General features: G+C 36.7%; 2 protein-coding genes and 1 non-coding gene across 5 annotated transcripts; all 3 read left to right on the forward strand.

The window, feature by feature from the left end:
• The first annotated feature begins 18784 nt into the window (after window positions 1–18784).
• On the forward strand, window positions 18785–26443 carry LOC147487336 (uncharacterized). Of its 3 annotated transcripts, none has more exons than XM_086573343.1 (11): window positions 18785–19436; window positions 20213–21535; window positions 21617–21704; window positions 22444–22506; window positions 22613–22776; window positions 23173–23248; window positions 24158–24217; window positions 24582–24707; window positions 25182–25391; window positions 25486–25586; window positions 25772–26443. In XM_086573343.1, exons 1-11 carry the CDS (start codon window positions 18940–18942, stop codon window positions 26052–26054), a joined length of 2991 nt encoding a protein of 996 aa, XP_086429469.1. In that variant the 5' UTR covers window positions 18785–18939; the 3' UTR covers window positions 26055–26443. The 3 variants fall into 3 exon arrangements, with proteins under 3 accessions (XP_086429469.1, XP_086429470.1, XP_086429471.1); XM_086573344.1 differs by having other exon boundaries at window positions 25808–26443; XM_086573345.1 differs by lacking the exon at window positions 25486–25586 and having other exon boundaries at window positions 25808–25947.
• A 1264-nt stretch (window positions 26444–27707) lies between these two features.
• On the forward strand, window positions 27708–35029 carry LOC147487337 (ras-related protein RABC2a-like). The gene is made up of 6 exons (XM_086571826.1): window positions 27708–27939; window positions 28313–28381; window positions 28948–29013; window positions 30289–30410; window positions 33539–33667; window positions 34530–35029. The coding sequence occupies exons 1-6, from the start codon at window positions 27810–27812 to the stop codon at window positions 34635–34637; spliced, it is 624 nt and encodes a 207-aa protein (XP_086427952.1). The 5' UTR covers window positions 27708–27809; the 3' UTR covers window positions 34638–35029.
• A 29276-nt stretch (window positions 35030–64305) lies between these two features.
• Window positions 64306–64411, forward strand: LOC147487338 (small nucleolar RNA R71). The gene has a single exon (XR_015203373.1). It is a non-coding gene; the product is annotated as a small nucleolar RNA R71 (small nucleolar RNA).
• The last annotated feature ends 7678 nt before the right edge of the window (window positions 64412–72089 follow it).

Consider the following 72089-nt stretch of genomic DNA (forward strand, 5'->3'; position numbering starts at 1 on the left):
TGATCGAGGAAACCGCTTTCGAGAGGAACGCTTTGTTGAGGAACATTCGTGACGTCGTTTGGTGGTGCACATGTCCTTCAAAAACTTGGCATGCTTGGGTAAATGCTTAAGCGTATCTAGGAAAGGTAAGTTTATGGTCAAATTTTTGAAGGTTTCACGGATCTCATTGAAATGTTCTTCACGCTTTGTTCTTTACCAAACGGGTAGGAACGGAGCTTTTAGCGAATCGCCGCGATAAGGATCGATGGCGCGCTTTCCCCTAGGGACATGGGTGTAGAATTGAAAGGCACAACTTCGTCCGCTATAGGTTCGCGAGGTAGTAGTTGGAAGGACGCCACCGGGTTTCCGTCGATTCCTTTGTCCGCATAATGATTTTATTGTCGATGGTTCGGCCGATCGAAGAGTGGTAATGACATTTACCTCACCCCGGCTTGGATTACTAGATCCTGGTGCATTGTTGAGTTCAAAAGCAGTGTTTGTAGGCTTAGGGTTTGGAACTACTTGGCCAGGGAACACGCCCTTTTGACTTTTATCCTGAGTTAACAGCTAAAGAGACTGTTGGATAGAAGCTAGGATTTGATTCTGTTGATTCATGTATGTCAGAAAATTTTCAGCTGTTTTATCGGCTGTGGATTGTACCAGCGGAGCAGCAGGAACTAGTTCACGGTTATTATTTACGGGTTGATTTTGGTAGTCATATCCTTGATTAGCGGGAACAAGGTTGCGGTTGTTTTGGTACCCTATATTTGCATTGTTGGGAAAATTACTTTGCCCTTGCTGGAATTGCGGAGGATTTCCTTGACGATAGGAATTGTAGTTCGCGGGTGGTCGTAGAGGAACGTTGTTGACACCCGGAGGAGCTTGTTGTTGGGCAGGGGGTGTCCAAGCTAAATTCGGATGTTGTCGCCAAGGTGCATTAGGGATGTTGAAAGCACAAGCCTCTTCAGAAGGTTGGGGATGGCACTCATATACCAAAGGACAATAAGAATTGGCGTGCTCATGACTTAAGCAAAGAGGACATGGGGAAGCGTTGGCAGCCATGACCTGTTTGGGTTTTTGATCATTTACTTGTACTGAAAGAGCATCGACCTTTTTGTTCAGGGACTCGATTAGAGTTTTTAATTCCGGATCGGGTTTGACCTCGAACATAGACGTAACTTTGGTAGGAGTGTCTTTAGAAGATCTGGAAGAATCAGTGTCTCCCCAATGGGTGCTTTGTGAAGCCTGTTTCTCAAGAAAAGTGTATGCTTCAGTAGCACCCTTGTCCATAAAATAACCGCCGTTCATGATATCTAAGGTTTCCTTTTGATGGTCAGAGAGACCATTAAAGAATGAACGGACTAATACAGCGGTGTCGAGTTGATAATGGGGACATTCGAGAAGCAGATAAGTAAATCTGCTCCATCCTTCCGAAAAGGATTCCTGTGGGTGCTGGCGAAAGAATTGAATCTTTTGAAGCATCTCTGTAGTTTTCTTCTGAGTATAGAACTTTATCATGAATGCTTGTACGAGTTTGGCCCATGTGTCAATGGATTGCCGCGCTTCGCCAGTGAGCCAAACTGAAGCTTTATCAGCTAAAATGAAGGGAAACAACCTAAGCAAGACTTGTTCGTTGGTAACAGTCGGATGGCGAAAAGTGGTGACTATTTGTTGCATCCGACGAAGGTGATTGTACGGTTTTTCATGGTCTAGACCATGGTAAATAGGTAACAAACCGAAAATGTTTGGCGGAATTCAAAAATCGCCTACAATAGCATCGAGTTTAATGCAAGAAGCAGGTCCTTCTTGTAAGGCAGTATAGAAATCCGAAAGGGGTTTCTCGACTGTGGGATTTTCCTGGGCCATAATTAAGGAAGATGATGGCAACAGAGATGTTTGACGAGGTTGATTTACGGAGGATGAACTATGTCAAGGAGATAACATAAGCAGTTGTTTATTGTATTTTCGGCGACGATATGTAAGTTCTAATTCCTTATGTTTACCAGACCGTAGTCTCATACAAATATAAATTTTAATTTAAGGCTCATAAGGAACGAATTATGACTGGAGGTTTTAGAATTAAGGAAAGAGGGAGGTGAAGCACGTCATCCTAAGCTGTTGCTAACTTGAGCAGGTAAGCTAGGATAACGTGTGAATATTCCAGCAGCCAGGTCACCTGAGAGAATTGAGGGAGGTTGTTCGTGCTATCACATTCCTTAATTAGGCAACCTCAATTTTTTTCAAGTTTCCTAGGCACTGATGGAATAGGATGATGATTTATGATGGTGTATTATGCGGGGTGTTATTAAGATGATTAAGATGAAATTTTAATTACTATGATTTTTTATTATTATTATTTTTTTATTAATATTATTATTATTATTATTATTTTTTGTTTAGTTTACGTAATTAATGTATTATGGAGACGTGATTACGAAACATGCAATTAAAAACAATAGATGCCAAAATAGAAACTAATTAACATATACTAGTTTACGCAGAAAGTCTACACATGCAAATCTATATTACTTATACGTGCAACTATATGTGAGTTATATGTGAGCTAGGGGAATGTCGAGAATGAACTCATACAAATGAATACCGCGTACGTGAATTGATGTAACATACACATACAAAAATATTCTAAGCAGGTGGTTTGAAACTACACATACATCCAAATATATTAAAATCATATTGATCGTGTTAACATGAATATGTAATGACGAATCTCATTTATATGCAAAGAGTTCTTATGCCAACACACAAACATGCAAGGTAAAACAGGTTATAGTAACAACCAAATATTATCCTCGACAAAGTTTGAGGAGTTTAAGAATTTGAAACCTGGCGTCCCGTGATTCCTCGTACACGATCGAACTAACTCCCGAGCTTGTGAATTTACTGGAAAAACTGGACAAGAGAGTCCAAAAGAGTACTGATAAGGAAAGTGGCCTGTACCTGAAAACCGGAGTGTTGGTACTCCAGGTTAGTCTTACGCGTTACTAATTTAGTCTCGTCTGAGACTCTTTTGTCAATTCAGTACTTCAAGTTCCTACGAAACACTTAAACTATGCTAATAGAAATAAACAAGATCTGGTTCACAGATATCTGTTAGTAGAAAAAGTTGGGGCAAACAGGTACGTAATACGTTAATATTGCAAAAGAAATAGAAATTAAAAAAATGAAGAGGTAGGGGAGGGGTTTTACGTGATGTGTTCCAGTTATTACGTTAATTCCAGAGTCCTTCGGCGTGCAGCAACTCCATTTGATAAAAACATTTTTAATTTTACGTTTATTGGTTTTCTTGATTAATTAAGTCCGAGGTCCACAGTCCGAAGTCCAAAGACCAAAGTCCCAAGTTCAAAGTCCGTATAGTCGTACATTTTAGTCAAGTTACCTTACTCACGTAGGTTTGGTAGGATAGGTCGAGTAAGGGATCGTCCAAACCTTAGGGCTTGAAAAAGGTTCACAACTGGAATTACAACTTTTGGTGAGTAGGATTTTAGGTTTCTTAGTTGGTTTTAATTAAATTAACGGTAATGCAAATAATGTAAATTACTACGGTGATTTTGATGTAGATAACGAAAGATAGAGAACAAGGAGAGAGTTAATCATACTCATGCAAGAATCATTTTTCAACAGTTTATATTACCACGTCACTACATCTCTAGTTCATCTCATGTTCGGAGACGACGTCGAGTATTGATCCCTAGCGCATGCCCACATCTCTGAGTCGCATCCCACTAGCATAAGGAGTTGAACTAATATTTAATCTCTAGAATATCATTTCAGCTCCTGGCTCGATTCCACATCAGCTGGACAAATTGGAGAGCTGTCTGACATTATAGAGTCGCGCGGGAGACATTTTGGTCGCGCACGAGACTGTTCTGGAGCATCACCACTCCAAATTTGTACAGTCTCAGTCATTTTGGGACTGGATGTCTAATCTATGCCTAATTCCTAAGTAGTGATTCTAGAATATTAAATAGTCAATCTGGATTCTCACACGAGCAGCATAACCCTCCCCCTAAGGGGGGGGGGGATTAGCTCATGGTTATTGAAGGAATAACAAAATTTGCTGTATACATTAAGTAAATAAATATAGGACAGGAATTACACTAGAAAAGAAATGACTGTTATTAAGGGTAAATTGACTTACAGTATTTAAGCTGTTAGAATGAAAATGACAGAGTTTAAGTGCTGGAATGAAACTACAGACGTTAAAGTAAAACTAATGTATAGCTAAAGCATGAAAATGCTGAAGGAAAAATAATGAAGGCTACCCCCTCATATATATAGGCGGGAGACTGGAGACAGATTAATTGAGTTTTGGCCTTATGCTAATTGAGAGATTCAAAACTTTGAAATACAAAGTTTTGGTTTTACCTGTTTTAATTTAGCTTTGTCTTTTTCTTTATAAGGTTTTGTCTTTATATGTTTTGGTTTTAGATCTTTTAGCCCAATTCAATTCAAACATTGAATTGGTGCGTGTCTTTCCTATTATGAGGTGGCACCAAATTAAGACCATCACTTGCCACCTACCTATGCTGACTCGTCATGCCTTTTGGGCCCGTAGAGTGGGTCCACTTAGTGTGTCCAGTGGCGGTGCCGATTTTGGCGTTTTTACAACTTTCTGTCTTTGCGTAGAGTTTGTCGCCTGGTCGCCTCGGCAATTCACTAGCCAACGCCGACACCCGTGATTTATCGATTTGAGCTTCGAAGTTTGTCGCTTTATATGTGGACCCGCTCGCGACCGGTTTTGTTCTTTTGGAAACTTCGCTCTAGTCGTCGCTCTGTTGGGCTTCACTAGGGTTGAGTGGGAAACTTCAAATATTCCAGTATTCCCGTACTTCAATGCATGTTTTATCATTATATTCATTTTAAATGCGGAAACCTGCAAAAGTACGAAAATATAATTATTACATGATTATTAAACACATAATCGACCAAAATGCTATGTCTATCGGGGTTTAATATTACAGTTTTGGGTGCTTATCAATTGACATCGGCTCCTCTAACTGTCATTGAGATGTGAGGAAACGTGTGCCCACTGTACACTAGAGTTAACAAAACCTAAGTGGTAAAATTTTGAGTGGAATTGTGTTTTGACACATACCTGTGAGAACCCATTTAGGTACGCTCTCCAAAGGATCTAGAAACGGCCCTACTAGTACATTTCAATGCAAAGTTCACTGTATGCATTATCATATGTAGATGTTTTAATTATTGGACGCATATTAACTTGAGTTTCAAAGAAATCAATCCTTGTTCCCTGCTAAGGAGATGTATGGATATCTGAGATTAATTTAGGAAACGAGTTTTTGTCACTGAGTCATTGTAGTATAAATGAAGTTTGTGAGTATTTTCTCTAGAAAACTCTCACGAGGCTATAACTCGTCCATTAGGGAATTCCTAGTGGTTTAAGGCCTTGTTGCATATGGTCAATGCAACCGCACTCTGCAAAATGAGAATTAGTTAGGACTACACATTTTGGCCACTTATCTGTTTTAATGTCTCTTCTTTGCATGAGGACAAACAAAGTGCTGTTTGGGGGTAGTGTGATAAGCACCCAAAACTGTAATATGAAACCTCATTGAGACATATAAATTTGGTTAATTATGTGTTTAATAATCATGAAATAAATATATTTTCGTACTTTTGCAGGTATTCGCAGTAAACATGAAAATATTGGTTAAACCTGCGTTAAAGCATGGGGAACGACGTATATATGAATTCTTCCAAATCAGCCATGTAAAGCCCAACAAATTCGGACAGAAGTATCAAACTTCCGAAGCTCCTACCTCTTGAACTAGGACTCCGAATGCGACAACTGAGCTGCTCAGACAATCAGGGTGATGAACTCTACGCATAGGTGGGAAGTTGTAAAATTGCCAAAAGACCGGACTGCCACTGGACTGCATGTGGACCCACTATGCGAGCCTGCAAGATTTGATGAGTCATCAATCATGGAGCATGTCAAGACAAAAATGCCAAATTATTGGTGCAAAGTTGACACCTTGCATGTAATTAATTAGATTAGGTGTTAATAGTGAAAAAAAGGCAAGGTGTCACTTTGTTTTAATATGGTGGATAAAAATGAAGTAAATGTGGTTTGGTGTTTCATGTGGGAGGAAATGAGATTTCTCTCAAATGGAGAAGAAAACAAAACAAGGGGGGACAATCCATTTACTCCCTTGACTTCTTTTCCTTTATCATGTATTATTTTAGTTCCTTAGCCTTAGTTTTTATTTAGTTTTTAGTTTTGAAAAAAATAGCTTGTAATAGTTTTAATGGAGGAAACCTTGTATTCCTCTTGAAAAATTCTCACTTCTTCATGCAAGTGAGTTTATAAATAGATAGTTTCTTCTTTTTGCTCTCTCTCTTTTTACATTCCACACTTGTTTTAGTTTTAGCCTAAGGATCATGAGCTAAACCTTTCCTTTGTGGGGAGTTAATAATACTTATGTGAGGGAAAATTCTTGTTATTTTGGTTTAGTAAGTTGTTTAGGAAGAACAATTAGACCTACATCCTATCCCAAAATGATAGTTGGTGTAGAGTCTAGTTAGGGATCAAGTGATGAGCTTAGAGATAAGTCATTGCTTTGGTTCCACATGCTAGCATTTATGAGCTTAGAGATGAGTCATACATGTTAGGGATGAAGTTTTCTTTTAGTAGGACTTGTCTATGAGTTCTAAGAAGATAAAAATACACTTACAAAAGTCAAATAACAAAAGTTATCTTCACATGAGGAGAATTAACTCTCCACTTTTGTTTTAGTAAAATTTTATTGTGTCTTAGTTGCATGATTACGTAACTTAATGTTTTTTAATTTTTGTGTAGTAAAGAAACCAAGTATGTAGTATTAATATAATCATAGCTAAACTTACTCACCAGTTCCTTAAAAGAGTAAAAAGCCAAGTTGTAAGTGGTCCTAGAAATTTAGGTTGGTTCGAATCCCTACTCCAATTTTATATGAACATGAAGATCGTGAGTAAGGAAAAATATAATTGAATTCGCACTTTCGCCGAAGAAGAGATTCAAATCTCTAACGTAGCAAAACGCTTATATCATAAGGCCTCTTGTTCTTGATTCTTGTTACCTCTTGTAAACTCTCCAATCTTTGCTATAAAGAAAACTTGGCTCTTGTGTGGATGTAGGTAACATTTACCGAACCACCTTAAATCTTTGTGTCTCTTTGCATCATTTACTTCCATATTTATTGTTTGCTATGATTGTGATGATAAATTAGTGGTTTTGCTTGTTGAGTTTGTTGTGATAACTACCAAAGTCTTGGGTGGGTGACTTCTTTGGTGTGATTTCCAAGTTGAAGTCATTTGGGATAGAAAGTAACTAGATTGAGGTGTGACTTTCTAGTGAAATCTCCTAACAAGTGGTATTGAAGCTTCAAGGTTGAATCAGTGTATATAGGGTGTGTGAGGAAAAGACTCCACATTTAGTAGAGAAGGCTAGGTGTTTGTAAAAATTCCTCTAAGAAGTTCTTGATAAGAGCCTAAAACTATAGTTTTAACCCTTTAACAATAATACTTTTAGACCAATTATGCGAGTAATAAATAAAAGTTAATGTTAATTACGTGCTTTTATGTATTATAGGCATTGAAGTCAATTATGTGCAGAAATGTGCCACCTTGGCGAGATAAATGAGCAAGGGTTGGTTGCTAAGAAGTTCTGTGATTAAAGGCCAAGATTCAAAGAGAAAAAGCCTTCGTAAAGCCCGGTCAAAAGATGAAAAGTCAAAGTCAACGCGGGCAAAAATAGCACACAAAGTCAGCAGAACTTCCAAAGACCGTATCTTTGGACTTAGGCCTCGGAATTGGGCGTACCTTATGTCAAAACGACCGGATCGGAAAGATATTTCCAATGGTCCAAACCTTGACCCAATCAGAGGAGCAGAAGTAGACAAAAAGCTTATTGAAGTCAAACCCAGCTAGAAAGGGCCCTGTGGACTGAAGAAATTGGGTTTTGGGCCCGATTTTCCAGCCCAAAATATGGATCCTCAGCCCATGCACGAAAATGTGGATTTGGTCTCCTCCATTTCCACACACAAGAGTTAGCTCTGAAGTATTAATTAGCATATGATAGAAAAGAGCCATTAGAGAATAATCTAGATCTAGTTTTGAGTTTTTGAATTAGTTAATTAATTAGTTTTCATTCCATTAATTAGTTTCATTCCTTGTTTTAGATTAATTATTGGAATCATTGTTTATCATTCATTATATAAATAAAATAGTTAGTTCTTGATAATTTTGATTTTGTTATTTAAAATTGCTTAGATCTAATTTCAATTCTTGTTATTTAATGATTTCTTAGTTGTTAATTTAGATTTCAATTATTGTTTAGTTGAATTTAATAAAGTTAGAATCTTTATATTATGTGTAATTCAAATTCATATGAAAATGATAGCATGATGATTCTAGGCTAAACCTCCATTAGAGGGGGTTGAAGAAACCTTGATGAAGTTTGATCTTTGTTAACTTAAAAATCGTCGTGATAATCTATTCAATTCTAGAAAGTAATTAGTTCACCATGAGAATAGGTTTGGTTGCTTCACATGCTAGTTATTAATTAGTAGAGATGACATGTATAATTAGATATTAGAATTACCATTTTGACATGCGAAACATTGAAATTTGGATCACGATGAATCTTTGTTAGTTGATTAAATCGAGTTAAGGTGGATTCGATCCCCCCTAATTCTTTATCTAGATTTAAATATTAGTATTCCGTAACATTTCGTAATTGAATCATTATAGTTAGTATCTTGTTATTTGAATTTGCATCGTAGTATAATCTCACCATTACTCTCATTAGACTTTGGATAGATTCGCAATATTAGAAAACATTGAATGCTAAAGAACTAGGAGTGGAATGAATCTTCTATTCCAACTCTATTTCAATAGTATCGAGAGTAGAAATTTTTGATAATAACTATCTTCGTAAAAGTTTTAGTTTTACTTACGTTTGATATTCATTATTTATTCGGGAGTAGAATTATTACCATTTTTTGCGTTTATCAAATGGCGCTGCTGCTGGGGATCGAACCCGGGTCACCCGCGTGACAGGCGGGAATATTCACCACTATAAGAGAAAAAGCCCAATTCTTAAACCTACCCAATTCTTTGAATAAGTCTAAGAATAGAGATGAAGAATAGAAGAGAGAAAAACCTTTGAAATCAAGAATTTGTTAGTCGCTTCAGATAAAAAAAGTAAGTTTCCATCCAAATAAAAAAATAATAATAAAAGAAAATAAAGAGTTAGAACTCCAAAAATAGAATTAAGGAGTCAAAAACCAAAGAAAAAGAGAAAAAAAATATGGCTAAAGATGGAAACAAAGTATAGAAGCAAAAGTAAAGAACAAGGGTTTCTCTAGTTACATAATATGAAGCCTCTATTATCTCAAACTTGCCTTTTTTGAATATCCATTTTCTTCCTTTTTAAACCATCTTCTAATCCCCGTACCACCTAATAAAGACCTCTAGCTCAATTAATAATAGCTTAGTGTGATAGTAAGTGGCAGATGTGTTTGATCGACTCCGGCTTCCTTGTGTGTCATTGAGATTGTAAGGTAAAGTGTGACCACTACACACTAGAGTAAATAAAACTTGAAGCGTAAAAAATCAGAGTGGTTTTTGTCTTGACATTTATGTGAGCACCTACTTAAGGACGCTATTTCGAGTTTTCAGAAACGGACCTGCTAGTGCATCTCATAGTATTACTCATTGTATATATGTTTATTCATAGATGATTGATTATTATACATATATTAGCTTAGGTTTCGACTTGATTATTCTGTATTCATTGCTAGTGAGATGTATAGATAATTGAGACATAGATAAGGAAACAATAGTTTTATTTATGAGTCGTTGTAGTATAGATGAAGTTTGTGAGTACTTTCACTAGAAAACTCTCACGAGACTATAACTCGTCCACTAGGGAATTCCTAGTGGTTTAAGGCCTTGTTGAATATGGTCAATACAATTGCACTCGGCGAAATGAGATTAGTTAGAACTCCATTTTTGGTCACTTATGCTAATTTCTCATATTTGCTTGAAGACAAGCAAAATGCTGTTTGGGGGTGGTTTGATAAGAGCCCAAAACTGTAGTTTTAACCCTTTAACAATAATACTTTTAGACCAATTATGCGAGTAATAAATAAGAGTTAATGCTAATTACGTGCTTTTATATATTTCAGGCATTGAAGTCAATTATATGCAGAAATGTGCTACCTTGGCGAGATAAATGAGCAATGGTTGGTTGCTAAGAAGTTCTGTGATTAAAGGCCAAGATTCAAGGGGAAAAAGCCTTTTTAAAGCCTAGTCAAAAGCTGAAAAGTCAAAGTCAATGCGGGCAGAAATAGCACACAAAGTCAACAGAACTTTCGAAGACTGTATCTTTGGACTCAGGCCTCGGAATTGGGCGTACCTTATGTCAAAACGACCGGCTCGGAAAGATATTTCTAATGATCCAAACCTTGACCTAATAAGAGGAGCAGAAGTGGACGAAAAGCCTATTGAAGTCAAAGCCAGCTGAAAATAGCCTGTGGACTAAAGAAATTGGGTTTTGGGCTCGATTTTCCTGCCCAAAACATGGATCCTCAGCCCATGCACGAAAATGTGGATCTAGTCTCCTCCATTTCCACACACAAGACTTAGCTCTGAAGTATCAATTAGCTTAGGATAGAAAAGAGCCATTAGAGAATAATCTAGATCTAGTTTTGAGTTTTTGAATTAGTTAATTAATTAGTTTTCATTCCATTAATTAGTTTCATTCCTTGTTTTAGATTAGTTATTGGAATCATTGTTTATCATTCATTAGATAAATAAAATAGTTAGTTCTTGATAATTTTGATTTTGTTATTTAAAATTGCTTAGATCTAATTTCAATTCTTGTTATTTAATGATTTCTTAGTTGTTAATTTAGATTTCAATTATTGTTTAGTTGAATTTAATAAAGTTAGAATTTTTATATTATGTGTAATTCAAATTCATATGGAAATGATAGCATAATGATTCTAGGCTAAACCTCCATTCGAGGGGGTTGAAGAAGCCTTGATGAAGCTTGATCTTTGTTAACTTAGAAATTGTCATGATAATCTATTCAATTCTAGAAAGTAATTAGTTCACTATGAGAATGGGTTTGGTTGCTTCACATGCTAGTTATTAATTGGTAGATATGCCATGTATAATTAAAGATTAGAATTACCATTTTGAAATGCGAAGCATTGAAATTTGGATCACGACGAATCTTTGTTAGTTGATTAAGTCGAGTTAAGGTGAATTCAATCCCCCCTAATTCTTTATCTAGATTCAAACCTTAGTATTTCGTAGTTGAATCATTATAGTTAGTATCTTGTTATTTGAATTTGCATCGTAGTATAATCCCACCATTACTCTCATTAAACTTTGGATAGATTCGCAATATTAGAAAACATTGAATGCTAAAGAACTAGGAGTGGAACAAATATTCTATTCCAACTCTATTTCAATAGTATCGAGAGTAGAAATTTTTGATAAGAACTGTCTTCGTAAAAGTTTTAGTTTTACTTGCGTTTGATATTCATTATTTATTCGGGAGTATAATTATTACCATTTTTTGTGTTTATCAGTTCTCCACCGTTGTTTTGGTTTAGTGGAAGTCATGACAACCGACAAAGAAAGCTACAAGATAGAGAAGTTTGACGGAACAAACTTCGGCTATTGGAAGATGCAAATTGAGGACGTAATCTATCAAAAAGATTTGATGGAAACGTGGGTGAGAAGCCCGAGGAGATTCTGCAAGGCATATGGGATTTGCAAGATAGAAAGTCATTAGCCACAATCCGATTGAGTCTCTCGAAGTCGGTAGCTTTCAATATTAAAACCGAGAAGACAGCGAAGTCTCTCATGGAGGCACTTACTACGATGTATGAACAACCCTCGGCCGCGAACAAAGTCTATTTGATCACCAAGCTATTTAGTATAAGAATGTCGGAGGGGACCTCCTTCAAGGATTACCTAAATGAATTCAACCAAACTAAGGACCAATTGGAGTCGGTTGAGATTACATTTAGTGATGAGGTGCTAGCTTTGGCGATACTTGGACTTCGAAGTTGGAAGGCGACTATGGCGGCTATTAGTGGCTCTGCGGGAATGACCAAGTTAAAGTTTGAGCACGTTGTTAGTATGGTACTAACCGAGAAAATCCGAAGGCAGGATTGTCCTTCATCTTCGGGGTCAACTTCAGGGTCGGCATTGAGCACTGAAAGTAGGGGAAGAAATTCAAACAGGAGTTGTGGTAAGAAAAGGTGGAGGGGGAGATCGAAATCTCAAGCCCCCCAATTGCAAAGCGTTGAACACAAACCTCGAGATATAAGTGAAGTTATATGTTACCATTGTGGTAGGCCTGACCACTATAGTCCCAATTGCCCGGCACCAAGAAACAACAACAACATTAATAAGAACAAGAAAAAGAATCAAGAAGCTAATGTTGTTGAGATGGTAGATGATGCCTTAATATGTTCGATGGAGCAAAAAAAAGAATCTTGGGTACTTGATTCCGGCACATTTTTTCATGCTACCACACATTGAGAGTTCTTTAAGAACTACACCGAAAGTGACCTTGGAACGGTCTTTCTCGGTGATGACCAACCTTGTGACATTGTCGGCAAGGGTGACGTGCATGTCAAGATAAATGGCTCGTCATGGTTATTGAGGGACGTCAGACACGTTTCGAATTTGAGAAAGAATTTGATTTCTGTGGGGCAATTAGCAAGTGAAGGATTTGTTATAGTCTTTACCGGTAACACTTGGAAGGTCTCGAAGGGTTCAATGGTTGTTGCAAATGGTAAGAAAGATGGTACTCTCTATATGACTACACATGGGTGTGAGTCGATTGCCGTGGCACATGGCAAAGAGGATTTGAATGTTTGGCACCGTAGACTTGGTCACATGAGTGAGAAAGGAATGAAAATCCTTCACTCTTCTAATAAACTCCCAAAGTTACAGTCGAGTGAAATTGACTTCTGTGAGAACTGTGTATTTGGAAAGTAGAAACGGGTGAGTTTTCAGAGAATGGGTTAGACTCCGAAAGCTAGCAGGCTTGAGTTGATTCATACAGATCTCTGGGGGACAGCTAATGTCTCTTCACTTGGCGGAAAGTCATATTTTGTGACTTTCATTGATGACCATACTAGGAAGGTGTGGGTCTATTTCTTGAGACACAAGTCAGAAGTATTTGAAGTGTTCAAGACTTGGAAGGCCATGGTTGAGAATGAGACAAGCTTGAAAGTAAAGAAGCTGAGATCTGACAACGGTGGAGAGTATGAGGATTCAGGTTTTAAGAAGTACTGTGCTGACAATGGCATCAAGATAGAAAAGACTTTGCCAGGGACACCTCAGCAGAATGGGGTTGCAGAGCGGATGAATAGAACACTAACAGAGAGAGCTAGGTGTATGCGTATACTAGCAGGCTTGCCCAAGCAGTTCTAGGTAGAAAGTGTTAGCACAACAGCTTACCTGATCAATAGAGGACCGTCAGTACCTTTGGATTTTAAGATTCCAGAGGAAGTGTGGAGCAGGAAGGATGTGAACCTTTCTCATTTGAAGGTGCTTGGTTGTGTGTCCTATGTCCACATTAGTGACCAAGCTAGAAGCAAGCTTGATGCTAAGTCACTAAGTTGTACCTTCATCGGCTATGGCGGTGATGATTTTGGGTATTGCTTTTGGGATGATCAAAATCGGAAAATCATTCGTAGTAGAGATGTTGTGTTTAATGAGAAGGTGATGTACAAGGACAGAGGTGAAGCACAAACCAAGGAATCGGTTTCTGAGAGAGTGCAACAGTATGTTGAGTTGGAAGACTTTGATGTAAGTCGGTGGTATAGTGGGATCCCCACAAATCGGAGGATAGCGATAGTAGTGACTTCGGATAACAATGAGGATACTACACCACGAGTCCATCTCCACCTCGTGCCCCAATGAAGACATCCAGTCCACATGTACCGAGTACGAGATATCCACCCTCCACCTATGTGAATTATTTGCTACTTATTGATAGTGACGAGCCTCAATGCTATGATGAAGCATTGGAGGCGAGTGATGCAAGCAAGTGGGAGCTTGCTATGCAAGATGAGATGAAGTCCTTCATCTCTAATGGCACTTGGGAGTTAGCCAAACTACCCATGGGTAAGAAGGCTCTACAGAACAAATGAATGTTTAGAGTCGAAGAGGAACATGATGGTTCCAAGAGATACAAAGTGAGGCTAGTTGTCAAGGGCTTTCAGCAGAAAGCAGGTGTTGACTTCACAGAGATATTCTCCCCAGTGGTGAAACTGAATACCATTGGTCAATGTTGAGTATTGTTGCAGCAAAAGATTTGTATCTTGAGCAGTTGGATGTTAAAACTGGCTTCCTCTATGGTGGACTAGTTGAGGAAATTTACATGCAGCAACCGGAGGGTTTCATCAAGAAGAGTAAAGAGAATATGGTATACAGGCTCATAAAGAGCTTGTATGGTTTGAAACAAGCCCCTAGGCAGTGGTACAGGAAGTTTGATAACTTCATGCATGGAAATGGCTACTATAAGTGCAACGCTGACCATTATTGCTACTTCAAGAGGTTCGACTCCGCTACGTCATTCTATTGCTATATGTTGATGATATGTTAGTAGCGAGTTCTGATATGTCCGAAATTGGGAGATTGAAAGAGAAGTTGGCAAGTGAGTTCTCTATGAAGGACTTGGGTGCAGCGAAACAGATTCTAGGGATGAGGATCAAAAGAGATAGGCACGAAGGTATTCTGGAGTTGTCTCAGGCTGAGTATGTTGAGAAGGTATTGAAGAGGTTCAACATGGGTAGTGCGAAACCAGTTTGCACACCTTTGGCAGTCCACTTCAAGTTGTCCAAGGAACACTCTCCCAAGACTGTTGAGGAAAGAAACTTCATGGCTAAGGTACCATACACCTCTGCCATTGGAAGTCTTATATATGCCATGGTTTGCACGTGTCCGAATATAGCCCAAGCAGTGGGAGCTGTCAGTAGATTTATGTCTAATCCTGGCAAATAACATTGGGAAGCCATGAAGTGGATATTGAGATATCTGAGAGGTACTACTGAGAAATGCCTATGTTATGGAAAGGGTGTTGTGAACTTGTAAGGGTATGTGGATGCCGACTTTGCAGGTGAGGTAGATCGTAGAAGACGCACTATTGGTTATGTCTTTACAGTAGGTGCTACTGTAGTAAGTTGGATTTCTCAATTACAGAAGATTGTTGCTTTGTTTACCACAGAAGCAGAGTATGTGGCCGTTACAAAGGCAAGCAAAGAGAAGATTTGGTTACAGGGATTGATGGAAGAGCTTGGGATGAAGCAAGAGAGGAGTGTGTTACACAGTGACAGTCAGAGTGCTATACATCTTGCTAAGAATTCGGCCTTTCATTCTAGGACCAAGCACATTGGTCTCCGGTATCATTTTGTCCGATCTTTGTTGGAGGATGAGGTTTTGGCACTTGAGAAGATCCAAGGGAGTGAGAATCCGGCAGATATATTGACCAAGACTGTGCCTACTGAGAAGTTGAAGTTGTGTTCAACTTCGGTGGGTCTTCTTGCTTGAAGATCATGATGGATGAGCCGAGTGTTTCATTAGTAAATTGGATTTGGATTGAGTTGTTACAATTGAGATGTGATGTGCATGTAAAATCTCGAAGGTTCCAAGTGGGAGATTATTGGGTTGTGGAACCGTCTAGCTTTGCTCCGGTGTCCTACTATGCCACTTTCACGGTTTTTTTGTTTGGAGAAGAAGGCGCACCTTACACTGCACTTGGTCTTGTCCAAGGCACCCCATCATCTGTGAGAAAGTTCTTGGAAGTTGGGAGCGACCCGTGCTTTCGACCACGCCTTATCCGGCGCACCCCCGCCATGCCTTCCAAATTTTCACGATTTTTGATATTTTGGCTCAAAGCCCATTTTCTCACCTTTTTCTATGTGTACCTATATAAAGGAAATAAAATAGGGTTTTGAGACAACTTTGAGAGATTCATTTCTTGGGTATTGTGGGAGCTCTATTGAGCTAGGGTTTTGAGTGATGCCTCTTGTTCTTGATTCTTGTTACCGCTTATAAACTCTCCAATCTTTGTTATAAAGGAAACTTCGGCTCTTGTGTGGATGTAGGTAACATTTACGAACCACCTTAAATCTTTTATGTCTCTTTGTATCATTTACTTCCATATTTATTGTTTGCTATGATTGTGATGATAAATTAGTGGTTTTGCTTGTTGAGTTTGTTATGATAACTACCAAAGTCTTGGGTGGGTGACTTCCTTAGTGTGATCTCCAAGTTGAAGTCATTTGGGATAGAAAATAACTAGATTGAGTTGTGACTTTCTAGTGAAATCTCCCAACAAAACACCTTTAAAAATGTATGTTCTAGTTTCTTCGACATAAGCTAGTTTCAAAATAGAACCTTCTAGCTTTCGATGCCCCTATAAGGCCGAGTGCATATACAAGTAACTCAAGCCACACAAATAACAAACATTTGGATAGAGGATAGTTTACATCATCTTCTTCTTCATTATCTATTCGGTATGAGTTAATTGATGTAGCTTATATACTTGAATGAGTTGCAACACTTGTATGATGAACATCTTTACTACATTCTTCCTATTTTTCCATGTCTCATTGGACTTCAACATTTTTCCAGAACTTTTAGCTATCTAAAGCTCTTAAAAGTCGTATATGGGAGTGGATTTGCTTTCTATAAAAATAACATCTTTCATACGGACATTTAGTCGTAATTTGACCGGCTTTATCAGTTTGTAATCATCTCGATCTTATAATCTATATAACAAATAAGGGAGGAGTGGGACGACAAATTCCACCTCATAAGGTGATATTTGGTCGTGCCACCCCCTCACCACAGCCACTAGATTGTTTTCCTGGGGTGAGTTAACAAGTTTTTTTGGGTGAGTTTACAAAAATTCTCACCTCACCCAAAAAGTGTGGACTGTTTTTGGACTTAATTTTTATGGGCATTGGCTCTAGAAACATGAGTAGAGGGGGGATGTGCCAAATAAAATTCTCACCTCATTACACCCCCCCCCAAAAAGTGTGGACTATTTTTGGGCTGAATTTTTATGGGTCATTGAGCTCTAGAGACATGAGTAGAGGGATCGGAAGGCGCTATCTGTGCCATACTTGTGGAAGGGGGGTGGGGATGTGTATCGGGCCCGGAGAAGCCGCAGCATTCTTTGCCGTGATTTTTGGGGTGAGTTTAAAAAATTCTCACCTCACCCAAAAAAGTGTGGACTGTTTTGAATTTGAATTTTTATGGGCTGTTGAGCTCTGGAAACATGAGTAGAGGGGGCGGATGCCAAAGGCGTATATCCGCGTGCCATACTTGTGTTGGGGGATGTGCATCAGGGCACCGGCTGGCGATATCTGTCTTGCCGTATTTTTGGGGTGAGTTTAAAAAAAATTCTCACCTCACCCAAAAAAAGTGTGGACTGTTTTTGGACTGAATTTTTATGGGCTGTTGAGCTCTGGAAACATGAGTAGAGGGGGGATACGCCAAAAAAAATTCTCACCTTACCCACTCCACCCAAAAAAAATGTGGACTGTTTTTAGGTTGAATTTTTATGGGTTGTTGAACTATGGAAACATGAGTAGAGGAGGGGGGGGGGGCGTGGATGCGCCGAAGGCGCATATATATATGTAATGTAAATGCAGCACGGACAAATACTAGTGTAAAACGTTGATAAGTAGATTTTGCTATCTGCCCATATTGTCCATATTTTTTTGTACAATTATTTTAAAATAGATATCGCGACCCATTCTACAAGCTTGACTTGACATTCCTTCCACATCATTGAAGTTTTTCTTAAATGACTAGATAAATAAATTCAACTTTTCAAGTCTTGCAGTAGATGGAACTCCAAAGTCCATATACACTTTGACTGTTTATTAGTGAATAACCCCTTAAACGGGTCATAAAAGAAAATACTTAATCCAACATATGGTTTGAACTTTGAAGTATAACATTTAGAAATATTATTCCATCAAATAAACGATTATTCTCAAGTCTTCTGATATATTTCAATAATAATAATAAAAGTTTTGTAATATATTTAAGTGAATGAGGACACTAATAAGCCAGATAAGTTGACATTAGAAAGTCAAACGTTTTAGATTGGAGATTATTTATTGTTTTCGGATAAGTGATTGGAGGTTAATTGCCATCCAACGTACTGCTGCTTATATAACCTTTAGTGTCAATCATTATATATAATTTATTCTTTAAAAAACAAGTGTTATAAGCAAAGAGTTGCAATTGAACATGTTCAAGAATTTATAGGAACTTTTTAGATTCGTACCTTTAAAATACTTTTCTCTACTGTAATAATATTACAATCTAATATAAGTTCTTGTTAAACTCAGGCTTCAAGATTGACTTTCAGGCAATATATATTACCAATCTACTATGAAAAAAAACAATATATTGTGCTAAAACAATGTAACCAAAATGTTGTTACAAAACTATTTTTAATTGAGAAGTTTCTACATACATTGTATATTTAGGTCTCTCTATCTTTAGGCCATAATCTATTATTTCGTCACTTTGAAAACGTACCCCATTTAATTAAACTAATCAAAAAATGACATAACAACCATACACTAATAAAAAAACCAAACCAAACTTCATTCCTTCCACGTACAATTGACTTCGTACAATTGATTTTGACTTTGACTTTCCGGAGCAAAAGCAGAGAATAAAAAAAACTAGAAAACAAATTATATGCTTTCCGATCATTCCGCTTGCCATCATCAACTTTTCAGCTCAATCTTCATTGCCAGCAAATTCAATCTTCAAATAACATTTTTCATGTCACCTTTTCATCCATAGTTTACAAACCATAAAACAAAAAGAGAAAAAAAAAAAAATTTTACGTACCATGTTTTCGATCCAAAAGACATGCAGTGGTTGCAAAGCGCATTTTCATCATCGTCCTCACCAAAGTCATCATCATCATCTTCTACAAAACAACAAACTTCATCTTCACCAACAAAACGAGACATAGCATTGATTTTCAAAAAAGCAACCCACCAACATCGTCGTCAACCAAGATTAACACGTGCAAAGAAACTTAGACATTTACGTGATATTGATGTAGGTAGATTACCATTAACAAACTTTTTACGTTTATCTGATAATAATAATAATAATAATTGTGCACCATCACCTAGTGAACTTGAGTATCCTTCATCAAGGTCATCACCTGCACAACCTCAACCTTTGCCTTTACCTGAATTATCTGTGTTTTTTCGAGATACTCCTTTGAATGCTTCGCCTTATTCGGGACGGTTTCCGTTGCCTTCTCCTAAAGAGGTGACTACTAATATTAGAGCGCCGTCTGAGGAGAGGGGGGAGGAGATTGGAGGCGATGCCGGGTCTTGTGTTGGAATTGGAAGGTATGGGTTTTTATATGTTGGAATTATTTTTTTAGATTATTGTCTTGTTAAATTTTGGGATTATAATAAGTAATAATTTGGGATTGTGTTGAACTTTGTTATACAAGGCCACAATGCCGGGTGTTTGAGAGATTTTTGTGTTCTAGGCTTCTAGCATAACGCGATTATTTTCTTAAGCTATAGAAATTGTAATAATAATTGGTATTGATATTTAGGCGTGATTGGATGTTATGTAGAGGCAGTTTTTCTCTGTAAAGAATACTTTTATCGTTCGCCGAGAAAACATTACCCTATGAATTATTGAGAATCAGCTATTTTAAAGTCAGCACTTAGCAGCATAGCTACAACCTAGAGGATTTGCTACTTCTTTTCTTCTGAAACATATTGCCAATTACCAAAGCAAGGATTCATGCATCTAGTTAATTGGGATCTTGATGCGATAGCATAAGTATTTGTGGCAGGTCAAAGTAGTATTAATAAATCTAAAACAAGTAGAACATAGAATCCCGCAATTCCTTCCATGTTTTAGTTGAACAAGAGATGGTTAGCAATTCTTCTTTGGCTTTACACATGAAATAGATTTAGCTTTGAGTATATAGGGAATAAATAAATTGTTGAGATTAAGGACCTAGAGGAGCAGTGTCAATTTTGTTATGCTCCTTTGTTATCTTTTGTGATAAATTTCAGTACATCCTGCCCATTGTGTTGGATTAATATTCTCTAGCTTCCATCATCTGGAACTTGTATTGTTTACATGTGTAACTCTTGCATTGAAGGAATTCCACTTACCAGACCATCAACAAGAATACAGAACAGGTTGACACATTGTCAAGAAAATCTCCAAGTGATCGTGGTAAGAAGGTGCATCGAGATCGAATTGGGTTCGGAAATGTTGAGAGCAGTTTCAGGATTAATGCTTCTGCTATGAGCGCTCCAGGAAGTGGCTTATCCAGTCCCACACTTAGCCCTCGAAGATCAAGTATTGGGGAATTTTCCCCTTCTCCTCATGGGGCTTATCGAGGATATGTTTGGTCTGCCCCAGAGATGGCAGCCACAGACATGTTTACAAGTCCACCTCCACAAAACTTGTTTGATAAACTGTGGTCTAGCCCTGATGGCCCTGTCTTGAATCCCAAAAATCCAAGGGGATCTCCCATGCATCCTAACATATCTCCAGAAAGCTCTACTTCACGGCATGAGAGTAATGGTCATGGCCTCACTCCCAAAAATCCAAGTGGATCACCCTTGCTTCCTAAGAATTCCCCAGAGAGCTCTGCTTCCCAGCATCAGAATAATGGCCCTAGCCTGAATCCCAAAAATTCAACTGGGTCTCCCATGCATCCTAAGATGCCTCCAGAGACCTTTGCTCCACGGCATGAGAGTAATGGTCCTAGCCTGAATCCCAAAAATTCAAGTGGATCTCCTTTGCATCCTAAGATGTCCCCTGATACCCGTGGTTCACGGCATGAGAGTAATGGTCCTAGTCTGAATCCCAAAAATTCAAGTGGATCTCCCATGCATCCTAAGATGTCTCCAGAGACCTGTGCTCGACGGCATGAGAGTACTGGTCCTAGCCTGAATCCCAAAAATTCAAGTGGATCTCATTTGCATACTAAGATGTCCCCTGAGACCTGTGCTTCACGGCATGAGAGTAATGGTCCTAGTCTGAATCCCAAAAATTCAAGTGGATCTCCCCTGCATCCTAAGATGTCTCCAGAGACTTGTGCTCGGCGGCATGAGAGTACAGGTCCTAGCCTGAATCCCAAAAATTCAAGTGGATCTCCTTTGCATACTAAGATGTCCCCTGAGACCTGTGCTTCACGGCATGAGAGTAATGGTCCTAGTCTGAATCCCAAAAATCCAAGTGGATCTCCCTTGCATCCTAAGATGTCTCCAGAAAGCTCTTCACTGCCCGAAAGTGAAGGTCAGGCCTCTGTTCACCCTTTACACCGTCCTCCAGGATCTTCTGTATCTTCTCAGACGGTGTTGGCACATCAAACTTTAATTAAAGCTGAGGTATCACCGATGATAAGTCAATGGAAAAAGGAAAACTTATTGGACGTGGTACTTTTTGGAAGTGTTTATGTTGCCACCAATCGGTAGTTATCAAATTTTTATTAATTTCTTTAAGGTTTATTTGTCTCTTCCACTGTGAAGACTAACCAGTGTTCTACCTACAGGGAAACTGGGGCTTTATGTGCAATGAAAGAAGTTGATTTGATTCCTGATGATCCTAATTCTGCCGAGTGTATACAGCAATTAGAGCAGGTTATTTGGCTGATCGCCTTACATTCTTTAATTTTATGTACAATGCTTTTATCTAAAAAAGGAAGAAATGAAAAATCAAAAAAAGAAAAACTCACAATGTATGTTAGGTACTAGATTATCTGTTGATTATTATACTTATTGCTAGGTGAGCTGTTCTGTTCTTACAATTTTTGAAATCTGTCTTTCATTCGCATTATGTTTGATCTGAGATAGCCTGAATGTCGATTATTTTATTTTCCTTCTTAGTAACTATTAGAAAGAAAAATAATCAGTTCTATTCTGATGATTGCTGGCTTGCACTCCAATACGTATAAGTATTGATTACAAAACCAAAACTATTGGCTACGTGGTGAAGCAGAAATCATGGAACTCGCCGTATTAGTTCTTTGGTATATGAAAAAAAAAATAATGTCAGTCGAAGTAAGATGTATCTAAAGTTAACAATGGGCTTATAGTGAGAAGATTGATCTGATTAACATTCCTATAATTCACTGTAGTAGCTTCTTCTTTGATGATCCCCCACCCACCCACACCTCCTCCTCCAATTTCCCTGTGTGAATATCGTGCAGAATATTGAGTTCTATGGGTTATGGACATCAAATATCCTTACCTATACTAATTAAGCCATGGTCAGGATATGTGGTGCCTATTCTCAAATGACTTGGTTGGCCTGTTTTTTCGATTGATAAAAGTTTACTTTGTGCAATTTAAGAACTACTGAATCTTTTCATTGTATCAGGAAATCAAAGTTCTAAGCCAGTTAAAGCATCCAAACATCGTGCAGTACTATGGCAGTGAAATAGTGAGTTTTACCTTGGTTGTCTACATATCCTGTTGATGCTCAGGTTTGACTGATGAAAGATAATTTTTGAGCTGAGTTTTAGTAACTACTGCTTTATCTTAAGCAGGTAGGTGATCGCTTCTACATATATTTGGAGTATGTTCATCCTGGATCAATAAATAAATATGTGCGCGACCATTGTGGCGCTATTACAGAATCTGTAGTTCGAAATTTCACACGTCATATTCTCAGTGGTTTGGCATACTTGCATAGCACAAAGACAATCCACAGGTGAAAAATCTTTTCTTGATATACTGTGAGAAGCCACTAGTTACAAAAAGACTAGAGTATTAGCAAGTCCTGTTCTGTTTGTGTCAAACTGCAGCTGGCTCTTTTGTCTAGAGTTAATAGCGATTTGGATTTTATTAATACGAGGGTATAGATTTAGCATTCTTGAGTAGTTCCACGAAAAGTTATATGACCAAAAAGTGAGATTTGATACGCCGTTGGGGTTTAATGTCACATTGGATAAGAAGCCCTCTTGCATCCTGGGGAAGGGGGTCTTGTTTATGTTTGTGGAGAAGATTTGGTCCTTTTTCTCATAGGAGTTTATCAGTTTCCCTATGTCATTTGTTTTGACTATCAGTATTGGTAATGATTATGCTAATCTGATGATCATCTTATTAGGGATATCAAAGGAGCAAATTTGCTTGTTGATGCATCTGGGGTTGTTAAGCTTGCTGACTTTGGAATGGCGAAACACGTGAGTTTAAAACACTTGGCTGTTCTACTAATGCCCCAATCACAATTTAGATAGCACTCAATGTTTGGATTCTTTTTTCTGTCCCATATCTTAAATTAGTCCAATTAAGGTTTGTTTGTTTGTAACTCCGACTACCTTATACCAGCATCTTATTCGAGTCTATCTGCACTGTCCTCTTTACTTGCAACTTCAGTTATGCCCTTCAATTGCGTCCATTTGACAGAATTATCATGCCATGTCTCACAGTGACCTAAATTGTTTGCCAGTATGAACCAACATTCCGTATTCCCAATTATTTAATTTGTCATATAAAAAATGTTTAAGGTTTTAGCTCACTATTTGAGGTTTTAGAAGAGAGTTTCTCCTATTGTAGTTCTGCTCTAGTCTTCTTTGCTAGTTAAACAGATTGCTTAAAATTCTTCCCAAACTTGGTAAACCCAGTCTTATGGGAAAAAACCCATCATTATGCAACTGATTTTTTTTGCAAAACTAAAGAATTATGAAAAAAAATGAGGAGTGCTTGCTTGACGTACCTATATAAATGTTTTCTCTGTTGATAATAAAAGCACAAATGTTCTGTAGCTCTGGCAAGTGTAGCGGTTCTATTTTCTTAATCTTGTCAACCACAACTTGTGAACTGTTACTTTACGTATTGAGCTTATTGCTTTCTTTGCATAAATTCCAAGCATTGTGCTATTTATTTGTGCATCCGTTAATGGCAGCCTTTGTACAGTTACATGTTTATGGGGATATGTTCATTGCATGTCTATTTCTCACCAAGTTTAAGTAATGAGTCATGTCCTTAGGACAAGATGTAAAAGATTTTTCTATAAGTATTGAATTTCAGATATTTCTGAGTCATTTGGTACTTCCACCTCTTAAAAATTTGGGAATCTGATTTCTGTTCAGCTTTCTGGACAAGCAGCTGAGCTTTCAATGAAGGGAAGTCCATACTGGATGGCTCCAGAGGTATCTCGTGTTCTTCCCCTCTAGTTGTTTGTGCTTCATTTATACATTATTGTGATTATTGCTTAATTTACACGGTTTAACTCAGTACATCATCCAGAGTTGGATCACTCTTCACCTCATTATTGTCTAGGACTCAATCCATATCTCAAGTGATTGACTTGTCATCGTGTCAACTGACACGGTGTTACTCAAGATGGACACTTTTGATTTTTTTTTACGTGCATGGAACTAACTTTGGTGTAGAATGTGGCCTTGGAGTGTCCTGCATTTAGCTTAATCTGGATAGTCCAGATACTGGAGGGTTCAGTCCCTGAGTCTGACATTTCATTTTTACACTGCTTTGACACCAATTCCTTTTATGCAGCTCATACATGCTGTGAATCAGAAAGATACAAATGGTGATTTTGCTTTTGCGGTTGACATTTGGAGTTTGGGTTGTACTATTATTGAAATTGTGAATGGGAAACCACCATGGAGTGAGCTTGAAGGGGTAAGCACATGAACTATATTATCATTCTTTACTCAGAGTGGAATCTAAACTCTAAGGGTTGTCCTGCAAACTCTATTATGGTTCCCAGACGCATTCTATTTCCTAGTATTTAATCTATATGAACAGGTGAAGGCTGTGATTAGTTCTTACTTTTATTTCAAAAAGTAGATTTTTGACAACAAAACAATTAGCATTTACTTTGTTCATTAACATTTAGCTCTACGCACACATGCTAACTGGAAATTTCCTCAACTTTGGCTATTTTAAACTCAACAAGAGTATGCCATTCAGTTTTCTAGTCTCAAAGCATTAACCATATGGTTCATTTTTGGATCACCATTCTTTTACGAAACTGTTTGTCGGAATCTTTTTTTTGTCATAATTTTGGTCGTAAGCACAATCTCACTCTTTCCACTGTTACTTCTCGTATACATCTTTGCTACTAGAAATAACTCTTTTTCACTGTATGTGCAGGCTGCAGCTATGTTCAAGGTTTGGAAAGAAACTCCTCCCATACCAGAAATATTATCACCTCCGGGCAAGGATTTCCTGCAATGTTGTTTTACAAGAAATCCTCCAGAGAGGCCATCAGCAAGCATGTTATTAGAGCATCCTTTTCTGAAAAACTCCCACCAGACAGATGTTCAGGCTTGCGCTCAGACATTTTATGCGATGAAACTGGGGGTAAGTTTTAACGTTAATTTGATTATCACCCATTTATATGCCACATAATGACAGTAGAATAACAATGATTATACCCAACATGTTACCTATACAGGATGCACCACATAGTCCAAGAGAGTGGAGTGCATATAAAGTTGATTCAATGCCAATCTCATCCAGAACACAGGCCACTAAAAGAAATATGTTTTTCAATGGGTAGGTTTTTACAATATACCTTATAGTCAAGAAAGAGAAACGATACCGTGAGATTGAAAAAATTCACACCTCATCACGAGATTGATCTTGTGAGATCTGGACTATTATAGAAATTGGACACAAAAACAATGGAAAAGAAGGACGAAAGATCGAGAATATGTAGTTTGTTTCTCAATTTGCACCAGATCCGGCTTCATGCAAGGTTATTGTTTTCTTTCCAGTGAAAGTGCTCAACAATCTCATCCTACAACTTGCGACTCTGCAGCACCTGCCTCCATTCTCCTCGTTCTACATACCCTTGAGGCCCTTCCCGGTTTATCTCCACGACATTCTAACCGTGCATGCACGAACTTCCAAGACGTCTTCAGAAGGTATCAACGATACACATGTGGGGCAGTAACGCTTGCACTCGTCCAAGCACTAACACAAAAAAGGGGCACGTACGTTATAAGGTGCAGTGGTATATGAGTTGAGGAGATTGAAGATGTGACTTGCACATACTTATTTCTGATATGAGTTAGCAAAATGAGAACGGGAACACAACAAAGTCTTCCATTGTTCCCTGGAAGAGAAAATATATCCGAAACCTGCATTAGTTGTATCCTGAGTGACACTGCTAAATCTGTAAAAAGGTTATTTTGAAAAGGCCTTTCTAGCATGACTTCTCTCGTGGAGGAAGGTTTGGAAATAGATAGATGCATAGGTTTTTTGTTTTATTTTTTTTAATTTAGTTTCAGAGGTTTTGTTCTCTCTCCATGCTTATTGGAGATTTGTATACATTTGTTAGAACACAAATGATGTAATCACACTGAACTGTACTATAAAAATGCTCTTTTCAGTTTTCATTATTATTTGTGGGAAATAATGAAAATGAAAATGAAAAATCTTCAATTCATTACAATGATATAGCTTATTACTCTGAGATTTCTGCATCGCCCAAGTGCCATCAGCAATCCACATGTCAATCCATCAGCATTCCACCTCACAACTTTCAAAACTTTGTTTGTACAAGACAATTCGGCAACAACTCCAATATAAGTCCAATGGAGTGTTATATGGGACACCTAAAAAATGGGTTGGGTTTTAGGAATTTGGTTTGTCCTCTACCAAACAGAACTGATAAAATATTGGTTTGGTTTCAAATTTATTCTCTGCTCAACCGATATAAATTTAAACTGATAAGATAACATTTTAATAATATTTATGATTAATTTTGAATATATTTATCAATTGTGTGGTTGAAATTAATTGATTTAATTTATAATTTAATTGATTTTATAATTTTCAGTTCAAATCGATTCGGTTTTGGTTTGCAATATATTTTATCAGTTCAGTTTCAGTTAAAATATAATATTATCGGTCCATTGAAAGTCCTATATATCTACCACGTTTGTAGTCCTATTTAGCAACTGCTAAAAATAAGTTTTTAGGAGAAGACGGACTACACAATTTCTACTGTCCACGGGTACTGTTCCTTTGATCACTACGAGTATGCGAACCGTGCTACGCATCGGTGTTTTTTCAAATTTTTAAACCTGTCGCTCTAACATTTATCTGATAGTATGATTTTTTGAATTCTAGTTATAATCTAAAAAATAATATAAAACATTAGGAGGGGTTGAATATAATTTGAGTGACATGAATGATGTTTTTTAAATTATTTTAAATAATATGAAGCTAAGTATAATTTCAATAAAGTGAGAGTTTTTGATAAATTATTTAAAAAGGAGAGAGCTGATTAGAATAATTAAGGGAGGTGGTTCTAAAATCATAAAATAGAGAGATTACAAATACACAGTTCGGTTGAGAAATTTTGCTCCTAAAGATCCGGCTATCATATAGTGTAGATATTCAATAGACGACAGAATTAATTTTTGTCCGTATGTTATTATTCACTTTTACTGTTCATCTATAGTGTTCGCTAAAAAAAAAAATCCATTGGAATGGTTTTTGATGCTATGGCGTGCCCATTCGACTTGCTCTTATCATTATTCTGAGATTTCATTCAGCATTGCCCAAGTGACGTGTCAATCCATCAGCCTTCCACCTCACTCCGTACAAGACAAGTCGACGTGGCCACGTATCTAGCTAAAACAATAAAACACGTGGGAGTCGAAACAGAATACAACGTGTTAAATTTTTGAAAGAAAGAAATAAGAACGTTTGTTTTTGAACACTTTGTCACCAACTTAATAATAAAAAGAAAAACTTTGGAGTTGATCGATGGGTTCGAGTTCAGGGAGTTGTGATTATTCATTTAAAATCTTGTTAATTGGAGATTCAGGAGTTGGGAAGAGTAGTTTACTTGTTACTTTCATTTCTAACTCGGTTCAACATCTTTCGCCTACTATTGGTAAGGTTTTTTTTTTTTTTTTTTTTAAATTTTTAGTTATACAACATATCAAGCCTCATTTTATTATTAGATTCATTTGTTAGTTACTGTTGCCACTGGAATTTCGATCTTTCAACTTGGAATGCTCTTCACCTCCAATTTCAACTAATTATTGATAATAGCTCAACACTCTCATTGTTCACTGCTAAAAATTGTGTTTACTGCTAATGATTGCTTAACAAAGTGATGGTCTGATGGACCAAAATATCACTTAACGTTTTCCTAGGAGTTGGTCATTAGTTGTGATTCCCGTCTTTCAATCTAAAGATTATAGGTTTCATTTTTGGTAGAATGGACTTCTATCTCTCATGTTAGATCACGTAATCATCTTCAGGTGTAGATTTTAAAATCAAGCAGCTCATAGTTGGTGGGAAGAGACTGAAGCTGACGATATGGGACACTGGTAATGATTCAACTAACCTTTCTTTATCATCTTCATAACTGCCTTTATAATGTAATTATTAAAAATAAAAACAGATCTAGACAGGCCTTTCACTGTACTAAATAACCTTTGTCCACTGCAATGCTTTTTGGTCTTTTTGTCTAGTAGGAAGGTAGACTTCATTTGCTCTTTACACCAGGGCACGTCAGTTTTGAAGATTTTGTTAATTTATCATCTTTAAAGCCATTTGGAAGGGAAGAAGGCAGAGCCATGGTAGATGGGGAGGAAAATACATACTGGTATGGAGCTTTGAATAAATCCAGACAGATGGAGAACTAAGAGTCTCCAAAGGAATTTAAGCAGATCATTTACTAAGATTTTATAATTAGCATAGTGGCATCGTTTGTTTTCTCCAAGGTTTATAGTTTTCCCTTTGACTTGGAATTCTGCACTGTAGTACTGTATTAGGCTGCCTGTTCGCCACAATCTATTCTGCTGGCATTCACTGTATTGATATCTTTGTCTTAATTTGTTGTGTTTAAGTTTATCAGTAACCAGTTCATTAGCTTATCACGTATATATTGCAGCTGGACAGGAGAGGTTCCGGACAGTGACAAGCTCTTACTATCGAGCTGCTCAAGGAATCATTCTCGGTATGTCAAATGGTGTATCAAATTTTCTCAGGCTTCATTGTGATATGTTTAAAACCACATGTTTCTTACATTGTGTCGCCTAACATTGTCAATTATTATAAAGTTGCATTTCTAGTTTCTTTTTTAGTTTTTTAGTGAGATGGCAAGTCCAAAAGAAGTGTATTTCATCTTGGCTTGAGTTCTAAGGATGGAGCAAGTTGCTCTTGGTGTAACATTCATATGTTAAGACATCTTGTAGTACACAGATTCATTTTTCCAACATATAATTTGTCCTTTCAAGATGGATTGCATGGATTGTGAAGACATTGGTGTTTCATCACTCATATGCTAGTGAATCCATTCTTGCATCGTCTAAAGTAACCTTTGATGTATCAGTATATCTTGACAAGGAATAGGTGGCCCCTAAATCTCAATGTCTTAAAAGGTCAGGTTTTAGGTATGAACTTAGCATGCATCACCTACATACTCCATGCATCCAAAGCAAATCTGGTTTCTAATGTTTGTTTCAGATTAACCGTGGTAATTCTACATAAGTTATTTACTGAATAAGAAAACCCGTAAAGGATTCTAAACTTGATACAGGTAACACAAATTATTCTGCCGTGGGAAAATCCAGATACTCCCCATTTAACAAAGACATGGACTGAGTCTTTATATTGTGGTTGCTCTGGAAGTATTATAATTCCAATCTTTGGGGTTATGTTCAGAATAAAATCTGTACAAAGCTATTTGCTTATTATGGCAAGTAATTTTAACATTGCCATTCACACGCGTGTGTTCCATTAGTATTGTACAAGAAGGCTGAATAAACTAATTATCCCATGTCCAAAAAGCGAAGGAAATACCATGACGGTATCTGACCAACAGAAAGAACGTTAAGACAACTTGACATATAAAGTACTGGTAAGTCGGAATGTCTTTCATGTTGTCCAATGATACTTACTGAATTTTATGGTTCATATTATGCATATAATATGACAATCTGATCAATGGAAGGGAAATTGAATAGGTGACTCACCTCCTCAATCTCCCAATCATTCACATTACATTTAAAATCAAGATTCCATGCTTTACTCTCCATACCCATGTCTAATAGGAACAGATCCACATCATAATCTTTATGATTGCGTTTGTTCAGACTTATATCAGTGATGACTGTATCTTTCGTGTTTCCAGTCTGTTGTGACTCCATCTTTTTCCCTTACTAAGGGAGTTAGTGGTGGGTTTTCCTTGTGCTTTGGATGGAACTGAACTAAGTGTAACTTCTCTGTGTAGTTTATGATGTGACACGGCGAGAAAGCTTTACAAATTTAGCAGATGTATGGGCTAAAGAAGTAGAGCTCTACTCCACAAATCAGGATTGTATCAAGATGCTGGTTGGGAATAAAGTTGATAGGGTGTGTTCTCTGATCCCGACTTTCTATCCTTGATCGGATTTTTAATATAAAAATTCTCCACTTTTCTGTGTGGAATTATTCTAGAAAATATTTTCAGTCAACTTTTCTGTTCTATCCTTTTTTAACAACTGAAGAAACACTTTCAAGAAACGGAAGGTCGACTTGCTTGATTGTTGATAAATAAAAGAAGAATGTGCACTTATTATGAATATAATATTTATTTCTATGGAAAATTTAGTGACCCGGCGTTACAGATATATATGTAGTGAAGGATTCAGTGTCATGTGTTTGGCCATGTGACATTGACACTTCTTAAGGATTAAACAATTTACAGAAGATATTCAAGAACCCTAAAGGCTCCTTTTTAATTTTTAATATCTCATAAACTCTTAAACATCAACTCTGATTGTAAATCTAATTACCTATGTTACATGGGCACACCGTATTTCAAAAATATTCACATGGGCACGCCGTATTTCAAAAATATTTCATGTCGGATAGGTATCCACGTGTCTGTGTCGGACACACACGAACACATATTGTATGTGATTTACCTCAACTTTTTATTTTTCCCCGTGTTAGACACTTCGTATCCATGCAGGATATGGGCACACGTATCCGTGTCAATGTAACTTAGCTAATTACAAGCTCTATTTATAAATAGTTTTTTTTTTTTTCTTGCTAATCAAGAAAATTATTAATATGCCCATATAAGAAAATAACTAAAATAAAACAAGGGGGCCTATTGCATGCATCCATTGGCTTGACCAAGACTTGACTATGATGTTCACATCACATCTTATTTGTGTCAGACACGTTGACATGACACACTGACGATTTTAGATTAGAAAAAAAAGGACGTGGAAGACAAAGGAAGTGCAAACAAGAAGAGAGATATTTAGTAGACGTCTGAAGAAGAACATCAAAGAAGAGAAATATTATGATCATGGGTATTACCACACCCTATGATAGGAAAATCTTGTTTAATTAAATTGCCTTGGGGTTATTTCGAAAATAGCTATGATAAGGTAGTCTTGAAAACAAAATAAATCCCCCGTTCAGATTCTATTAATAGGAGCTTGGTCAGCTATTTTGAACAGAGTATTACCACAGTGGTTTGACTGTATTAAGTGCTGTCAAAATGTCGTGATGAACATTTCGTACCGACTCATGTCGCAAAACCGACACATGTTGCCATGTCAATGTCGCATAGGAGTGTGGTAATCTTGAGAGATGCTTGAACATATTCTTCAACTTTTTTGTTTTTTAACATTTATATGCGAGATGGGCGATCACTTGTTTTCCTCAACATATTCAGGAATGCTTCCATCCTTTCACCCTTTCACCTTTACATAGTTTCGATTAAGAATGTTTAATGATACTATTGAAGTTCAAAGTGTTAAATATTTGTGTTATTGCCCTACCACATACTTTCTTTCTGTTACTGTGCTGATTGAATAGTTCCTGCATTTTTTTTGTTCAAAGATTTTCTTCATCACTTTGCAAATGTGAATTTTCTTTGACGCAATTCCATGTTTGATTAAAAAAACTTTTCCAGGGAATGTGGTTAACTTAAATGTAAAACGATTCAGTTTGAGATTTGGTGCACTTTGAAATCTGTCTGTCGGGAATACTCTTCTTTTCTGTTTGCCTTCAATTTTTGTTTACCGACCTTTTTCATGTTGGATGTCCTGTGTCGTACTGATGGAGCTTTCTAGAGTTTGTTGAGGATTAAATGGAAAGGGAAGATTTTTTAACTGTATTTCCTCTATAGCAAGACTTACAGGATCAAGGGTTCATAATGTTTAGAGAAGAGTTGTATAGTTTAAGTCATGGTTTATTATAGTGATTTGCCTTTTTATCATGAGTTGCTCCACCCTGATTTCAGCCATGTGCGCAAACCAAAGCGACAGGAAGTGTCTATGACTCTGTAGTATGTGACGCTTCCTTGTTCACTCGCTTTTATTGTTTTTGAGTGAACCATTCAAGCCGTATGCTGTTGAACAGATTCTGCAAGTGTAGTTCATATCTGCTCAAACAGTGGAATGTAGAGATAGCTGCTTTCAGATTGTAACATTAGAAACAAAGGTTCAAACTTTTCAGGGACAAAAAGGCAGTAGAACTACCCTCAACGGTTGCATATGTCGCATCTAAGGCATTCTAGTACTTTTTTCCTCCTCAAGCCTCTCTTGCATGACTCGCAAGTTATATCAGATAAAAAATGATTCTTCTCTATAGAGCTAAATGTATACATCCGAAGAATTTGGGATGTATACACGAAATAGAACTAAATGTAGTCATGGTAGAGAAGATTAATAGATTTGGAACTTTAAGTCAAGCATTTTGGTGCTTCCATTCCCCCGTTCTTTCTCATTTCCCACTATCCTCTGGTTATTTTCATTGAACTAATCACTTGCACACAAAAAGCCTATTCCTTCAGAATGTGAATCCTCATTTGAAAATTCTGAATATGTTTATATATTTTTTAGGCCACTGTATCAATTGAAATAGAGCAACTTGATGTGAGATAATCGCATTTCACTATTACTTTTAGACTGATGAACACTTCCTGTTCTAATTTTGTATGTTTCATTTGTGTTTTTCTGATCTGTACTTGTTTCCAGAAGTTTTTCATGCATCTCCTAACCTATAGAAACTTCTAAGGGTTTGAAACGTAACATGCAGGCTACTGCTTTCATTTAAAGCTAGTCTCTTGTGCTAGTCATCAAACTGATTTAGAGCAAGTAGAGTATATTGTGTTTTGGGTAGGACTTACTTTTGAAAAGGCAAGCGTTGTTTTCTTATTAGCATATTATTGGATTTTTTTCCTTCCTTTTTCCTCACCTATCCTGGTACAGTATGATGATTTGCCTTTTCCAGCTGTAGTAAATCCAATCTACTCAATCAAATCATATGCCCATTTGCATGAAGAATCTGAGACCTTCGATTCCTTGCAATTTTGTCCTCTCAGATATTTTTTCCCTTGCTTTAGTTATTCTGTTATGCTTATTTCAAGAATTGTTTCATGAGTAATACGTAAGTTATCCACCATGCTTTTATCTTCTACACATGTTTATAGTGTATGTACTAGGCGCTTACTGCTTATTCAATCAAAATGTTGGTGTCAGGATATTGAAAGGGAAGTGACCAGAGAAGAGGGGATTGCTCTTGCACAAGAACATAAGTGTATATTTATCGAATGTAGTGCCAAAACTCAACAGAATGTGCAGCAATGCTTTGAGGAGCTTGCTTTGAAGGTACACTTGTTGAAAACACCTGAATTATTGTCAGTTTCAATTTTACATTATAGTTTTGTGCTTCGTATTTTAATCGGACTCCATAGTCTAAGAGTCAATCTCCAACTGGGTAGTTTGGGTCTGTTTTCTTTTCATTTTTTAAACTCAAATCTGATGCCATACTCAACGATAGTTATATTGCTCGCACAAAGTAAGTTCCTTCCATTTCTGTTGGTGCATGAACTGCACACATAGTCTGTATAGTAGTGCCAGTAAAAGCTATGTAGTTTGCTTTCTATTACAAAATAAATTTGAAGACTGCATCGACATATGCTTTTGCTAGTAATTCACATAGACGAATACTATATTGAAGTGTATGCATGATGTTTGCTTAGTCGGGTAATTATATCTTGGTAGTTGTGTTTCATACTTTCATCCATGTATAATTATCATGTGTGATTGACCTAGTACATCCCCTTTCTGGACATTCACTTTATTTTTTATTATAATTAGACAAAAATGATTACTTCCAAATGCCATGCTGATATTTCTTTATTTGATCACTTTGGAGTATATTCAGCATTTATTAAATCGGTGTGGAATGTTGCTACACTGAAAAAGAAGACCTACAATTGGGTTTAAAAAAAATTAATAGTCTTTGCACTGAAGTTCTACTGGTCACTATTCTGATATAGTAAGACCGCTGATGTAACATTCTGTAACAATGCATATGCATAAAATGCGACCACCCCCCTTCCCCTTCCATCTGCCAATATTGCTTTAATTTCATCTTGCGGTTCAGTGACCATTCCAAATATATATGTATTTTCTTCGTAAACCTTTTTTTAAAAAGTTATTCATAAGCAGCTTTAATATTTTACAGATACTGGAGGTTCCTAGTCTATTGGAAGAAGGATCTACCGTTGTGAAGAGGAACAGTTTGAAACAGAAACAAGTACATAAGGCGCCTAGCGGTGGTTGTTGCTCATAATTGCTGTAACACAGGCCCAATAGAGCCATGCATATACAGAATTGAAGGCCCGACACAGTAAGCAATGCTTAAGCAATGATGATGAGGAAAGTGAGGTCCTTGAGATTTGATTGGAAGACTTCAAGTCTTCAACACTCTCCATATCACATGTAAATGGTTTATTCCCACTTTCTTGTTTTTGTCGTTTCTCTGTGAAAGTTGGGGTTCATAGAACACCAGCGCAGTTGTGTAAATTCTTCTTCTTTTTCCTTTTTCTCATTTTGTTGAGTTTTGTTGCTGCTGATGTATTACTATTGGTTAGTGGAGCAACGAAAGCAAAAACAAAAATGTATGAAAATGGTTTTGTGATCAAATTGGCGTGCTTAATTTTTTGTTACTTTCTTGAAAAGAAATTGTTTCTCTCTGTTATTCGGCACTTTTTGATACATCATTCCAGGTGTGGTGGGTGAGTAGGTCTAATTGGCATGAGTTTTAAATCAGAAAATTCAAACCGCCAAGACTCTTGGAAATGTAGTTTAGTAGCATCAGTGCTTATGAATTTGATGGAACTATTAAGGCATGTAGGGACTAAGGGTATTATCCAAAACTTATGCGTATTTAAGGTCTGGCGTGTAGCCCTATAATGGAGTATGCTAATTCGAAGGAGTTATGAAGGCTTAATTGTCAGGGTGGGCTTGCGTTATTCTTTGGTCTTGAAGAATGCAAAAACCTTTGTCAAGGGCACAAGGCTAGACAGAGTTGATCAGTGCTCACAAACCACAGTACATGTATTGACCCATTTTTATTAATTAATCCTCGCAACCTCTTTGACGCATTCATAGTTCAAAATACAGTGAAGGTCTGAAAGAAACAAAAGGCGAACTACGTCGATACCAACAATATGTAAATTTTAGAGAGAATAGTGAATATATAATATAAGACGAGAAACAAAAAACACTAATGTTAAGGATCATATTTGCGTAGCTGCATGGATGATGATTGATGAGTCATTGCAGATCATATTCTATAGTTAAGCTTTATCAAGAACATCCCATCAGGTTTTTCTGATCAGTCTTGAAAGAACAGATCACATGACTGAACTAGGAGGAATAACAACTCAGAACACAGATTTTTATGAAAACTCCGTGTATCAGTAAGTGAATGAGTATTATGACATGTAATACTCCAAATTTCTAGAAATTTTAAATTAGAGAATTATCCAAGATATAATTATCTCAATAGTCACTATATTCAATCATTTGAAAATCCAGAATTAAATGAAACCTAATAACATATTATCAACTACGATATTAAAATCTGAGATCAAATTTAAAACCAAAAGGGACAATCTTTCAATCACATTATTAAACTACAAATAAACTAACCAACTCTATTACATCTGTCTCAAAACAAAACCATATACTTCAGAAAAACTTAAACTAGAAGACTCTAAGAGCAAATCCAAATCACGTGTCATCATCCACTGCACTCCACCATCTATGTTTCCAAGAACACACCCACGTTGCAAAACTAAAGCAAAAATGGATCAGCAAATTGAATTTACTTGTATGAGTAAGACTAAAAATATAAAATAATATAGCAGTATGTTCAATCTTTCAAATAAAAAAATATACTATTACAATCATTTCAACTTAAAAGACAATTTAGTTTCGTATTCTTAAAACGGCATGCAGGTTCTTCCCAAATAAGATTTCAACCCCCAATATACATTTCCAAGAAATCTCATATAAACAGTATTCATCAATCTCATTTTCCAAAATAACTCACAATATAATTACCACTTACATTCTACTTATTACATACATATATGATAATTTATTTAAATATGAATTTGATACACTTTACCTTTAAGCCAGCACGTCGTCTTAGGGTAGGACAACGTCTTTGCATAAAAAGTTAATAAGTCCTACCGTCCTGCAAAACAAAGTTTGATTTCCCAAATGTAATCATTTATAGTATACATCTATTTCACTCTCACTGCAACCATTATGGGTATATAATCTGGCATAATATATCACAAATATTAACATTTATGTCACACCACCATATCCATTATATCATAATATATCACCAATATTAACTAACATTCATATTACATCAACATATCTATCATATCATAATATATCATCAATATTAACTAACATTTATATCACACCACCATATCTAATTATCCATCATATCACGCTAACCATTTTCACATTCTTTCGTAAGAAATTATATGCATCATATCATAATATATTACCAATCATACCCAACAACTTGCTCATACTTAAAGCCAATATTTTTCTTAAAAACCACTCGTCTACTTATGAGAATGAGGAAAATATCACAACCAAAGAGTACATTAATCCCTTATGAGTATCAACACACACAAACCATGTATATATTTCTCATAAGAAATCATGTACATCATAATACATAAATATTCATATGCAATAACTCAGTTACACGTAAAATAAATGTTTAACTTTGTTTATTAATTATCTCGTTGACTCATTTATTAAAAGACATAGCCCAATCTTTAATTCCTACTCCACGATTTGCACTTCACATATTTGCCAAATTACACATATTCGTGTGCTTCACTCACACCGAGTACCACTACAAGACATATGTCCCAAGCGGGGATATTGCCTCCAGAAAACATATTTTCATCTTGTAAACTCGTAACTTGTGAGTCACAGCCATCTCTGGGCTTTCCATATACATACACAAAGCCTCTTTTGTGCACAACAAAATATCAGGTTATTTATGGCACATTCAATGAATACCTTGGGTCATTCCCGCCACATTCAAGGAATACCCATCATAACACTAACAGGTCATTCATGACATATTCAATGAATACCTTGGGTCATTCCCACCACATTCAAGAAATACCCATCATAACACTAACAGGTCATTCATGACACATTCAATGAATACTTTAGGTTATTCCTGCCACATTCAAGGAATCCAGACCTACATTCCCGTACACTCAAGGAATACAGCCCACCCGCAAGCCGAATGCCTTAGTTCCTTTCTAAAGCGGCTTTTCACATGACATCATTAGTCATAAACATTTTCTTTCATTTCTTTTCATCAAAGAGGCGTGGAGAGATCTAAATATGTGGGCGACACATTAAATTTTCACCGAACACTTTTACACCAGATTTTAACACTCAAGAGTTTTCATTTATTATAATATTTTCATTACAAAACAAACATCGTCTCAAACAATAGAATCATTACTAAAGATTCCAAACACAATAACTAACCAACTTACCTTATTATCAATTGTATAAATCATAGATATAAAAAGGTTCAATCAGGAATAACACATTAGTTAAATGTCTCGCGAATACATCTTAAACAATTACTATCACGTACACAATTAAGTACCAACATTGTACACATATAGTTATCACAATAACTAATAACTAACATATAATACATAATATAGTGGCTGCACTTTTGCTCAAAGCTGCCTACGTATCCAAATCTTTCAAGATTGGAATCAAGCCTCCGTAGTTCTTATCAGCCACATAGTCAAAGTCAAAGAACAATAAGAATTCATGCTTTAAGGTTGCACACTTCATTTCCCTTTCATTCCTTATATATATATATACATATTAAACACAAACTTTAATATAACATGTCACGTGATATAACATAAATATATACTAACATTTAGTGTATATGCAACAATTGTACTTGGAATATAATACAAATGTGAAATTAAGCAATCAAGGTTCAAGGCACTCGTATGTCTAAGTATCATATATCATAAAATAATTATAGTAAGAATGTACTTTCACCTATTAATTAATACACGTACCGCTTATGTACAAATATAGTCTTAGCCTAAAGCCCAACACACTAATAGCCCTAGACTTATCCTAATAGACCTAATCCTAGCAAATAGTAAAAAGTCAAACTTAGTCAACTAGTCAAAGTCAACCCTGGTCAACTAGTCAAAGTGTTGACTGGTCAACAGCAGTCAACCTGCCAATGGTCAACATCAGTCAACCAATCCTAAACTCATCTAACCAAAACCCAAAGACTAAGGCCCAAAAGTCTTTAGCCTTTCTCAAGCCCAACTAAAAACTTAAGCACATATGTGAATATCTAAAAAAACACTCAAATCCACAAGTCTGATTTTGGCCCAAGCCCAACTTAACCAAAACTTAAGCCCAAAAGTCTTATAACTTAAAAACAAAGTCAAGCCCACAAGTTCTATTTCGGCCCAAGCCCAACAAAAACTAGAAACAGTCTTCACCTCCACTGAATTCGATCTTGACGCCATATTTGCCCTTCAAAGCTTCAATAGTACCCAAACCACAAAACTCACCAAAAACCCAACCAAATGACATAATCCACAACCCATATGATCATTCAAACAATTCAACAGTCCAACAAAACCTCTACACTCAATATATCAACCATTAACAATTTAGAACCATTCGAATGAAAAAAAAAAAATTAGTAGATAAACCATACAAATTAAATAAATATTCGACAGTATGAACAACAGTATGTATTCTAAATTTGGCCGCATATAGAATGAGCACAGAATGAGCAGAAGAATAAATGAGCAGAAAAACTTATATCTTTGTCAGTAAACTTAAAAACAGACGTAAGAATGTATGTTCAGTGAAAGATGTATTATCTACTCACTGGTTATACGCTCTATCAGTATCTCCAGCAAGAAGCCTCCCTTTTCCTCTTCCAGTAAAACTTTTTTTTTTCCCTCTGTGTAAAACTCTCTCTATGTGTTAAAACTCTCTGTGTAAACTAGTCTACGTGTTTCCCATTTTTTTGAAAACCCCCTAAAATAGGGAATGGGGTTTATCCTCTTTACCCTATCTCTTTCAAATCTTTATCATTTTTTTTTATATATTTTTATTTTTATCTATTATTATTATTATTATTATTATTATTATTGTACTAGGAGAATATAATAAAACTAGAAATTAACCCATGGCTACGCCACTCGAGTCATAACATTATTCATTTTTTTTTTATTAATTAAATTAAAAGCTGCAAAAGAAACACAAAAATCTAATAACTATTATTTACAAAATTAATATTGATTGCTTATGGAGGGTGTATGCTACTTAGATTGTTTTGGATTAGGATGACCTTTGTTATATAAATATATGCATCAAATTCATTCATTTATCAGAAAATTTAAGAAGTCATTATCCTATCAATTAAATATTGTATTTTTTTTTATCTAAATATATCCAAAAAACAAATTCCTCTATCTAGCAAAATGCTACGACATAATAACCAGTCAATATTTCACACTCATTGTTAGCTGATCTAGATTCAAATCCTCACATAGAATGAAGGGTTCCTTATTTTCTAACCATATGTATAAAAAGAAAGTTACGAAATACACCTTCTCTCAAACTAAAGCAGGACTTCAGGATACACGATATTAGTGATAGGGTTATATACTAAAATCATTACTTTTGTAATAACTCTAATTCTTTATATTTTGAATGAGAATCATATGGGCAAATGTTATGCATATTATATATGTTATTAGTTATATACATGTGTCTAATACTTTATATTGTAGATGATATGGTGTGTGTTGACACACAGAAGATCATATCATCAGTATCTTATAAAGTATAAGCAAACGTTTATAACCTAGATGGATTTGGACAAACCATTGGTACGGTTGTAGTATAATCTGGTATTAGTCTATCTTGACTATAGGATTACACTAGTACACTTTGTGTGTATTGAACAAGACCAAGTGAGGTTGTTTCTCTTTATAATGACTATATAAGAGAACAAACGCCTCTGTTATTATGGATGCTTGTCCTCTTAATCCGGATATAATAACGGGCACTTACGTGCATTATACATTGCTTTAAATCATCAATGAGTGAGATTCATTTGTGAATCAACAAACTCGATGGATTGGGTAATGACATTGTATGTAAGGTGTGCTGTTGATTATAAAAGAAATCTATGTCCCGCAAGAAGTCGGGCTGATGATGTTCCCTTGAGGAGCTCATAAGGATTGTCATGTAAACCCTACAGGTGGATTTGATCCGACATGACAATGAGGTTGAGTGGTACTACTCAAGGACATAAGATGTTGATTAATGTAGTTGTCAGTAACTAGACTTAATCAACGGGCATTCGATATCTTAAACACGGGGAGATCAACGAGCATATAATATGGAGCCCATAAACACTGACACGTAATTTGGGATTAGGGCGGTAGTGCAACAATGACCTTTAGTGGAATAAGCCATTTGTTGACGGACTTGGGCTGTGTGTTCTAGGCAAACATGGGAAGCCCAAGCCCGTCAGGAGGCCCAACCCTAATTTCTCCTCATGGTCCCTGTTGTAGCCTATATAAAGGAAATCTCTTTCTCTGGCCGTTTTCTACACAAGAAAAATCAAGGTTTTTCTCAAGAAAAATAGATCCAGAAATTGGATCCAATTTTGTGAGTGAGAGAGGCTAAGAGAGAAAGAAGAGGTTGGAAGATCGTTGCCCACACAACGTCTACTCTGTGCATATGAATACAACAGAAGATCAAGGGGTTGATTTCGGATTTCATAAAGCTTGGATTCTCAGAGATATCTTAGCTGATCTACAGGTATGTTTTCCAATCCAAAATCGTGAGAACTATTAATTCCGCTGCGCGTGGTTTTCACGGTTTGTAGAAATTTACATTCTGAAATAACGGTTCCTACAATTAGTTGTGTGGTTTGAAGAATCAGGAGGGAGGATGACACTGATTCATTTTGAAGAAGTGCATCTTGATAATGCCACATATAATTGACCATGGCTAAACACCTGGTTTCGCAAATCAATACCAACATACTTAACAAACTGCCCCTGTGATCTGTTTATCGGCATTGCAAACGACAATCAAATAAAAATTGTCGTCTGGTAATTTGAAATGGTATTTCATTGGTCGAAGGCGTTAATGATATTCTCGGGATAAAGCGTACATTCCCTACGTTTTCTCCAGTTAAGATTAGAACTTGCACCACATGTGGCTTTGTGCACACAATCATCAGGCGCGTGCCGTTACAAAGTCCATCTGTTGGCGTTATATTTCTCAGCAACATTATTGGGCATCCCTTCTTGGGAGTAAGCTTGAATGGAGGCAACCCAGAAGGATCGAGTGAGTTCAAGTACTCTGTCGGATAGCTATTTGCATTACCACTATCAACAACACTGACAGCGCCTAACTTGTCAGCACCTAAGCAAACAATTTCTTCCCCAGGAAACATATCTAGTGCAGGAGCATTTATAGTGCTAACGTCATCGTTGCGTGCTGAAAGGATAGTCCGCTCGGTCAAATAATTTGGGTCAGCTTCATACTGCTCACTTAGATCGGGATATACATTATTTAGAAAGTCATGAAGATTGCTACAATTTTGAATCTCTGGCGGCAATTGAACACTTTCTTTTGGTTTCATTCCAACCTGAAAATTTCAAATGAGAGCATATGAGATGATTGATTGTGTATAATTTAAAATGGTCAGCAAAAATCATTATTTTTTTCAAGAAATTAAGTAATACCTCCATCAAAAAATTGGAGAACAACACGTTCTCTGGCAAGTCACTGTCTAATCTCATATTTTGCACCAAAGATAAAACATTGACGTGTTTCTAGAGCAAAGACCTTCTCAGTGATGCACCTATAATATCTACACGTTCACCTTGTGGTACAACTGGCAGAATTTGTTCGAAGTCACCGCCTAGAACACCCCCCAGTGATTCCACCAAATGGTCTTTCATTGTTACAAACATCCCGGAGTGAACGGTCAACTGCTTCAATACAAAACCTATGCTACATCGAGACTTCATCCCAAATTATCAGTTTTGTTTCTTTAAACAGACCTGCTTAAAGCGAATCCTTTTTGAAGCCGCACATAGAGTTCTCCAACACATCAAAAGGAATAGAAAAAGTTGAATGAGCTGTTCTACCACCATCTAATAAAAGCGACGCAATACCAGATGAGGTAACTGCAATCACAATATGCCCTAGATGACGACATTTAGCTGCAATCGTATTATACATAAATGTCTTTCCTGTACCTGTAGCTCCATTTAAGAAGAAAATTCCCCTTGCATTTTGCATGACTGAATCAACTGATAACCCGTAAAAAGTAAAGTAGATTACTCTAACCTCATTCTTACGGTATCAATTATTTTTTCATACTCTCACATATATATTCATGCAATATATAGAGTACAGAATCGTTCCACTCTCAATCTATCAAGACTAAATAGAATTCAACTAATCAAACACAAGGAACAATGGTGAGAGTAATGAGATGTGAAATTTCTATTCTAAATAACAACTATTCTAACAAGCAATCATCCTCACATGACTTTCTTAACCTCCTCTAATGGAGGTTTTAACCTAATATCATTATACCATCATTCCCAACACAAGAACAATAATAACAAGTTATAATTTAATAACTAATTTTAACTTTATAAATCTAATTTTAACAATAGTCTAAGAATCAAAATGAAGACAACCTAATTTATGAATTTAAAGCAACTAAAACTAAATAAGAATTTAATCAATAACTAAATTGAAATGAAAACTAATACTTGAATTCTAAAACTAATTGTGATTCTAAATAATAATCTACTTTGTTCTAACACTAATTAATTGAAGGTAAAAACTAGATCTAAAACAAGCTATTGGAACTAATTAATGGAGTCTAACCTAATTTTCTAATATAGATCTAGGTTATCTTAAGAGTTAAGTCTTCTCCATACAAATGGAGGAGACGAGATCCACTTTTTTGTGCATGGGCTGAGGAGCCATGTTTTGGGCCAGAAAATCGAGCCCAAAACCCAATTTCTTTAGTCCATAGAGGCCTTTTCAGTTGGATTTGACTTCCATGGACTTTTCACCCACTTTGGCTCCTCTGATTGGGTCAAGGCTTAGACCATTGGAAAGCTCTTTCTGAGCCGGTCGTTTTGACTTAAGGTAGGCCCAATTCTGAGGTCTGAGTCCAAAGATACGGCCTTCGAAAGTTCTGCTGACTTTTATACGCTGTTTCTGCCCGCGTTGACTTTGACTTTTCAGTTTTGACTGGGCTTTAAAAAGGCTTTTTCTCTGTGAATTTTGGCCTTTTATCATAGAACTTCTTAGCAACCAACCCTAGCTCCTTTATCTCGCAAGAGGGACGAATTTCTACGCATATTCGACTCCAATGCCTGAAATACACAAAAGCACGATAACAGTACTAACTCTTACTTATTAATCACATAATTGGTCTAAAGAAATATTGTTAAATGGGTTAAAACTACAGTTTTGGGCTCTTATCATCAACCATGGTATCAAACGCATGGCATTGCTCATTGATAAGCACCCAAAACTGTACTATAAAACCCCGTAAAGACATAACATTTCGGTTAATTTTGTGCTTAATAATCATAAAATAATCGCATTTTCGTGCTTTTGTAGGTTGGAGCAACTAATGTCAAAATGATGATAAAGCCAGCATTTAAGCACGGAATAAGGAGTATACATAAGTCTTCCGATCAAACCCATGTGAAGCCTAACAAATCCGAACTAAAGCCCAAAGACTCAAACAATACAGAATCCAGTTAGAAACGGGATCACATGCACAGAAGCATCCAATTGCCGAAATTCATATCTCTTGAACCAGGACTCCGAATGCGACAAGTGAGCTGCTCAGGCGATTAGTGTGACGAACTCTACGCATAGGCTGGAAGTTGTAAAAATGCCAAAAGACCAGACCGCCACTGGACACTGCACATAGACCCACCATGCGGGGGCTGTGAGAGTTGATGAGTCATCATGCAAGTCAAGACAAAGGTGCAAATAATTGGTGCAAAAGTGACACCTTGCATGTAATTAAAGAGATTAGGTGCTAATAATTGAAAGAAAGCAAGGTGTCAAGTTTTTGGATTGTGTGGGTAAGAAGGAAGTAAATGTGGTTTTGTGTTTCACGTGGGAGAAAATGAGATTTCTCTCAAATAGAGAAGGAAACAAAACAAGGGGGGATGCACTACATTTACTGCCTTGACTCTTGTTCCATTTCAATTCCTTGTCTTTATGTTTTGAGATTTAGTTTTTGGTTTTAAGAAAAAAAACTTGTAACATGTTAATGGTGGAAAACACTTGCTAGTTCTAATAAAACTTCTTTCTTTCTTAGGTAATTAGGTTGTTTTACACTCCTTTTCTTTCTTTCTTTCTATCTCTTGTTACTTATCTATTTTGTAACTTGAAATCAATCCAAGGATCATGAGCTGAAATCTTCCAAGGTAGAGGATTAATGAAGCTCGTGAGAGGATTCGTTAAAATTTCTTAGACGTAGGATTCACTGCCTGGACTTAAGGGCACATATAGCACACTACCCCAAAATGGTAGTGTCCAGCCAAACTTGAGACCTGGAAATTTAGAAGGACTTGCATGTGCCTCCCTTTTTGTGCCTGGGCTAGCCGCGCAAGCGAGTTATCTCTAATATCTTCTTTTCATAGTTAATAGGATTATGTTGTATGAGTCCAGGAGTTGAGATGGGATTTCAGAGATGAAACCCTAGTTTAACTTCTTATGCTAGGGAAATGGACTTAGAGATGAGTCCATTTCGCTAGGGATCGCCGCTCAAGCCGGTTCGGGTTTGATAACGAACCCAAAACAACTTAGAGATGGTAGTAATCCGATACTAAGATAAGATAATAAGACCTTGCATGAGCAACATGATCCTCCACCTTTTCTTTCCTTTTGAATATCTTAGGAAAAATACTAGGTTTTTACCGTTTCTTTTGTATTTCGCATGTTTAGTGTCATTTAAGATTCAACAAAGCAACTTAGCTAGCAAACACTATGAAACTTACTCACTAGTTTCCCTACTTAGAGTATAAGAAAGTTGTATATTGTCCTAGAATTTAGATTGGTTCGAATCCTTACTCGAACTAAATGCACGAAGACGTGAGTAAGGACTTGAGTCTGTACTAAACGGAAACGAGGCTTTTGTATCTTTAGACCGCAGAAGTGTAGAGATCAAATGGCGCCACTGCCATTCTTAAGAACCAAGTACCTGTGCTTGCAAACTGGAATTGCTCCAAGGGTAAACCCCCCACTCTCATCCTTTCAATCATTTCAATTTCCTGTTTTTCTATGTTTTTTTTTTTTTGAACTTTTTCCCGCGTTTTGGACCTGACCATATATCGGATTTTTCGTGGCACTTGCAGGAACCAAAAGTTAGGACCTGGAAAATCATCTATACATTGCTGTAAGACTAATGTAAAAATTTGAGCCTTTTGTACCGGATTATTGCGCATGCGCGGTACTGGACTCGCATCCGCCATTATACCCTCGCTCGTGCGGGTGGTTGTAATCTTAACCTCCTCAATTTTCATCAGCAGCATCTACTGATCTATTTCATTCCAGTAAAAGGTATAAGTTTTTGATCTTGCCACAGCTACTTCAAATTGACCTTTAGTGTTCGGGATGTCCACGGGTTGAAACGACAATATCAGTTCTTTGGCGATTTTGCGGAACGCTGCAGGTTCCAAATTTTATAATATTTTTGCATGATTCACATGTACATAGTTATTATGTCGTAATGAATGGACTATCTTTTGCGTATTAGATTAATAATATGTATGAATCATGTCAATACCCCTGTGAATATATATATATGCGGTTAAGTGGTTATGAATTGCATATTAATGTATATATACATATATGTGGTACTGTTTTGCATGGATATATGTATCTATATGTATAAGTAGTTGTTGTCGCATGTTTAGTATTTATCTAGGTAAAATTAAACTGTCTTGTTTAATAAGTCGATTCTGTCATGAAAGAGGAGAACATTCCAACGAGGGTTAAAATCTAAGTTGGGTAAGTTGTTTCTAAACCCTACGGGGTGAAGCTGCTTTCTATATGACAATCGCAATATCAATAAGTATTGACGAAATTGAATTATTATGCAAAAGAAGAGTCGGATATTAGTCTATGTATAATACGTTGCATGTTTAGTTTTTATGTATCTATTATGTCTTTGCCTATTAGTATAGCTGCGCGTACGTATAATATCTTCACATGTTACTGTATCTAGATACATATGAGTAATTACAACTTGCCTGTTAGTGTAGATATACGTATCCGTAATATATATCTACCTATTTGTCTACATATACGTATTACTGATGTGTATTTGCCTATACGTATAGAAGTATTTATTGATGATACAACCTTGCCTATTCGTATTGCTATACGCATGAGTAGGGTATCTTCACATGCTATTGTATCTAGTAATGTATGAGTATGTTATATTTGCATGATTAGACTTCAGGTCTAAAAAGTATGAGTAGTATTTCCATGCTTACATGATTTTACTTTCTCCCTTGCATAAATTTTAATTAAAAAAAAAATTAATTAATTAATTAGGACCTTGCATAAATTTTAATTCCATAAACCTTAATCGTATTCTGACGGTGTCTAGGAAACTTGAAAGATTGAGGTTATTTAATTAGAACCATGCTTGCACGGAAATTCATCCTCATATATCTTTCTCGTAACCTGGCTGTTGGTTTATATACACGTATTCCTAGCTATACTGCTACGTTAGCATCGGCTTAGGCCTATATTGTTCAACTTTAATGCTTAAAGATAATCATAAAATCCAAGTAATAATAAGTTCCTTATGTCAATTAGATCTAATTTTATACTTGCATGAGATTAAGGTCTGGTTCAACTAAATAATTTGAACATACTTATTGTAGGAGAAAATATGATAAGCATTTGCGTAAATTCTCACCTCCACAAAGTTCTTTATCTATTAATCCAAATCAACAAGATTCCTTGTCATCATTCCCTTCATTCGTTATGGCTGACGAAAATTCACCAGTTGAGAAGCCCCTTTCGGACTTTTACACAGCATTACAGGAAGGACCGTCTTCCTAGATCAAACTTGAGGATATTGTTAGTGATTTTCGAATTCTGCCCAACATTTTTAGTTTGTTACCTGTGTATCATGGTTTGGATCATGAAAAACCGTACAATCACCTTCGTAGGCTTCAGCAAGTGGCCACAATATTTCGCCAATCCACCTATTCGACCAATCAACAATTTTATTCCATACCGCCAAGGAAATAATCAGTAATAGCAACAAAGTCAAAATCCATTTCAAAGTAATTCCAATGCTAACTATCAAAACAACCGTAGCCTTGTTCCAGCAAATCCAAATTCTGGCTATAATCAACCACTTCTCAGCAATAATCGTGAACTTGTCCCTGTTGCACAACTTATGCTTCTCGCTACCGATAGGACAAACGAGACTTTCTTCGCTTACATGAACCAGCAATCCCAAATCCTAGCGTCTATCCAACAATCACTTCAACAATTAGCACAAGAAAAGAGTCAGAAAGGCGTGTTTCCCAGCCAAGTAGTTCCAAACCCTAAGCCAACGAACATTGCCTGTGAAGTCACCAATGCACCTAGTACAAATGCTCCAAACCAAGGTGAGGTGAATGCAATAACTACTCTTCGTTCTGGCAAAACCGTTGACAATCAAATCTGTATGCCGGATGATCAAACAAAAGTAAACGAAGATTCCAATGAATTTGCTCCCGATAATGAACCAACAGTGGAAACACCGAGTTCATCAAAGTCACCAACTCAAAAATTGGGAAACGAACGAGCGGATCTTTATGCCAAATTCCGCCCTAAGGCACCATTTCCTGCCCGTTTGGCAAAGAATAAACCTGATGAAAATTTTGATGAAATTCGAGAAACTTTTAAGAATTTGACAATCAACTTACTCTTTCTTGATGCCTTAAAACAATTGCCAAAACATGCAAAATTTCTGAAAGATATGCGCACCACAAAAAGAAGAACAAATGTTCCTCAACAAGCATTCCTTACCGAACAGTTTCCGTCAATCACCGAATACAATGGTATAGTCAAATACAAGGACCCTAGTAGACCAACAGTTCTATGCACATTAGGTGACAAATATACGACCACTACATTACTAGACCTAAGAGCGAGTGTGAACTTACTTCCTTATTACTTATTCAAACAACTAGGTTTTCATGAGCTTAAACCTACCACGATGACTCTACAATTAGCTGATCGTTCCATTAAGTATCCAAAAGGCATTGTGGAAAACATACTTGTAAAAGTCCAAGACTTTTTCTATCTCGTCGATTTTGTCATTTTGGATACAGAAGTTGCATGTGACTCCATTCCTATTATATTAGGGCGTCCGTTCCCAGCAACTACTAATGCCTTCATAAATGGTAGGGATGGTTCTATGACCATGTCCTTCGAAAAACTTTCGGTCGAGGTTAATGTGTTCAAGTTGATGAAACAAATTCCAGAGAATAATATTGATGGGGAGGTTAACTTGGTTGACACCTTTGTGCAGGAATATTTCACAAACTCTTTTCTTGAGGATGAAGTACACCAATTCCTTTCATGTGGTGATTCTAAATTTGATGTGGATGCTTATTCATAGGATGTAAACGAGTTCTTAGAGTCAATACCACTATTTGACCCTACTACCGTCCTATCAAGCGACTTGGACGAGCATCAATTTGTTTTCTCTATGGAAGACGACTTTCCTCAAGAATCTTTAATATCCACTCCTCCCACCCTTAACTTAAAGGCTATTCCTTCAGACTTAAAATACGTACATCTAGATCCAGATGGTAGTCACCCAATTATCATATCATCACAATTGACTGCCGATCAAGAATCACGTTTAATTAAGGTCATCCAAGAACACCGTTCTGCTATTGGATGGTCTCTCAATGACATTAAAGGCATTGACCCTAAAGTGTGCACCCATCGCATACATCTTGAAAAAAAATGCCAAGACGTCACATGAGCCGCAACGTCGTCTTAATCCCATCATGAAGGATGTGGTACGAGAAGAAATTTTAAGGTTACTTGATGCAGGTATTATTTACCCCATCTCGGATAGTGTTTGGGTGAGTCCTGTACACGTTGTTCCCAAGAAGTCTGGCATTACAGTTGTGCGAAATGATAAAGATGAATGCATCTCTGCTCGTATTTCAGTGAGGTGGCGAATATACATTGACTATCACAAACTTAATGCGGTCACTCGTAAAGATCATTGCCCACTTCCCTTCATTGACCAGATGCTTGAACGGTTAGCGGGTCATGCATATTACTGTTTTCTTGATGGTTATTCAGGATATTTTCAAATAATCATAGATCCTATTGATCAAGAAAAAACAATGTTTGATAAAGGCAAATTTCGTAAACTAACTATCTATGCATAAACACAAATAATCAATCACATAAATAAGTGTTTAAATCAATATTCCTACTCTCCATTCATTATGCAATATAGAGAGTCAGGATTCGGTCCACTCATAAACTATCAAGATATAAATAGAATTCATCTAATCAAACACAAAGAAACAATGGTGAGAGTAATGTGTGATGTGAAATTTCTATTCTACGATTATACTATAGATTCAAATAAATCTAAATTAACTAAACTAATAAAAATAGGGTTTTGATGGAAGAGAAAGTTATAGAGAAGAGTAATCAATCCACATAATAACTAGTTTCATACAAGAATCGAATTATTCATTGAAAAGAGATCATATTTAGGTTTTCACGCAACGATTCAACCTAAAGCCTCAAACTTTATCATCCCTAGCAACAACCTACATCTCTATAGTCATTATTACTAGCATGTAGGATTATTACAACCAAGTCTCCCGACTTAAGTACAACAATCCCTAGTTTAATTTATCATATGCTTATTTTGAAAGTCATACAATAAACTAAACTCATTGAAATACTTACACATGAAATAATTCTACTAAGCAATCTATTCCTCATTAGGTTTCATAATCACTCCCTCTAATGGGGATTAGCCTAATATCATTATACTATCATTTCTAAAACAAGAGCAATAAGAACAAGTCATGATTAAATTAAACTAAACTTGATTAAAATAACTTGAATTTGAATTTGAAGATTGAAATATAAACTAAGTATGTATTTTATTCTAAAATTCAAAACTTGTTCTAACAACTAATAAAATTGACAACTAACTAGATTAATCTATAAAAACTAATTTAATGAATTAAAACTAAGTATTTTGATCATTCACTAATTAAAAACTAACTAAAACTAATTGACTAAGTAAAAACTAAGTAAAAATTAAGTACTTCTTGTTCTAAAACTAATATTTATGAAGTAAAACTAAGTGTCCTTAAGAGCTAAGTCTTTGTTTGTTAAATGGAGGAGACAAGATCCACAATTTCGTGCATGGGCTGAGGTGCCATGTTTTGGGCCGGAAAATCGAGCCCAAAACCTTATTACTTCAGTCCACAAAGGGGTTTTCAGCTCGATTTGACTTTAATAGCTTTTTCATCCACTTTTGCTCATTTTATTGGGTCAAGACTTGAACCATTAGAAATCTCGTTCTGAGCCGGTCGTTTTGACATAAGGTAGGCCCAATTCCGAGGTCTGAGTCCAAAGATACGGCTTTCGGAAGTTCTACTGACTTTTGTGCGCTATTTCTGCCCGCGTTGACTTTGACTTTTCAGCTTTGACTGGGCTTTAAAAAGGTTTTTTCTCCTTGAATCTTGGCCTTTAATCATAGAACTTCTTAGCAACCAACCTTTGCTCTATTATCTCGCAAAAGGGGCACATTTCTGTACATATTCGACTCCAACGCCTGAAATACATAAGAACACGATAACAATACTAACTCTTACATGTTAATCACATAATTGGTCTAAAAGTAATATTGTTAAGGGGTTAAAACTACAGTTTTGGGCTCTTATCAAACCACCCCCAAACAGCATTTTGCTTGTCCTCAAGCAAATATGAGAAATTAGCATAAGTGACCAAAAATGGAGTTCTAACTAATCTCGTTTCGCCGAGTGCGATTGCATTTATCATATGCAACAAGGCCTTAAACCACTAGAAATTCCCTAGTAGACGAGTTATAACCTCGTAAGAGTTTTCCAGTGAAGGTACTCTTAAACTTCATCTATACTACAACGACTAAGAAATAAAACTATTGTTTCCTTATTTATGTCTCAATTATCTATACATCTCATTAGCAATGAATACAGAATAATCAAGTCGAAACCTAAGCTAATATATGAATAATAATCAAATTATCTTAAGACAAACAACTATACAATGAACTATGATATGAAATGCAATGGCAGGTTCGTTTCTGAAACTTTTGGGTAGCGTGCCTAAGTAGGTTCTCACAAGGAATGTGTCAAAACACATAACACTCTGATTTTTCCACTCAAGTTCACTAACTCCTGTGTGCAGTGGGCACACGGTTCCTCACAATCTCAATGACAATCCAAGGAAGCCGAGGTCGATCAAATATATCTACCACTTACTATCACACCAACCTATTCCTAATTGAGTTATAGGTCTTTATTAGGTGATACGGGGCGTAGGTATTGGTTAAAGAAGGAAGGTGATAAGAGCCCAAAATTGTAGTTTTAACCCCTTAACCATCATACTTTTAGACCAGTTATGTGAGTAATAATTAAGAGTTAATACTGATTACGTGCTTTTATGCATTTCAGGCTTCAAAGTCCATTATGTGCAGAAATATGCCACTTTAGCGAGATAAAGGAGAAAAGGTCGGTTGCTAAGGAGTTCTGTGAATAAAGGCCAAGATTCAAGGAGACAAAGCCTTTGTAAAGCCCGGTCAAAAGATGAAAAGTCAACACGAAAGGCGAAACAAATTACAAAGTCGTGTAGAACTTCCGAAGGCTATATCTTTGGACTCAGACCTCGGAATTGGGAGTATCTTATGTCAAAACGACCGGCTCGGAAAGAGCTTTCCAATGGTCTAAGCCTTGATCCAATCAGAGGAGCAAAAGTGGATGAAATATCTGTCGAAGCCAACTGCAGCTGAAGAGCCTATTTTGGACTAAAGAAATTGGGTTTTGGGCCCGATTTTCCGGCCCAAAACATGGCTCCAAGCCCATGCACGATTTTTGAATCTGAAAGTATAAAAACAAAAGCTTGACTCTTTGTTAGTAGGTAGATAGTTAGGTTAGAAAATAAATTAGGTTAGGATAAGAAAAGTAGCCATTAAACCTTAGTTCTAGATCTAGTTTTACATTAATTAATTAGTTTATTTCTTGAGTATTGAATCATTGTTTTTATTGTTCATTAGATTAATAAGTAGTTGTTATTCATTCAATCATATCTTGTTCTTATTATTGTTCTTGTGTTGGGAATGGTAATATAGAAATTTCACATCAAATCATTACTCCCACCATTGTTCCTTTTGGGTTTGATTAGTTGAATTCAATTTAAGTCTAGACAGTTAAGAGTGGAACAAATCCTTACTCATTATATTGCATGATTATGTTTTGAGAGTAAGAAGAATTGATTTAAACTTAAGAACGGTAGGATTACGTATTAGTGTTGTTAATATTAATATTTAGGAAACTTTATCTATTTTTACGGTTATCAAATGGCGCCGCTGCCATCTTAATCTCGTTCAAGACTAGAATTCAATTGCTTGAATCCAAAGGGCAATCCCCCATTCTCTACCCACCCACCCTTTTAATTTTTCATTCTTATTTTTTGAATTTTCGGAACTGTTCACTGTTTTAGGCATAGGGGCTGCGGATTCACAGAGAAAAACACTGCAGTGAAGGTATTTCTAAATTTTCGAAAATTCTAAACATTTTCAGACATAATATTTAATATGTTGTTGATTTACTGGAATATTTTCAGATTTTTCAAAGTTGGTTTACCTTGTGAAAAAAATACGAACTTTACAGTGCTGTATTTCAGTTTTCCCACCGTATGTTCTTGAAAAACAGATGAGTAAGGTTACTTCGGGAGTTCTAAAAATTCTATAATTTTTATAGGAGTATCTATCCTAAGTCAGGAGTTTGTAGTAAATATTTGACGAGTTTTTGATTTGTTTTGACCTCCTAAATAGTAGAGTGTTTCCAGTGTGTTTCTGCAGTGTTGCAAATACTTAATATCTGGAACACCAGCCAATAAGGAGAGGTTGTAGAACTCCAATTGCTCTAAAGGTTTTACAGGAACAATTAGAATATGTCAGGAGTCTCCAGTAAAAATTTTGAAATTTTTGGCTTTGTTTTGATGGGTTAACCATTCGGTTGTTTGTATTGTGTCCGAAAACTGTTTCACAAACTTTGCAGGGCAGTATAGGGACTTTCATAGCTCCGATTGATCTGAAATTTTACAGGCTACTTGATAGACATCTTAGAAAATTACTGTAAACATTTCAAATTTTTTAGAGTACGATAAAAGGCCTAAAACTCGAAAACCCTAAGGCGCGACCTGCGCCCATACCGAGCGCGACCCGCCCTCAAAACACTGGACATTCGAAAACCCTGAGCGCGACCCGCGCCCTAAGCAAGCGCACCTGCGCTCAAAACACTAGAAGTTGAGCGCGACCTGTGCCCATACCGAGCGCGACCCACGCTCAAAACACTGGAACTCGAATTTGCACAGAGCGCACCTGCGCCCTCAGCTGATTTTGCCGGATTTCCGCAGGTTTGATTCAAATTTTCAATTTTCAAGTTTTTCAGTGTTCTAAGTTGTTATATACACTGAACACGCATAAACAAGATGCTATTTATAAGCGAAGCAAAGACGCAATCAGGTATTCCCTTCTTCCACTCTTCATTTCTTTTGTCAGAGGAGTTTTAATTCTAGTATAATCAGGTTTGTTTTTCGTAGATATAAATACCACACGCCTATCTAAGAATTTCACACACACCACCTGATATAATGGCTGAAGAAAGAGACTCCTCTCTCGACTTCTACAAAGCCTTGGCGATAGCCCCAAATCTTGCATCGTTCTAGCAGACCGGTGGGGGATTTCGAATCCCCCAATATTTTAATTTGTTACCCGTTTTCATGGTTTAGACCATGAAAAACCTTATCGGCTACACGCGTAGGATTGAACAAGTCCTAACAACATTCCACCATCCCACGGTTGGTGCGGAACAAATTAAACTAAGGGTATTCCCTTTCACCTTAGCCGATAAAGGCGCGTCTTGGTTAACTCGCCCAAACGCCAAACTCTCAGGACTCATGGGCTCAACTTGTTCAATTGTTCATGGAACAGTTTTACCCACCATCAAGGCGGATGAAATGCTTCACAAGATTCATTTCTTCGCCCGGAATCCTCATGAATCCTTTTCAGAGGCCTAGAATCGTTTCACCTTCTTCTCATTGAATGCCCGCATCATAATCTTCGCGAAAGACATGCTTGTTCGTGCTTTCTTCAAAGAACTTTCACATTATCATAAGGAGGTTCTAGATATCATGACCGAGGTAGTTTTCTTAGTAAAAGGAGCCTTGGAGGCTTATAAATTCTTAGAAGATCAATCTAAGAAGAACAACAATTGGGGAGGTAACGATTCCTCCCGCTCCTCTCCTTCTTCTCTTGAGGTTAAATATGATCCCGAGGCTTAAAACTCTTATCGTTCCCTCACTAAAAAGGTAGATGTCATCTCTATTCAACAACAACCCACTCCGGTCATGAACATTAACTCTGCTTTCGTTGTAATGTGCATTTGTAGTCTTGAGCATTCCGACTTCTATTGTCATCTTGTCTATGCACAAACACTACCACAACCATCACACTTCAACCAGTTAACTCAACATCAAGGACAAGGGAACTTAGGTGACCAGAATAGAAGTTTAGTACCCATAACCCAGAACTATCAACATCAAGACATGAACGCTCAACAAGCTTTAATTCCAATACAACCATCTACAGACAAAGTAGTAGTGACCTTGTTGGAGAAACAAAATCAAATTATGCAACAAAACTCCAACTTGATGAAAGATCAGCATGATCAAAACTCTAATATGATGAAACAAACGATGCAAATGATGCAGTCTTTGTGCTAAAAAGTTATTGACATGTCTTCTAACCAAAATAATAACCAAACCGGCGTGTTTCCAAGTCAAGCGATTACCTAATCCTAAGTCAACAAACACCGCCTTTGAAATAAACAAGATTTATTCTTGTAATGGTAATATAAACCAAAGGGGACTCAGGTGATCACTACCGCCGTTCGTATGTAGTTGATAACCAAGTGACTATGCCTAAAGATTACCCGCAAACAAAAATGATACTATACCAAATACTATAATAGAAACTGAAGACCCTACAACTGTAGAAATTACCCGGTTAAACCACAACCAAAAGGGAAAACATTACAAGACCCAATAATAGAAAGTGAAGACCCTACACTTGTAGAGGTTCCAATATGGACACCTAGATGGAAAACGGCTAGAGATAAAGCAAAGACTAATAATACTTTTATCCCTTCTGCTAAAAATAGCGATAAAGCACCAAATCCCCAAAGACTAGTTGTGTTTAAAAAGGACGAGAATTTTGATGAGATTAGAGAAGTGTTTAAAAATTTGACTATAAACCTACCTTTTCTAGAAGCTATAAAAAGTCTACCTGGACACACTAAGTTTCTAAAAGAGTTGTGCACCAAGAAGAGGAAAACCAACATACCCCACGAAGCATTATAAACTGAACAATATCCCTCTTTATCTGAACATAACGGAATTGTTAAGTACAAGGACCACAATCGATCCATTGTCTGATGCACCTTAGGTGATACCTTTATAACAACCGCTTTATTAAAACCTGGGGCGAGTGTTAAACTTACTCCCTTTTTATTTATATAAACAACTAGGTCTAACAAAACTTCAACCAACCAAAATGACTTTGCAGTTAGCCGATCGTTCTATTAAGTATCCCAAGGGTGTAGTTGAAAATATTCTCGTTAAAGTTCGGGATTTTTTACTATCCAAACGACTTTGTTATTCTTGACACGAAGTTGCTCATGATTCCATTCCCATCATCTTAGGGCTGCCATTTCTTGGCAACCGCCAATGCCCAAATTAATTGTCGGGATGGCTCAATGACTCTTTCTTTTGGAAATCTTTACGTAGAAGTTAATATGTTTAGGCGAAAACAGGGACAACTAGGTTTGCCTAGTAGAAGGGAAGTGAAGTCCATTGAGAGTTTTGTACCTCACATTAGTGTGGGTGACACTTTAGTCCCCACACTAGTAGATACCCCTCTTATGGAAGAAGACAAGGATCACAATTTCTACTCCCTAGGCGTAGATAACATCAAGGAGGATTTCCTTCGACTCTTTTGCAACCCTTCTTTGCGCCTCGCGAAGTTCTCTCCTATTGATATCCATTCATCTCTTGGCGCCATGGCCGGAAGAAGAATTTTTAAGCCCTCTATCCCAGTGATTCTTCTTACCCACCTATTGACGAATGTCTTGCATATCTCAAGGCCTCGATGATATATAGACCTAAGAACACTAGTTGAACACCATTCACCCACCTCACATCCTCATGTCACTCATTCACCTTCCATCACGAATGTTCCTCGCCCTCTACCTTTACAAAGAACCATTGAGTTTGTACTTGACCTTGGCGTTTCTCCTATGCTTCATAACTATCTAAAACCAACTAGTGAAGAAGTAACACCCAAGGACAAACCACCGACACTTTTTCATTTTTTCCATTTTTTCCTTCTCAAAATTATCCACATCCTAATTATCTTCCACAACCATCAATTTTCTCCGTTCATTTACTTGGCATCCCCTTCGTAGGGAGGACAAAAAGAAACTGTATGCTTTCGATTAGGTTTTAGATCTATAAGGCTTTGCTCTCATTCCACTAAGCTACGTCATAGGAAATCTTGGTGCTTAATTACGTTTGATGGTGCATTCCATGTTAATTATTTGTGGAAAGACCCACAACTTTTTCGATTGTTGATATATGGTAAACTGCATTTTAATACATATATATTAGATAAAGTCTAGGAATCGACTTTAAAAGACCCAAGTTTTCGACAATACCAACTTTACGGAGTATAGGCCAAACAAAATTTTCAAACTTAAAAAGAGTTTTCCAATTTTGTTTGGGGTGGCATATTTTGGTATTCATTTCAAATCATGTTACCACCCTAAGCCTATCATGTTTACTCCAAATTAGAGTTTGTGTTAGTTAGTGCGATACCCGGTTTAATTAAGCGCTTCATATTATTATATCATCTTTACAATATTTACATTCACAGTCTTTGCCAATTTTGCCACGTTTCTATGGTAAATTCTTTCCTTATCTCTTTACACTTTGAGGACAAAGCGTTGATTGTTTGGGGTGGGATAGAAACATTTGCAAAAATTAGACACTTTTAGGATGTAAATTACGCACTTTTATTTATAAAATATTAAAAATTATAAAAATTAGTTAGTTACATAATTTAATTGTGCTATTGAATTGTTTCATGAACCCCCTTCTCCCAAATTGTTTGGGGGTGGTATAGAAACACGATGTAAATGTTAAGTACATATTAGGTTGTATATTACGTATTATTTGTCTTAAAAATAATAAAAATAAAAATAACAATAAAAATAAAAAGTTCATGCTATACACTTAGGAATATTGGTATTGTTTCTTTCTCTATGCTCTTAATAATCTAGAAGTCTCACGTAGCTTTTGCATTAGAATAGTTTTTAGAAACTTAGGTTAATATGTAGGTAATAATCTTTGCATCTATCTATAAATATATTACATGAGTATCTATGATTGTTTTGGCGATAAGTTTCTGAAATCTAGGCTAGAGTACTTATTCTACAAATCCTGTGAGAATATAGCCTAAAGCCTTATATGAGTGAAACATTTGAGAAATGACACAAGGGAGAAGTATATTCCGAATAGAGAAATCACACGTCCACTTGCTTGACCACTATACCATGTCCTAAGAGAATTTTAGGCCCTTTTGGATCGATATAGCTAGAAATTCTGACCTAAGTATATTTTCCGCTAATTAGTCCCCAATCGAGCCTTTCATTAACCCTTCCATAAACCACAATTCCTTTACCCTGTTACAAAACAAAAAAAAAAAAAAAAAAAAAAAATCAACCTACCCATTTTAGAATAAGTTTGAGAATAGGATGAGTGAAGAAAAGAGAAGAAAAACCACGTAAAACAGAAATTAGTTAGTTGCTTCAGAAAAGAAGTTTCCATCCAAAGAAAAGAAAAGAAAAAGAAAAGAAGTTTCCATCCAAAGAAAAGAAAAGAAAAAAAAATAGAAATAAAATAAAAACTCCAAAAATAGAATAAAAGGAGTCGAAAAGCCAAAAGAAAAAGGCTAAGGATGGAAACAAAGTGTAGAAAAAAAAGAACAAGGTTTTCTCTAGTTCACGTAATATGAAGACCCTATTATCTCGGACTTGTCTTTTTGAATATCCGTTTCCTTCATTCTTAAACCATCTCCTAATCCCATGACACCTAATAAAGACTTCTAGCTCAATTAGGAATAGGTTAGTGGGATAGTAAGTGGCAGATATGTTTGATCAACTTCGGTTTCCTTGTGTGTCATTGAGATTGTAAGGTAAAGTATGCCCACCATTAATCGCAGTAGCAAAAAACTTGAGTGGAAAAATTAGAGTGATTTTTGTCTTGACTTTTATGTGAGAACCTACTTAAGGACGCTTATTCCAAAGTTTCATAAACGGGACTGTTCTTGCATTTCATAGCATTACTCATTGTATATATGTTTATTAAGTAGATGATTGATTATTATGCATATATTAGCTTAGGTTTCGACATGATTATTCTCAGTATTCATTGCTAGTGATATGTATAGATAATTGAGACATAAATAAGGAAACAATAGTTTTATTTCTTAGTCGTTGTAGTATAGATGAAGTTTGTGAGTACCTTCACTGAAAAACTCTCACGAGGGCTATAACTTCGTCCACTAGGGAATTCCTAGTGGTATAAGGCCTTGTTGCATATGGTCAATGCAAATGACTCAAATAAACGAGAGTAGAAAGAACTCCATTTTTGTCACTTATTCTAATTTCTCATCTTTGCTTGAGGACAAGCAAAATGCTGTTTGGGGTGGTTTGATAAGAGCCCAAAACTGTAGTTTTAACCCCTTAACCATCATACTTTTAGACCAATTATGTGAGTAATAATTAAGAGTTAATCTCGATTCGTGTTTTTTATGCATTTCAGGCTTCAAAGTCCATTATGTGCAGAAATATGCCACTTTAGCGAGATAAAGGAGCAAAGGTCGGTTGCTAAGGAGTTCTGTGAATAAAGGCCAAGATTCAAGGAGACAAAGCCTTTGTAAAGCCCGGTCAAAAGCTGAAAAGTCAACACGGGCAGAAATAGTGCACAAGTCAGCAGAACTTCCGAAGGCTGTATATTTGGACTCAGACCTTGGAATTGGGAGTATCTTATTTCAAAACGACTGGCTCGGAAAGAGCTTTCCAATGGTCCAAGCCTTGACCCAATCAAAGGAGCAAAAGTGGACGAAATATCTGTTGAAGCCAACTGCAGCTGAAGAGCCCATTTTGGACTAAAGAAATTGGGTTTTGGGCCCGATTTTCCGACCCAAAACATGGCTCCAAGCCCATGCACGATTTTTGGATCTGAAAGTATAAAAACAAAAGCTTGACTCTTTGTTAGTAGGTAGATAGTTAGGTTAGAAAATAAATTAGGTTAGGATAAGAAAAGTAGCCAGTAAACCTTAGTTCTAGATCTAGTTTTACATTAATTAATTAGTTTATTTCTTGAGTATTGAATCATTATTTTTATTGTTCATTAGATTAATAAGTAGTTGTTATTCATTCAATCATATCTTGTTCTTATTATTGTTCTTGTGTTGGGAATGGTAGTATAGAAATTTCACATCAAATCATTACTCTCACCATTGTTCCTTTTGGGTTTGATTAGTTGAATTCAATTTAAGTCTAGACAGTTAAGAGTGGAACGAATCCTTACTCATTATATTGCATGATTATGTTTTGAGAGTAAGAAGAATTGATTTAAACGTAAGAACGGTAGGATTACGTATTAGTGTTGTTAACATTAATATTTATGATTCTACTATTTTTACGGTTATCAGAAGGAAATGGATATTCAAAAAGACAAGTCTAAGAAATTAGGGTCTTCATATTATTTAACTAGAGAAAACCTTGTTCTTTTGCTTCTACATTTTGTTTCCATCCTTAGCCTTTTTATTTTGACTTTTTGACTCATTTTATTCTATTTTTGGAGTTTTTTTTTATTTTTATTTTATTTTCTTTTCTTTAAATGGAAACTTATTTTCTTTTTCTTTTCTGAAGCAACTAACTAATTTGTGTTTACACAAGTTTTTCTCTTCCCTTTTCTTCACTCATCCTATTTCTCATACTTATCTAGATAGGTAGGCTGATTTTTTTTTTTTTTTTTGTTTTATTGGGTAAATGATTTGTGGTTTGTGAAAAGGCTAATGAAAGGCTTAGTGGGGCGACTAGCGGATAATAAATTTCATATAGGTGTGAATTTCTGGCTATATCGATCCAAAGAGGGCCTAAATTCTCGCTTAGGATATGGTGTGGTGATCAAGCAAGTGGATGTGTGATTTCTCTACTCGGATTTGACTTCTCCCTTGTATCATCACTCAAATATTTCACTCTTATGAGGCTTTTAGGCTAGATGCTCACAGGATATGTATTAAGTACTCTAACCTAGGTCTTAGAAAAATACTGCCAAGTACAATCAAAGATGCTCATGCAAGATGTTCGTAAAAAGATGCAATGACTATTACCTATGTATTAATCTATGTTTCAAAAATTAAATCCTAATTCAAGTACTACGTGAGATTTCTAGACTAATATCATCATGGAGAAGGGAACAATACTATTATCATTAAGTGCCTAGTATAAACAATATTTATGATTTTTAATTTTTTTTTATAAAGAAAAGTTCGTAATTTACATCCTAAAAGTGCCGAATATTTGCAAATGTTTCTATTCCACCCCCAAACAATTGAACACTTTGTCCTCAAAGTGTAAAGAGATAAGGAAAGAATCTACCATAGAAACGTGGCAAAAATTGGCAGTACCTGTGACAGAAATATTATAAAGATGACATGATATCATGAAACACAATTAAACTGTTACGTACTAACTAACACAAACTATACTGGAGAAAACATGACACACAAAGGGTGGCAAAAAGATTTGAAATGAAATACCAAAATACGCCACCCCCAAACAAAATTGGAAAACTCTTTTTAAGTTTGAAAATTTTTGTTTGGCCTATACTCCAGAAAGTTGGTATTGTATAAAAACTTGGGTCTTTTAAAGTCAGATTCCCTAGACTTAATGTGATATATATGTATTAAAATGCAGTTTCCCATATATCAATAATCTAAATAATTGTGGATCTTTCCATAAATAGTTAACACGGAATGCACCATCAAACAGAATTAAGCACCAAGATTTCCTATGGCATGGCTTAGTAGAATGGGAGTGAGTTATGATGGATCTAGAACCTAATTGAGCATAAAGTTTCTTCTTTTTCTTTGAATGAAAAGGTGTTCAAGTGAATGATCATGAGAAAATGGATGGTTGTGGAAGATATGTAGGGTATGGATAAGTTTTAGATTGAAGGAATGGAAAAACTGAGTGCGTGGTTTTATCATAAAACTTATTGGTGGCATGGTTTGGTATTAGCACACATATGAAAATGAAGGTATCAGGTGGTTCTTTAGGTAGTTCTTGAGAGGGTGGATCATCACAGGCTCTTAGAAACTCGTCAAATTCCTCATCTAGGTTGTTCACATCCATATAATTATGGTATTCATCTCTATCTTTGAGGAATTCATCTATCTTGTCTATTATGAGGTTTACTCCATCTCTTGTAGTGTCAGAAGGCAGGGTGGAAAATTCTTTCACTAGTTCAGTTATGTTCAAGGAGTCAAAATTGTGATCTTTGTCTTTCTTCATAAGAGGGGTATCTACTAGTGTGGGAACAAGATCGTCGGAAACAATAATGTGAGATACAAAACTCTCAATGGACTTCACTTCTCCTTCTACAAGCAACCCTAGTTGTCCCTGCTTGAGTCTAAACATGTTAACATCCACAGAAAGATTTCCAAAAGAAAGAGTTATTGAGTTATCCCGGCAATTTATTTGGGCATTGGCGGTTGCCAAGAAAGGACGCCCTAAGATGATGGGAATAAAATCATGAGCAGTTTCTGTGTCGAGAATAACAAAGTCAACTGGGTAGTAAAAATCCTGAACTTTAACGAGAATGTTTTCAACTACGCCTTTGGGATACTTAATAGAATGATCGGCTAACTGCAAAGTCATTTTGGTTGATTGAAGTTTTGTTAGACCTAGTTGTTTATATAAATAAAAAGGGAGTAAGTTAACACTCACCCTTAGGTCTAATAAAGCAGTTGTTATGAAGGTATCACCTAAAGTGCATTGTCTGATGGATCTACCGAGGGGTCCTTGTACTTAACAATTCCGTTATGTTCGGATAAAGAGGGATATTGTTAAGTTAAGAAGAGGCTTAAGTGGGGTATGTTAGTTTTCCTCTTCTTGGTGCACAACTCTTTTAGAAACTTAGCGTGTCCAGGTAGACTTTTTATAGCATCTAGAAAAGGTAGGTTTATAGTCAGATTTTTAAACACTTCCCTAATCTCATCAAAATTCTCGTCCTTTTTAGACACAACTAGTCTCTGGGGATACAATGGTTTATCTCTATATTTAGCATAAGGTTCAAAAGTATTATTAGTCTTTACATTATTTTTAGTCGTTTTCCATCTAGGTGTCAATATTGGAACCTCTACAGGTGTAGGGTCTTCAATTTCTATTATTGGGTCTTGTAATGTTTTCCCTTTTGGTTGTGGTTTAACTGGTACTTCTACAGTTGTAGAGTCTTTAGTTTCTATTATAGTATTTGGTATGGTATCATTTTTAGTTTGCGGGTGATCTTTAGGCTTAGTCACTTGGTTATCAACTACTTGCCCAGAACGGAGGGTAGTGATTGTCTATAGGTCTCCTGGGGTTATATTACCATTACACTGAATACTTTTTATTTCGAAGGCGGTGTTTGTTGACTTAGGATTAGGCACTGCTTGACCTAGAAACGCGCCTGTTTGATTATTATTTTGGTTAGGAAACATGTCAATAACCTTTTGGTACAAAGACTACATTATTTGCATCGTTTGTTTCATCATATTAGAGTTTTGATCATGTTGATCTTTCATCAAGTTAGAGTTTTGTTGCATAATTTGATTTTGTTTTTTAAACAAGGTTAATACTACTACTTCTGTAGATGGTTGAACTGGAATTAAGGCTTGTTGAACATTCATGTTTTGATGTTGATAGTTCTTGGTCATGGGCACTAAACATCTATTCTGGTCACCTAAGTTTCCTTGTCCTTGATGTTGAGTTAACTGGTTAAAGTGTGATGGTTGTGGTGGTGGTTGTGCATAGACAAGAGGACAATAGAAGTCGGAATGCTCAAGACTAAAATAGACATTACAACGAGTAGAGTTAATCTTCATGACTGGAGTGGGTTGTTGTTGAACTGATAGGGTATCTACCTTTTTAGTGAGGGAATCGATAAGAGTTTTAAGCTCGGGATCATTTTTAACCTCAAAAGAAGAAGGAGTGGAGTGGGACGATTTGTTACCTCCCCAATTGTTGTTCCTCTTAGATTGATCTTCTAAGAATTTATAAGCCTCTAAGGCTCCTTTACTAAGAAAACTACCCCCAGTCATGATATCTAGAACCTCCTTATGATGATGTAAATGCCCCTTGAAGAAGGCACGAACAAGCGTGTCATTCACAAGATTATGATGCGGGCATTCAATGAGAAGATCAGTGAAACGATTCCAGGCCTCTGAAAAGGATTCATGAGGATTCTGGAGGAAGAAATAAATCTTTTAAAGCATTTCATCTGTCTTTAGTGGTGGATAAAATTGTTCCATGAACAATTGAACAAGTTGAGCCCATGAGTCCACAGAGTTTGGCGTTTGGGCAATTAACCAAGACGCCGCCTTATCGGCTAGGGTGAAAGGAAACACCCTCAGTTTAATTTGTTCCACACCTACCGTAGGATGATGGAATGTGGTAAGAACTTGTTCAATCCTACGCATATGCTGATAAGGTTTTTCATGGTCTAACCCATGAAAAACTGGTAACAAATTAAATATATTTGGGGGGATTCGAAAATCCCCCACTGGGTTTTCAAGAACGATGCTAGATTTAGGGCTATCGTTCAGGGCTTTGTAAAAGTCAGAGAGAGGAGTCTCTCTTTCTTCAGCCATTATTTCAGATGTAGATTGTGGTATACTAGATAGGTGTGTTTGTTGACGTTCATGATAAATTACGTTAGTCATTTTTTCTCTTCCTGACCTTAATCTCATGCAAAACTAAGTCCAATATTAAAGAAACATGACAACAGTCAAAACAACCCTGATATGCTAGTATAAATCCTCTAACAGGAGATGCGAGGAATGGAAGAAAGAAGTACCTGAATGCCTCCTTGCTTCGCTTATGAATAGCGTCTTGTTTATGCTATCTCAGTGTATTTAATAAGTTAGAAACACTGAATAACTTGAAGAAACGGAAATTTGGACTAACCTGTGAAAATCGGGCTGCTCAAGAAGAGAGCGCGGGTCGCGCTTAGAAAAGGCCTTGGTAGGGCGCGGGTCGCGCTCCTTGTGTAACTCGTGTTCCAGGCGCTTCAGTGCTAGGCGCACTCGAACTTTGCCTTGGATGGGTGCGTCGCGCTCAGGTCTATTCTGAGTTCCAGGCGCTTCAGCGTTAGGGGGGCTCTCAAATTTAGCCTTGGATGGGGCGCACTCAAGCTTTTCCTGGGAATTTTTTTTGTTTCTGAACCAGACAATCACGGTTAGAACCAAACAAGGGTGGGTGGGTTGAGAATGGGGGAATGCCTCTTGGATTCAAGCAATTGAATTTTTGTCTTGAAAGAGTTTAAGAAGGCAGCGACGCCATTTGATAAAGGCAGATTTCGTAAACTAACTATCTATGCGTAAACACAAATAATCAATCACATAAATAAGTGCTTAAATCAATATTCCTACTCTCAATTCATTATGCAATATAGAGAGCCAGGATTCGTTCCACTCATAAACTATCAAGACATAAATAGAATTCATCTAATCAAACACAAAGAAACAATGGTGAGAGTAATGTGTGATGTGAAATTTCTATTCTACGATTATACTATGGATTCAAATAAATCTAAATTAACTAAACTAATAAAAATAGGGTTTTAATGGAAGAGAAAGTTATAGAGAAGAGTAATCAATCCACCTAATAACTAGTTTCATGCAAGAATCGAATTATTCATTAAAAAGATATCATATTTAGGGTTTCACGCAACGATTCAACCTAAAGCCTCAACCTTTATCATCCCTAGCAACAACCTACATCTCTATAGTCATTATTACTAGCATGTAGGATTATTACAACCAAGTCTCTCGACTTAATTACAACAATCCCTAGTTTAATTTATCATATACTTATTTTGGAAGTCATACAATAAACTAAACTCATTGAAATACTTACACATGAAATAATTCTACTAAGCAATCTATTCCTCATTAGGGTTCATAATCACTCCCTCTAATGGGGAGGTGGATTAGCCTAATATCATTATACTATCATTTCTAAAACAAGAGCAATAAGAACAAGTCATGATTAAATTAAACTAAACTTGATTAAAATAATTTGTATTTGAATTTGAAGATTGAAATATAAACTAAGTATTTTATTCTAAAATTCAAAACTTGTTCTAACAACTAATAAAATTGACAACTAACTAGATTAATCTATAAAAACTAATTTAATGAATTAAAACTAAGTATTTTGATCATTCACTAATTAAAAACTAACTAAAACTAATTGACTAAGTAAAAACTAACTAAAAACTAAGTACTTCTTGTTCTAAAACTAATATTTATGAAGTAAAACTAAGTATCCTTAAGAGCTAAGTCTTTGTTTGTTAAATGTAGGAGACAAGATCCATAATTTTGTGCATGGGTTGAGGTGCCATGTTTTGGGCCGGAAAATCGAGCCCAAAACCTTATTGCTTCAGTCCACAAAGGGGTTTTCAGCTGGATTTGACTTCAATAGCTTTTTTGTCCAATTTTGCTCCTCTTATTAGGCCAAGGCTTAGACCATTAGAAATCTAGTTCCGAGCCGGTCGTTTTGACATAAGGTAGGCCTAATTCCGAGGTCTGAGTCCAAAGATACGGCTTCCGAAAGTTCTACTGATTTTTGTGCGTTATTTCTGCCCATGTTGACTTTGACTTTTCAGCTTTGACCGGGCTTTAAAAAGGTTTTTTCTCCTTGAATCTTGGCCTTTAATCATAAAACTTCTTAGCAACCAACCTTTGCTCTATTATCTCGCAAAAGGGGCGCATTTCTACATATATTCGACTGTAATGCCTGAAATACATAAGAACACGATAACAGTACTAACTCTTACTTATTAATCACATAATTGATCTAAAAGTAATATTGTTAAAGGGTTAAAACTATAGTTTTGGGCTCTTATCAATGTTCACCTGTCCTTTTGGTACATTTGCATATAAATGAATACCTTTTGGCCTTTGCAATGCACCTGGTACATTCCAACGCTGTATGCTTCACATTTTCAGTGATATGGTTGAACACTTTATGGAAGTGTTCATGGACGATTTCTAAATATATGGTAATTCTTTCGATAGCTATCTATCAAATCTTGAAAAGGTTTTAGTACGTTGTGAAGAGAAAAATCTCATTCTTAATTGGGAAAAATGCCATTTTATGGTTACAAAAGGAATAGTTCTAGGTCATATTGTTTCAAAGGATGGAATCGAAGTCGATAAAGCTAAGATTGAAAAAATTGCTTCACTTCCTATACCAAAATCAGTTCGCAACGTACGTGCATTGTTAGGACATGTAGGGTTCTATAGGAGATTTATTCAAGATTTCTCAAAGGTTGCTCAACCTTTAACAAATCTCCTGCTTAAAGATGTTGTCTTTGACTTCACTTTCAATTGCAAAAAAACTTTTGAGACCCTAAAATCCGCCCTGACTATGGCTCCTATAATTCAACCACTTGATTGGTTTAAACATTTTGAATTAATGTGTAACACGAGTGATTACGCTATTGGAGCTGTCCTAGGGCAACGCCGAGAGAATAAACCAATTGTCATTTACTATGCTAGTAAAACTCTTAATGAAGCTCAACGTAATTATACCACCACTGAGAAAGAATTTCTCGTAGTTGTATATGCCCTGGATAAATTTTGTCCTTACCTAGTTGGTTCTTCCACAATGGTCTACACTGACCATGCGGCGCTTCGTTACCTATTAGCAAAAAAAGATGCAAAACAAAGGTTGATCCACTGGATCCTCATCTTGCAAGAGTTTACTCTAGAAATTAGAGATAAAAAAGGTTGCGAGAATGTGGTTGCAGACCATTTATCACGACTCGTCAATGATGTCGATAATGATGCCGAACCCATCTGTGATTCATTCCCAGATGAACACTTGTATTCCATTTTTTCATCTCCTTGGTACGCTGATATAGTAAACTACCTAGTTACCGAGGAAGTCCCTTCATCTTGGACTCGTACAGACTGGAAAAGGTTCTTATCCACAGTAAAATTTTATTTCTAGGATGATCCCTACCTCTTCAAGTATTGTTCCGACCAATTGATATGCCGTTGCATTCCCGACTGGGAACACAATGACGTGTTATCCTTCTGCCATGAACAATCTTGTGGTGGTCATTTCAGTGGTAACAAAACTGCGGCCAAGGTTCTACAATATGGATTTTATTGGCCAACACTATTTAAAGATGCACATGAGCATTGCAAAGCATGCAATCGCTGCCAGCACCTAGGACGCATTACTCGACACAATATGATGCCCTTAAATCCAATTTTAATTGTCAAAATTTTTGATGTGTGGGGCATCGACTTCATGGGTCCCTTTCCAAATTCTCATGGTTTTCTCTACATACTGGTAGATGTTGACTACATGTCAAAATGGATTGAGGCAATGGCATGTCATGCTAACGATCACAAAACTGTCATTTTGTTCGTAAAGGATATTTTCTCTCAATTTGGTGTTCCCAAAGCTATCATTAGTGATAGGGGAAAACATTTTTGTAATAAATTTTTGAATTGTTAGTAAAGAAATACGGAGTCACTCACAAGGTGGCAACTCCGTATCATCCTCAGACCAGTGGCCAAGTCAAAGTCTCAAATAGAGAAATTAAGTCCATTTTAGATAAAATAGTTAATCCATCTAGGAAAAATTGGTCTCTTCGATTATCTGATGCCTTATGGGCATATAGAACAACTTTTAAGACACCTATAGGCATGTCCCCTTACCGCCTCATTTTTTGGAAAACTTTGTCATCTGCCGGTTGAACTTGAGCATCGTGCTCTATGGGCCATAAAAAGCCTCAATTATAATACCAATGCGGCAGGCGAGAAGTGAAAATTGCAGTTAAATGAGCTTGAGGAGATTCGGAGTGATGTCTATGATCTCTCGAAATCCTATAAAGCCAACATGAAAAGAGTGCATGACAAGCACATACTAAGAAAAGATTTCAAAATTGGTCAAAAAGTTTTGTTGTACAACTCGAGATTACATATTTTTCCAGGAAAATTAAAAACTCAATGGTTTGGTCCTTTCACTGTCTCTGCTGTCACCCCTTATGGGGCTATATCTTTGAAAAATTTAAACGATGACAGCGAATTTCAAGTAAATGGCCATCGCCTTAAACATTATCATGAGTTGCGCTCTCCTGATGTCGAAAAGACTCTTCTCAAAGATCCAGTCTACAAAGACTAAAAGATTCGTTCGTGTACTTCCTTCCAGGTGTTTAAAATAGGGAAAGTACACCATTATGGTAGTCGGGCCCTTTTCTATTTTCTTATCTTAAATCTCCTAAAGTGTGTGGTTACAAGCGCCGGAACTTGAGTCCACAAAAACTCTATTTCAGAACTGAGTATAAATGTCTTCTGATAATCGAGCAAACGTGCTTTCTGGTAAACAATGGGTACCAAAAATTTCAAATCCTTCCTTCTCTTCCCTTTTCTATTCTCTTCCTCGCGAACTCCAACTCATCATTTGGTATAAATTTCACCCATCTCGAATAGATAATGGTCGTAGTACTTTTGCTCGAAAGTGACGTGCGCGAAGGATGGGGTGGTGTATGAATTGTCAAACACCTTTCTGTCCAGGTCTTGAATTACTATCCGATATGAGCCGGTATAAGGTATATTTTTATTTGACACCAGCTCAACAGGATAAACTTCATCGACGGCCCGTTGCTCCCACAGGTTGGGATTAGTCTTGAGGATCTGACGTTAAAAGACTCACATTCGTCTTGAGGATCTAACGTTAAAAGACTCACATGTATATACTCGTGTCTTTTATTTTTCACCTTTGCATTAAGCATTGTGTACAAAGAAAGTTGTGATGTACAACATCGGATGGTCCCTCGTTTGCATGGGCAATGGATTCCACCAGGCCAACCCCGAATAGTTTTCTATTTGATGGCAGTTCGGGGCGGTTTGAGGCTATACCATATGTACTAAGAGTAATATTATTATTAGACCATTGCACATTGGTTAGGGATGGTACTGTCCTGAATCCTAGGCCCCCAAAACATAAAGGTTAAGCCACAGTCTAGCTGGATTGGGTTCGCCCCAGAGCCGACATGACAGTTGCCTAATTTTACTGTATTGGTTTTCTTCTTGAAGTCCGGTGTTGTTGACATGTTCATCTCCCCTTGTACATTTGTAAATAAAAAAAAATTAATTAAAAAAAAAAATAGGTTGAATGTGCCTTCTTCATATTCCATTGGATGACATTTTTAATGCTGATCATTTTTGCATCTCATTCGTTTAAATTGGAGTTGAAACGAATCGAGATTCCACGTTTGAAATATCGGGACATAATGGGAATTTCCAGAATTTATTTGGGCTTGGGCCAAAATTTCGCACCCGACCTAAATCAGGTGTCCAGCCACAAAACCCATCACGCGGGACGAACCACGCGTCAGCCTCTCCCATTTCATTCTCCCTAAATTCCGGATCTCGTTCCCTAAGAAAAACCCAGCGCACGTGGTACTGCTGGTCTAAAATTGACTCGCGCACACGGTATAAACCTCACCGACTCCAAACCTGTTGATACAACATCATCTCCTCACTCCGTTCAACTAATATACACCCTCAAAACCTCATCTCGATCACTCTATGGCTGGAAATCGTAGAATCACAGTTGAGAGAAATTTTAAAAATCTCTATGATTACAACATGTTTCATCCCTTTTTCGATGGTGAAATTGCGAATAGTGATTGGGAGTATCTCTTACACAAAGTGCCGGCTCATTACTCCGAAGATTTGGTGTTAAAATTTTACAACAATGGTGGTTTTCGGGGAAATGAGTTTTGGATTACGGCGGATGGGATGGAATGTGAACTCACGTTGGAGTTGTTGTCGACTATAACGGATATTCCGATTAACTCCGATAGTCCGACATTGATGATATCGGAGTATCCGAATACAATGGAGTTTATGTTTGACACACTTCTCGAGGGAGAATACAACGATGGCTCGAGATGCGTGTACCAACATTCCCTCTGACGGAACCAACTGGCAGCCACGCTATGGCTGGCCTACAACGTCATCGGTACATCAAAGACGTCTGACATCAACAAAATGTTCTTGCATCTGCTGTGGATCCTTCAGAAGAAGAAGGAAACTTTCTGCATGGTCCATTTCCTTGGTCATGTCCTTACGACCGCTTCTGACAGGTCAGCTCCTCTTGTTGTACTTGTTACACAGATCATGATTAATTTAGGGTTCCAGTCCACTAGGCCATTAATTCAAACAAGGTCTTTCGAAAATTTTGCGATTTTCAAGACTTGTGTCATGGATCACTGGGAACCTAGTGTGAGAGATGATATTAAGCGTGATAATGTGCCTCCTCCTCCTCCTTCACCGCCCAACTGTTTTAATGAGGATACCATGCGCCGAATCAGCACTCCCATGGAAGCCTTGAGACTAATGAACACTGGCATGCGCAACATGTTTCTTCGCCAGGAAGAGATGCATACTTCCATGAGTGAATTTCAGTAGGAGATGCGTAATCATCAGGGCCGTTTTTAGCGTATGATGCTGGCTAATCAGCAGCAATTTCAGGACCGAATAATTCAGTCCTTAGGCGACAGACAGGACCAGTTAGCTCACTTAGGAGTTCGCAGTACTCGTCATCGTCGGAACCCTGGTTCTTCATCAGCTAACCCTGAGGACTCACAGTAGCAGCTTGTTTCTCTTAGTCTAAAATGCCTCTGTCATTTATTTGCCTTATGCAGTGCATTTTTATTTTTTCTAGTAATGTAAAACGGTATATCATATGATTTATCATAATTTTGTATCTCCAGACGGATTAAATGAGAAATTATTTATGTTATTAGATTATTGTCTTCCTAATATAAATAATTAGTTTGTTCCTTTATGCATTGGCCTACTCTTTAGGCCCAACGTACTGATTTAAATAGTGACCCCATCACTTTAATTCACTAGGCCCAACGGTCA

This window comes from Coptis chinensis, chromosome 7, assembly GCF_015680905.1.
Source record: "Coptis chinensis isolate HL-2020 chromosome 7, ASM1568090v1, whole genome shotgun sequence".
Taxonomy (NCBI): Eukaryota; Viridiplantae; Streptophyta; class Magnoliopsida; order Ranunculales; family Ranunculaceae; genus Coptis; species Coptis chinensis.

Bases quoted from the DNA above. Each gene is read 5' to 3' on its own strand.
- LOC147487336 (XM_086573343.1), top strand. From the start codon at position 18,940: ATGCAGTGGTTGCAAAGCGCATTTTCATCATCGTCCTCACCAAAGTCA. The intron at 22,507-22,612 runs GTGAGTTTTACC...TATCTTAAGCAG, and splicing joins AGTACTATGGCAGTGAAATA to GTAGGTGATCGCTTCTACAT. The intron at 25,392-25,485 runs GTAAGTTTTAAC...TTACCTATACAG, and splicing joins TTTATGCGATGAAACTGGGG to GATGCACCACATAGTCCAAG.
- LOC147487337 (XM_086571826.1), top strand. From the start codon at position 27,810: ATGGGTTCGAGTTCAGGGAGTTGTGATTATTCATTTAAAATCTTGTTA. The intron at 27,940-28,312 runs GTAAGGTTTTTT...AATCATCTTCAG, and splicing joins ACATCTTTCGCCTACTATTG to GTGTAGATTTTAAAATCAAG. The intron at 33,668-34,529 runs GTACACTTGTTG...AATATTTTACAG, and splicing joins TTGAGGAGCTTGCTTTGAAG to ATACTGGAGGTTCCTAGTCT.